The 72,089-nt window shown below is 35.2% G+C and overlaps 1 pseudogene; it reads right to left on the reverse strand.

The window, feature by feature from the left end:
- Positions 1–22,373: 22,373 nt before the first annotated feature.
- LOC116271849 lies at positions 22,374–29,491 on the reverse strand (annotated as a pseudogene).
- Positions 29,492–72,089: the final 42,598 nt, after the last annotated feature.

Raw genomic sequence — 72,089 nt, forward strand, 5'->3', positions numbered from 1 at the left:
TTTAAGAATAGCCATTCTGAATGGTGTGAGATGGTATTTCAGTGTTTGTTTACAAATTGAAGCACAGGTTTTAACTAGCATTTCTCCGATGATTAGTGATACTGAGCATTTTTTGATGTATTTGTTGGCTGCTTGCACTTCTTCTTTCAAGAAATGTTTGTTCATGTCCTTTGCCCAGCTACTAATCGAGTTGTTTGTTTTTCTTCTTCAATTGTTTGAGTTCCTTGTAAATTCTAGCAAGTTACCAGGTGATGCTAATCCTGCTAATCTTGAAAGCACACTTAGAGAAACTGTTCTAGATTCGTCAGAGAAGGAAACCATGTTGCCAGATATTGAGCTCCAAAGGAGTGATTTCTCACGAGTTAATAGTGACCCCTTGAATTCATTTCTTCTAAGAAAAAATAAGTGGGCATATTAAATATAGACTTTAGTCTAACAAATATTCTTTCATCTTTTTGCCAAATACTATTTTATTTTCTTCCCAGATGTGATATAAATTGATGCATGTCCAAATTGAAGCACAGTCTGCTGATAGATCAATATTTGTAGTTCATTTTGAAATAGTCAAGTTAGTCATTTGGGTACTTGAAAGCAAGTTCCACCTTTAGAATGAAAATCCATTTTGTTTATAAATTGCATAAAACTATTTCACTCACTAGTAATGATCTCTTCTATACCCAAAAAGAAAAAAGTTGCATCAGGGTTCAGAGAAGAGTTTTCCACAGAATTTTAATATACATTTCATTAAGAAATGCTTTATTGTTGCATTGTTATTATTAGTGATGTCCATGAATATGTTCAGTCAAATTCCTTTGGTATTAAATGACTAGAAGTTTAATGAGACAAATAAGAGTTTTCTGACTTGCTTTTCCTGGTTCTTCCTTATACTAGTCTTAGAAACCTCCCAAGGGCTAGCTGTTGGTAAGATGTTGATTGCCTCAGGTCATTCAAATTTTCTACAGGTCTATCTTTAAAAGAATTAATGATTAACTTAATCTAATCCATTGGAAGTCAGGAGTTGGGGCACGGGAGGAGGGTGGCTAAAACACTCCTGAGTTACATATGTGCTTTTTATGGGATCAGGATCACTTGGGAGCTTCGGAGATTTTCATGACTCCTAATGGGCCACTTGAGCCAGTTCAAAAATATTTACTCAGGTAACTCTATATGGTGATATTTTGATTTGATAACTTGAATATGTGTACAATAAATGAACATATAAATGTGTCATTTTATGCCACATTTATAATAGTGTATGGGGTAGGGAAATATAGTTACCCTTATAGTTTCTCATTTTAATACTGAGCATAGTCATCCAAATCAGATTTTTTTTTAATATACAAGACTTGGGAAATTATTTTGAGCAGTGGTGTGAAGAGTCTTTTTGAATTTCCTTTGGTTGTTATGGAAATGGCAATTGATAAATTTGTCTGCAATTTTTAAAATATTTTAATATAGAGACTATTCAAATAGCTAGATATAACTGCATTTTAAACTCTTCAAAGTAAATGCCTATATTCACACATAAGATATGATGGACATAATTATGAGTTAAAATGTAAATGTATTCATATAAAATATCCTTTTGAAACTAAACAAACTGAAGAAAGTGAATATGTTTCAATATAAAAATATTCAACAATTAGTTAAATTACAAATTGTTATAAAATGCTGAATTAACTTGAAATGATTTCCATATTCCTAATCATTTAAAGCTTATGACTTATATACATATATCATTTTGCACATTAATGCTCATGAAGAAATACTATTTACATGTTGAAAATCAAGTAATTGTATTGTGAATAGTTATGTCCAAGTGAGTACAAATAGATTTTAACTTAGCTTAATGTATGTATTATTTCACCACTCATTCTTCTTTTTGATGGCATTTGTTAATATTATAAGTCAATAAGATAGGTACATCATAACTGGTGTTTTGCTACACAAGTTTTAAATGTAACTAAGATTCTTAGTTCTTAATACAACTCTAGTATTAATAGCCCAGAAGTCAATTATTTTACATTCTCCCTTTGTTAGCTCCTCACTTCCCAACCCCACCTACTGATAATATCATGAGTTACAAAAGTTTATCTGCCTCTAATATCTACAACCTCATGTATCGAGGTATGCTTCATATATTTAAGTGCGTTAGTAGTGTGTATCCACTATGATATGGTGATGGAAGAGCCTTTTAGCCTAAAGAAAATAAGACCTTGACAAGTTACATCTAAAATATGAATCTGGGTGGGATCACTTGCTTCCTTGAGTGGCCACTGACGATGCCAAATTGTCATGGTCTCCATATGGTAATGTGCAAGATTGAGAACCAAAGGGGATCTAGGTATATTGGCCAGGAAACTTTGATTCAGGCTAGAGTTGACCATTACCTCTGGAAAAACAGGGCTGAATATTCCCACAGTTCAAGTCATGAGGCCATAAGGGACAGGCCTATAGTAAAATCTCTCTAGTTGAAGATTTTTGTCAAAGAGCTGTGAGATGCTGCTTGTTCTAACTTAGTTGTACCAGATTGTTGGCTCTTGAACAAATTAGCAGAGACTGAATCCCAAATTCAGTGGCAAAAAATATTTCTTGAGATGAGCCATTTTCTCTTCTTTTTTTAGTATTTCTTCAGAGACAGTGTCATACTTCATCATGAAGCTTTTCCTAAGCGTTCCAACTCAAGGCTCATTTGGTTTGGATATAAATCTATCTTCCAGCCAGTATAAGAGGCACTGGTTCAGAACTGCTTACACCATCCTTGATGTCATAAATCCAGACAGACACCTTCAACTTTTGATTACTGTTTGTACTGGGCACAGTTTATGCATTTCCCTAAATTCACTTGGCAATGATTTTCTGCTTGGTGCGCTGATGACCCTCCAGGAAGATTGACTGCCACCAATCATGCTTATAAGCCACAGAGAAGAGGTTTCAATCTACCCTGAAGGAAGACTTATTGAGCTTTGTCACCACCTTGCACTAGGGGCTGCCACTGCTGTCTTAGGATCTGGCTTCCCTAACCAAAAGAAATTTGATGGTGAAAACAAGTAGTACAAGGGAGTTGATGCTCTGTGGGTAAATATTTAATCACGGGAAACAAAAATGTGTGTGTGTGAGAGACAGAGTTTTGCTCTTTTTTCCCAGGCTGGAATGCAATGGTGCAATCTTGGCTCACTGCAACCTCCGTCTCCTGGTTTCAAGCGATTCTCCTGCCTCAGCCTCCCAAGTAGCTGGGATTACAGGCCTGCGCCACCACACCTGGCTGATTTTGTATTTTTAGTAGAGACGGGGTTTCTGCATGTTAGTCAGGCTGGTCTCGAACTCCCGATCTCGAGTGATCTTTCTTAATCACTAGATTCAAAGAGTGATACTGCATTTGATCGTGGGATGCGGGCTGGTTAACTCTCAGTCCTATTTTCTGTTGTCTCAACTTCTTATTGTTCTACTGCTAAATTCCTTATTACTTTGCTTTCCTACACAAAATCAAGAAAAACAACCTAAAGGATTTTCCCCCTAGGGAAATTGTTTCTGGTTTTTCACAGTTTTTACAAATCACTTTTTGAGGTGGATAGGCAAGCATTTTCTGCCACTTTTCCTATAGATAGTAAAATATTTAGGAACAGTACTCTGATTTACCTAGTTATAGTATTTTTAATTTTCATATCAGATATGAGTAATATTTAAATTGTGATTGGATTTAATACTATTGCTATTATTCTACTAGTATCAGTAGCAATAGTAGTAATGACAATGATAGCACCAGTAATTATTATCCCATAATATAAACTCAGTGAATAGGGTCAGAAGACTGGCATTGACTTTACATGACCTAAATCATCAAGCATAAAAGAAAATGAATATATCTAACTTCCTTTTACGTTCTTTAAGTTCTCAGGTTCATTTGAGAGATATTTCCTTGGGCAAGCTGGGAAAGATGAGAAACAATTGGAGGGCAATCCTGCTCCTAGTCAGTCTTTCCCACATTCTATTTAGCAAAATGATGCTGCTGCATGCAGTTATTGGTATTCAAAGACTTTTTAAAAAGTTTGATATTTGTTTGTTTAGTTACTAAACTATCAGGAGAGACCAACTTGGTCAATTGTGTGTGTCAATACTTGTCTTTTCCCTACAAGATTCCATCTATGAGGTATATTAGTATTTCTTATTGGAAGAAATATTTTTGGCAGCTCTCTCAAAGGAGATAAAATTTACCCAGGGTCATATAATAAAACACATTAAACTATGAGATATAGATGTTTTGTTTGTTTCTTTCTTAGAAAAGAAATTTCTTTGTATAGGCCAATTTTTTCAAATCAATTATTTTGAATTAAAGCTCTAAATCATTAAATCTATGAATTAAGAGAGTTAGGGAATAAGTTAATAACTAGCATACTTACTAATTATTATTTATTTGGTATTTTAGGTATTCTGCACTTAATATTTTATAGACTAAATAAAATATGAGTACTTGTATACTATAGCCAGGTTATAATAAATGATCATGATTTCAGCATAGAGGATTATTTTTACTTTGAGAATCTTTTGTCAGTTGGAGATGGTGGACATGTAAAATAGCAAGTCCTGAGTTGCATTCTATACAGTTCCTTCCTCTCATCTCTCTCTTGCAGTGCCTATCATATGAACCATAAGCTCCCAATTGATACTTTGTTTTGCTTTAATTTGCATAAATTTAAGAGGTACAAACTCAATTTTGTTACATCAATATATTGTGTTTTGGTGAAATGTGGGTTTTCAGTATATCTATAACCAGGACAATGTACATTGTTACCCATTAAGTAATTTCTAATCATCCACCTCCTCCACTTCCCGCAATGCTTCTGTACCTCCAATGTCTGTCACTCCATACCCCTATGTGTACACATTATTTAGCTGCCACTTATAAGTGAGAACATGTAGTATTTGACTTTCTGTTTCTGAGTTGCTTCATTTAAGATAATGGCCTCCAGTTCCATCCATGCTGCTACAAAATACATGATGTCACTCTTTTTATGCCTGAAGAGTAGCCCATGGTATACATATACCACATTGTCTTTATCCAGTCATCCATTGATAGACACTTATGTTGGTTACACAAATTTGCTGTTGTGAATAATGTTTTGATAAACATATTTGTGTGGGTATCTTTTTTATATAATGATTTCTTTTCCTTTGGGTAGATTCCCAGTAGTGGAATTGTTGGATTGAATGGTAATTTTATTTTTAGTTCTTGAGAAATTTTAATACTGTTTCCACAGTCATTGCATTAATTTACATTCCTACTAACAGTGTCTAACTATTTCCTTTTTTCCACATCCTCACTAAGATCTGTTATTTTTTTCATCATTTAATAACAGCCATTCTGAGTGGTGTAACATGGTATCTCATTGTGGTTTTGATTTGCATTTTTCTGAATGATTAGTGATGAGCATGTTTTTCATATGCTTGTAGGCCATTTGTATGTCTTCTTTTGAAAACTCTAGAAAAAAAAACCTAGGCAAAATTCTTCTGAATATTGTTCTAAGCAAATAATTCAAGACTAAGACCTCAAAAGCACAAGCAACGAAAACCAAAATAGACAAATTGGACTTAATTAAACTAAACAGCTTCTGCACAGCAAAATAAATAATTAACAGAGTGAACAGACAACTTACAGAATGGGATAAAATATTTGCAAACTGTTTATCCTACAGGGATATCTAGAATTTACAAGGAATCCAACTGATACTTTTAACATTCTGCCTCAGGATTTCATGAAACAAAATGCTCTTCCAGCTTCCCCTTGCCATTTAGTCTCGAAAACAGTGCTACATTTCACGTTCTGTTAAGGCAATACTCCATTTCTAGGTACTAATTTTTGTATCAGTGGCCTATTGCTGCAAAGCAAATTATCTCAAAATTTAGTGGCTCAAAATACCAACCATTTTTTTTCACTATTCTTAAAGTTGACAATAAGGACTGGCTTCAGTTGCACAATTCTGCTAGTCTTTCCCACTGTCATTGAAATAGCTACAGTCATTTGGTGGTTCAATTGGACCTTAATGGTCTAAACTCACATTTCTAACAATTTGGTGGTGGCTGTCAGCTGAGTCATACGTCTCTATCAGGCTAGCCTGCAGTTCATTACACAACTGAGAAAAAATTTCAAGAAATGAAATGCCAAGAAATTCTCAAGACCTTTTGAAAACTAGACTTAGAAGTCCACATCAATTCTGTAGGTAAAAGCAAATCGTAAAGCATTTGTGGCCAAATAAGAATAAATTACATTATTAGATGGCAGTATGATTTTAGTTTTAATTTCAACTGAATCAAAATATCTAAACTCGTCTCTCTCTCATGTATAATCTATTTAACTACTACCCTTTGATGGAAGATCAAGTTATTTCCTAGGAGTCATTACTCAAGATAAAGACATAATGTAATTGTTTTTTTTTTGTTTTTGTTTTTTTTTTGAGACGGAGTCTCGCTCTGTCGCCCAAACTGGAGTGCAGTGGCCGGATCTCAGCTCACTGCAAGCTCCGCCTCCTGGGTTCACGCCATTCTCCTGCCTCAGCCTCCCAAGTAGCTGGGACTACAGGCGCCCGCCACCTCGCCCGGCTAGTTTTTTGTATTTTTTAGTAGAGATGGGGTTTCACCGGGTTAGCCAGGATGGTCTCGATCTCCTGACCTCGTGATCCGCCCGTCTCGGCCTCCCAAAGTGCTGGGATTACAGGCTTGAGCCACCGCGCCCGGCCTGTAATTGTAATATTAAAAACAATAATCTGAATCTGAAACCCCCAATTTTTTGATTATTTTTTAAAATTTTTAATTGGCCCAAATTAGTTTTTTTTAAAAAACCTACTTGCAAATCCAGTCATAGTACAATTATGCTAAATATTCTACCTTGAGGATATTCTGTGTTTCTTGTAAGACTAAATACAAAACAATAAAGGCATATGTTTTAAAATAAAGACATGTTAAAAATCATAAATTTATGATAATTATAAAATGTGGTACAAAGAACTGAAAAATCAACATGGTCAAATCTAAAGTTCACAAAGAAGCTAATACACGTTTTCTCTCTTTCACGCACAAATTTAAGGCACACTTTAAATAGATAGTTGTATTTGGCTACCCCCAAATTTGGAATGTCTTTAAATAACAGAACTAAAAAAAATTTTGAAATCAATGAGCATATCTATTTGTCTGCATTTTCACAACATTAAGTTAATATAAATATAATTTCAATTAATTAGAAAAATATGACCATGCCAAAAAAATAGAAAATTAAAGACATAAACTAGCACTTTATAAAGGAAGAGATTACACATATATATGCATATTACTTTATATGGTAGATATGATATGGAGAAGAGATAGGACTAGAACAAACATGCACAAAAAGAAACTATTTACAAAGTATTAGAAAGCAGGAACAAAATGGTGACAGAACCTAGAGATATTTGAGATGTTATGAAACGTTTGTTCATATATATGTATGTGTGTGTGTGTGTGTATATATATATATATAGAGAGAGAGAGAGATTGAGATGGAGTTTCACTCTTATTGTCCAGGCTGGAGTGCAATGGCAAGATCTTGGCTCACTGCAACCTCCACCTCCTGGGTTCAAGTGATTCTCCTGCCTCAGCCTCCCAAATAGCTGGGATTACAGTCATGTGCCACCACGCCCAGCTAATTTTGTATTTTTAGTAGAGACATGGTTTATTCATGTTGGTCAAGCTGGTCTTGAACTCCGGACCTCAGTTGATCCGCCTGCCTCGGCCTCCTAAAGTGCTGGGATTACAGGCATGAGCCACTGCGCCCAGCCTTGTTCATATATTTGATCTAAGATTATTGAGTGAAAAAATATATCAAAGATGACTCCCAGATTTCTAGCTTGAGTAACTGAATGGATTATGGCTATATTTAACAACATTGTATGATTAAGTCTAGAAGATAAATACTGCTGGGAATTCCTTTTGAACATGGTGAATTAAGCTATTTTGTCCTTTCCAGCCTCACTATTTTCTCCTTCTATACCCCCCTTTAAATAGAGTTGGAAATTTCAAATCAATCTTTCTCTGTCAGATTATTTCTATTTTTTCTTTTGCTTTATGTTTCCATTTGAGGGAAAACCCATTACTTGAGTGTAATTTCTATTTCTCCACTCTGCTTTTCCACTTTACCCAATCTGCCATTTTTCTTACCCGTTATCTCCAATTGTTTTTTGTACATAATAATGCGATGATTTACAATAACTATGTTTTTCTTCTGTGCATGTAATATTGATATTAACTAAACTTGTAAGTTTCTACACTTGTAGTTGCAGTGACTATTTTTATCTGAGTAACTTATTCTCTATTTCAAGTCACTATTCTCTCATTCATAGTACTGGCTTTAATTAAATGTTTAATGATCTTTGAACATGGCAATTTTATGTAGTGAGTATACCAAAAGGAAGTTTGGGATGGATTAAAGTTTGAATGAGAGATAAGGGAATGGAGACAAAATGATTACCCAATAATTATGGAAGATTGTCTTCAACAGCTAGAAAAAAATGGGGGCACAGTGTAGTTGGAGAGCATAAGGAGTCAAGAGTGAAGTTTTCATTGAATATTTTTGTATTTTAATTTTTGTATTATATTTTATTATTTAGAAGGTAAGATACCAGATCACATTTATAAAAGTTTCACAGCTATATTCAAATAAGAAATGTTTAATAACCAATGCTAACCTACTGTTAATTTTATTATGAGGTAACATTTTATTTTCTACATTAGATAATTTGTCTTTTAAACATTGTATGTATGATCATTGTAGGCAAACTGATGACTGCTGAGAAGTCAAATGTTGAAAAAAATCACCCATTATCCAACATCTCAGAATGACAACTTTTAATATTGATATGATAGATTGTGTTTCCAATGTTAGCTGCAATAATAGCTGCCATTTCACATTCTTTTTTGTGATATGGAACTTGCCATGCCCCCATCCAGAGGTGGAGTCTATTTCCTTTCCTCTTGAATCTAGACTTTCCAATAACATGTAGCAGAAGAAACTGTGTAATTTGTGAAATTGGACGTTAAGGAATCTGTAGCTTGAAAGTGTACTGCTCCCTCCTGAAAATATTAATGTATAAGACATATGACTACCCTAAGACAACCATGCTGTAAGGAAGCTCAAATATGCCACATGAGGAGAAAAGTCACATAGAGGAGCACAAAGATGCCAGGTGCAAATAAAATGGTTGTTTAAACGTCTACGTTTTGGGGTAGTTTGAATGCAGCAATGGATAACTGAAGCATTTAAAGTGTATTTATTAACAGCCACCCTTTTCTTCCTAAGTGTAAATATTTTTAGTAGGTTAGTATTCTATGAAGAGTTTTTTTTTTTTTAACATTTATTAACTTTCAAACATACAGAATATTTATAAATATTAAAATAACAAACACCCATATATCAATCACCCAATTTAAGAAATAAAACATTACAAAATATACTGAAAGCTCCCTGTACAATCTTCTACCAAAATATTTTCCTGTCTCCTCTTATTGGGAAACCACTATCCTGTAATGCTCTTTATTAATCTTAAGATGTCTTATACGGTTACTTTATAAATATTTTTTCTTAAGCACTGTAGACTATTCTTATGCAAATTTAATTTTCATAAAAATGTCATTGACTACAATGATCCATTGATAAGTTGTCATTTTGTGCAACATTAGTTTTTAGAGATTCATCTATATTTGATACAAGTTGCTCTACCTAAATTAATTCATTGATTCTAACTGCATTGTTTTCAGTTGTTTATATTACAAACAATGTTGCTATAAATATTCTTATACATTATGCGTCTAGGAGTGAAAAATGCTGGGTTGTAGGGTGTTCACACTGTCACTTTTCTTAGGTATTGTCAAATTGATTTGCAAGTCACCAGTATGATATTTTACATAATACTCCATAGTTTACCTAGATTCATTAACTCTAAACATACTCATGAAGATATTTTGTCTTACACAGTTTCATTTTGCCAAGTTCAGTATGTGGATTGTCCCATGTTAGCATCTGACATGAAATAATAAATCTTTTATTTAATTATTTGTATAATTAAGAAAGTAATGTTTCATAGTGTGGGAACAAAATCAGGAGTGGTTATAATTCATTCTCTTATGGATTTATAATTTGGCTTTCTGAGAGCCAAGTATGATTCCTCCTGTCTCTCCTCATTCTGCTTTTTTGAAACTCATAACCAATAGGAAAAATAAAAATTTCAAACCTACTTTTTTACTTTCCATGCCAGCATATTTACCTCTGGGTTGTTGTTTTTCTGAATCAAAAGATTATTTTTCCCCTGCTTGCCTCTTTGTCCTTTGATGCAATTCTGATATTTTATATAACACTGACTTCTGCTCCTCTGTAATTTAGTTTCTTTCAACAAGACAGAACTCTAAAGAACACAAACAGAACACAAGAAGGTTTTAAAGCAGAGGTAAAAAGTTATTTCTCCACAATAATCATGGTATAGATTTATACATATTGTATTACTGGTAGTTCTCAATCCACTACCGGAAATCAAGAGCACAATATCTACAAACTAGCAGTCTGAATTGTTGCTCTAACTGTTCCATTTGTAAACATATATGGGAAAAGTAAAAACAATCAAACTCTAAATTGGGTTCCACATCCACCTTGATAACACCTTCTTCATGCAGAACGGAGCACCTGAGCTACAGTAGCCTATCAATTTAGGTTCCTTTCAATGGAAAAAAAAAATGTATATACGGAAGGAAGCAATTCTTAGCTCCAAATATTTACCCTTCTCTCATGTTGTTTCGGGAAGAATACACTCTAAAATTCTACATAAACTTTAACAGTAATATTTCATATAACTTCATTCTGGCATCTTTTGAAGAGCCCCTCTTTTGTGTTATGTAAAGTTTAAATCAAATTCTGAAATACATTCCTAGAATAAAACTAATGTTTTCCAAAGATTTATATTCATATGAGAGCACAGTATTCAGTTCTTGATGATCCTTAGCTTTAAAATAATAACTGCACTCCAAACTGGAGGCATGAGGGGAGAAATACTTTTAATTTTTAAGTAATTAGCATGTGAATCTCCCTTACCTGATTATATATAATTTTTTGTTTTAATATTACCATATTTGTCTCAATTTTCTTCAATGTATAACTGCAGCCCAAACCAAATGATAATTACTGACACTTATTTGATACTTTCATATGCCAGATATTTTGCTAATTGCTTTATGCATATTTTATTTAATTCTATCAGTTTATTAGTTAATGTCCTCATTGTACATATGAGGAAACCCGAGGCATATAAAAACTTTCAGACACTGATTTCATGTATTTATAAGAAAATCATTTTTTAATTTAATTTTACAAACTCAATAAATAAAGTAAGAACGAGGATAGAGACTCCTAATATTTAAGAAAGGTATTTAGAAATTAAGAAGTTAAATTAGGCTGAGCGCAGTGGCTTACACCTGTAATCCCAGCACTTTTTGAGGCCGAGGTGGGTGGATCATGAGATCAGGAGTTTGAGACCAGCCTGGCCAACATGGCGAAACTCCGTCTCTACTAAAAGTACAAAAATTAGCTGGGCGTGGTGGCAGGTGCCTGTAATCCCAGCTTCTTGGGAGGCTGAGGCAGGAGAATCCCTTGAACCTTGGAGGCAGAGGTTGCAATGAGCCGAGATCGTGCCATTGCACTCCAGTCTGGGTGACAAGAGCAAGACTCTGTCTCAAAAAAAAAAAAAAAGTTAAACAACAACAAAAAAGACACTTTATTACTTTTAATGGCAAAAACCACAATTACTTTTGGACCAACCTAATAATTCCATGAAAATCTTCTTTAAATAAACTTATACAACCCAAAAGTCAATATAGAATTGAAACTAAAAGCTACCTAAAATATTTTCAGTTAATTTTCTATATTGAAAAATATTTCTTACTTTATGTAACTTATAAACTCTCTATCAAAACCCTATTTCTGATTGCAGGCATTAGTAAAATCATTTGATTTGGGGTTGTAATCATGACCAATTACTTTCTGTCCTCTTTGATTTGCCATGGAATTCCTGATATTTTACTCTATTAATCTATCTTCTATTAGTTACTCATTGAACTATCAAGTTTATGATATGAATAGATAAGTTACTTGATATTGAATTCTGTTAAGTTCATCTCTTAGGTTTCTGTTTTTTTTAAATGGATGAAATTAGAAGGGATGCAAGTATATAGTTTCTTTTATGCTTGCTAATATTCATTAAACATTAGAAGAAAACGGGAACATTTTCTGCAACACTTGAATATATAATTTCACCATCAGTTTACTTTTTTAAAAAAGATTATTGTACTCATAATTTTATATTAGTGACTGAAGTAAAGCTTTAGAATACATAATGACAGAAGCATAGATTTAGAAATGTCCTTTTTATATTGAGTTATCTATATTGTCATTTGATAAATTGTTAGTACATACACTTGGAATATGAAATCAGTGATTTAAATTTGTACCTCTAAGAATATGCAGGACATACTTATATGTTCTAGATTTATATGCATGTTTCCTCCTTCCAAAAATAACTCAGTTTTAACTTTTGACTAGCTTCCTCCATATGTGGAATTTGAAAGGCATGTTTCTGAATATTCAGATAAGATGAGATAAAGGTATTAATGGGAAAAGGGAACACCACTGAATTTTATATTGTTATGTGTCCTAATTTTAAAAAATAAAGTTACATGCAACACATAAGAATTTAGAAATTTCACCAGAAATATCTTTTAAGTGTTAATACATCACTATCATTCTTAGAGGTTTGGCAAATGCTTTTTTTGTTTGACAGATTTAGATTCCACATAGAACACATTCATTTATTTATTCATCAAACATGTATTGAGTGCCTATCAGGCACCAGGAGTTCTACTAGGTACTGATGATCCAACATATGACTGAAGTATCTTAAAATATTTAGAGAGGAAGACAGATAATTTAATGAAAAAAGCAATACAGAAGTGTTATGTTCTATGTTATATACTGTTCAATCAAGTTTAGCCTAAAGTTGCCTCCTTACATATTTTAGGTTTGGCCTTAAGGTTTCTCTGTACATTGTAAACTATAACCCAAATGGAAATGTAAACAGACTGTAGCCTACTCTTGTGCCAATCACAGAGTTTTGGCCAAACAAAGGTGGCCAACTGTTCAAACCATGTTGAAATAAGGCAAACGCGAGTTGTAACCTATCTGGCTGTTTCTGTACCTCGCTTTCATTTTCCATACATCACTTTCCTTTTTCTATTCATAAATCTTATTCCACCATGTGGCTGCACTGGAGTCTCTGAGCCTACTCTGGCTTAGGAGGCTGTGTGATTTGTGAATTGTTCTTTGCTTAATTAAACTGTGTTACATTTAATTCAGCCAAGATTTTTTTAACAGATGGTGTCAGATGTGGGATGTGGGATCTAAAGTAGAGTTTGTAGCAACCTCCAAGATCACCGAGTGACCAAGCAAGGTACCCGCTGGGCCCACTGTGTCAATTTCTCTTTCACAGCAACTGGGGATCATGGTAAGTTCTCTCTTGGATTCCAGAGATCCACAGATTTGTATTTTGAGCTCTCCAAGTTTCTTTGAGTAAATTTTGGATTTAAACTGGGTTTGGAAGTTGCAATAGAAACTGGACTGGGTCCACGATCAGACTGGATCTGATAATTAAGTGTCTTGGTTCCAGTTAGAGGCCTCTTGTAAGTCTGAGTCAGAAAGAAACCTGTAGTCAATGGCAATATTACAAGGGGTGTAAACTTTGGCTTTTGGAAATTCACAGGGATTTTTGTGTTCTACCCCCTTTGTTTCTTCTTTCTTGTATGCTCATGCTTAGGTAGGGAAAAAATCACTGGCTAAAAAAGCTGCAAAGTCTTTTATTATTTAAATACTCTTTATAAAAGGCAAATAAACAGATTAAGTGACTAATTGATAAGAAAAATTAAATCTGCTGACCTTTTGGCTTAGTTACTATCCTGCCCTGAAAATGGAAAGAAAACTATCCTAGATAAAGTGCGTATGAAAAGTAAACTCTCAGGTAAAATAGGCTTGCTTCATTTTCATATCTATCTATGTTGAGTACAGGCATAGACAATGATTTCTTAGCCCTATTCCTTATTGGGTTCCACCAAGAATTCAGTAATTTTAGCTAAGAAATAGTAGCTAATTTTAAAAGACCATGAATTGAACTAAGATACACCTTTTTGGAATTTAATTGGTGCTCTAAAAATTCTTTTGTAAAAGAAATTTATGTCTATAAAGGAAATCTCCATTTTTAAGGATGTCTACCTATATACATTAGGAACTCTTACTATTTTTTTAAATGTACATAATCATAACTCTGTTTAAGACGCTTTTCTGGCCATCTTGTCTTGAGTTATCTTTTACTTAAGCATGGTTTTATTTTTCTTGGTTTGAGCAAATGATGATACAATATTTAGGCCTAAAATCTTAGCTTTGTGCTTATGAAATATACATATATATATTTTTGTGACAACTACGAGTTGTCCCTTTAGAAATGCAATTTGTTGCCTAGTTAACAATTGCTTAGAGCAATGAAATAGGTGAATGGAGGGAAAAAAACTATTTAAAAGCTGGCAAATGAAAATCCTTTACACCAGCTATAAGATCTGCTTCTCTGTGTTTTAATATCTACATGTGTTGTGTGTCTGTGATAATATTTGGTAAATACAGTTAGTTTTAATTGTAAGTAAAATAGGAAAGGTTTCAAAATTATCAGTTAAATATAATTGGATACTTGTTTTATTTGACCGTGAGCTGTTTTTGGTTACAGCCTCTGGATTCAGGAGTTTGGATAGGTGGTCATGATGAGGCCTGGAAACATGTTCTTAGTGTCTAGACCAGCAGCTATATTTGAAATGCTTGTTCCCTGGTGCCATAAAGAAATAGCATTTGAACATAAATTTAATTTCCTCAGTAAGGCCAATTTTACTTTCTGCAGGAAGGATACACTCGCCAGCAGTTTTGCCACGGGGGTACACCGAACAAAGGAGACAGGGTCATTTATAACCTGACACATCCACCCTACTGCTGTGTCTGGTTTCCATTGGCTGGAACGGGACCTCACATTCTGTATCTGTCCTGATTGGCTAGCAACTTAGAACTTTTTAAAAGAGGCAAAGGCAGAGGACCACCAAGGAAGGAGGAAGTAACTTGTGGAATGCTGAGAAAGGTAAAAACACCTTCAAATAAGGAAGAGGAACCGGCTATGACCTAATGCTTGCTTGAACCAGTATAAGCATGCCAGGGCAAATATTTAGGCTAAATTGTAGGAGCTAAGAACATAAAGTACCTTGATTTCTTTATTATGGCTAGCAGATATTTAAGAATGTTAGCACAGGTCTTTGAATAAATTTTGCTTCCAAGAGAAGTTACTATTTATTCCTAATTAGATGGGGAGGAAAGTCTCTTTGAAGAGGAACCTCTACTTTACTTCTTACAGCTAGAAGCCAGAATCAAGCCCAATATGGTCTTCTTTCCTACTTTTGCTGCTTGTCTACTGGTTATTTTGGGAGGGATTGGATCCACCGGGTATATTCTTAATAGCTCTATCTTCTATCCTGACCTTTACACCTGGTATATAAATTCAGGACCCAGATAGGCCCTGAGCTTCACAGTCCTCCTGGGTGCCATGTGGCTACTTGAGACCTAGGATGACTGGGAGAAGACATTAGGGCAGGCACCTGTGTCATATTTTCAAAATTATTTTTGGTAATTTAAAATCTTGAAGTCATATTATGTTACATTAAGTAATAGATAATTACAAAATTTCTGAGTCATTTTTAAGTTAAAATACTGAAATGTCAATTATTAAACATTAGTTTAAGTCTATATACCTTGACATATTATTTTCATACTGACACACAGGACTAGCTGGATTTCCCAGGCCAACTAAGAATCCCTAAGCCTAGCTGGGAAGGTGACCACATCCACCTTCAAACAGGGGGCTTGCAACTTAGCTCATTTCCAACCAATCAGGTAGTAAAGAGAGCTCACTAAAATGCTAATTAGGCAAAAACAGAAGGTAAAGAAATAGCCAATCATCTTTCGCCTGAGAGCACAGGGGAAGGGACAATGATCAGGATAAACCCAGGCATTCCAGCTGGCAACCCCCTTTGGGTCCCCTCCCATTTTATGGGAGCTCTGTTTTCACTCTATTAAATCTTGCAACTTCACACTCTTCTGGTCCGTGTTTGTTATGGCTCGAGCTGAGCTTTCACTCGCCATCCACCACTGCTGTTTGCCACCGTCACAGACCCACCGCTGACTTCCACCCCTCCGGATCCGGCAGGGTGTCCTCTGTACTTCTGATCCAGTGAGGTGGCACCCATTGCCGCTCCCAATCGGGCTAGGGGCTCGCCATTGTTCCTGTGTGGGCTAAGTGCCTGGGGTTCCTCCTAATGGAGCTGAATAGAGCTATAACACTCACTGCATGGCCCAAGATTCCATTCCTTGGAATCTGTGAGGCCAAGAACCTCAGGTCAGAGAACAAGAGGCTTGCCGCCATCTTGGAAGCAGTCTGCCACCATCTTGGGAGCTCTAAGAACAAGGACCCCCCCACCGCCCTAACAATATGGTACAGAAAAGCTAAATATATTTAGATATGTTAATAAACAATAATTTGAAGAACTGTCTTTCTAAAAAATTTTAAAATGGTTTTTATTTACAAATATTGATGTAAAATAGTTCAAAATTACTTAGGTGTGAACCCTGAAAAGTTGAGACAGATCTCAATGTAGAAAGATTATTTTGCCAAGGTTGAGGACATGCGCCCATGACAGACCCTCAGGAAGTCCTGACGACATGTGCCCAAGGTGGCTGGGGCACAGTGTAGCTTTATACATTGTAGGGAGACATAATACATCAATCAATATATGTAAGAAGTATGTTGGTTCAGCCTGGAAAGGTGGGACAACTTGAAACAAAGGCAGGAAAACTCAAAGCAGGGAGCAGGCTTCCAGGTCACAGATAGGTGAAAGACACAGGAACAGTTGCATTCTTTTGAGTTTCTGATTAGCCTTTCCAAAGGAGGCAATCAGATACGTATCTATCTCAGTGAGGCCAGGGATGACTTTGAATAGAATGGGAGGCAGATTTGCCCTGAGCAGTTTTTGAAGGGGCCCAAGATATATTTCTTTCACAAAGGTTTTCACTACAAATTAGGGCTACTAAGAGTTCAAATTCTAGTTAATATATGTAATTAAAGCTCCTAGATATGAGAGAAACAATTCTGTATTCAGTGTATAAACAAAAGCAAGATATGCTTTTGATAAGAAAAGTTATAAAGTCATAAAAATGTGTGTTTGTTAAAAAATTTTTGTCTGGTAAAAGTTACTTAAAGGTTTCAAATTGAAGGAATAAAAAGCAGATAAAGCATGATAAATATAAAAAATTGGGAGAGGCCGGGTGCGGTGGCTCACGCCTGTAATCCCAGCACTTTGGAAGGCTGAGGCGGGTGGACCATCTGAGGTCGGGAGTTCGAGACCAGCCTGATCAACATGGAGAAACCCCATCTCTGTCAAAAATACAAAATTAACCAGGAGTGGTGGCGCATGTCTGTAATCCCAGTTACTTTGGAGGCTGAGGCAGGAGAATCACTTGAACCCAGGAGGCGGAGGATGTGGTGAGCCAAGATTGTGCCATTGCACTCCAGCCTGGGCAACAAGAGCAAAACTCCATTTCAAAGAAAAAAAAAAGTTGGGGGAAAATAATATAAAACAAAAGGTTTATGGAAATCTTGTGTGGTTAAAAGATGACAGATTTTATAAATTTACTTATGAGGTTTTGTTAAAATCAGCTTTAGTATTGATAATACACTAATACAAAAGTAAAATTTTGTTTTCTTTTTTAGAACAAAAATGTTATGTAGTATTAATGAGTAAAATATTTGTGTTCAAATGAGAAATTGATGTTAAACCTTCAAGTTGTGTTTTAATAAATGTTATTAATATACATTTAAAAATTATATGGGATTTCTAAAATTCTACTATGTCTGAATATGTGCTATCAGTCATAATCATGGTGGTTATGTTATTGTAGACCACAGAAATAACAAAATTTCCTTGTCAATTGTATTTTTAACTATGACCATTTTAAGTCATTTCCACAGTTAATTGCTTAATTTTGATGCAGTTTCCGAAATCTTCACAAGCACACAAAATCCTAGAGTATGTTGTCTTTAAGGAGGTTCATGAAAGGATAGGAGGTCTTCACTCTTCTAGATGGGCATCACTTGTTAGGTTCTTTATTCCATGGTTTGGAGTAAATGAGGCAATAATTAGAAACTTATTCCTCATGATAGGCTTTATAGCAGATTCTACTATAAAACCTATGGTTACAAAGCAGACTTTAAATTCTCTTGTGAAAGTTATGTTAAATAACAGAATTGCTCTAGATTACATACTGGCTAAACAGAGAAGTTGCTGGCACTTCTTGTTGCCCATGGAGAAATAAATTGAGTATTATAGAGATTCAGTTGAGGGGATTAATGAATATGCTGTTTAGTTAAAGTGAGTATACTCTTTATCTAGCTCATTCCGTGATCTATTTGATTTTAGTTAGTTTGCTTTACGGGGGCCCTGGCTAAGGAGCATACTCCAAACTCTTGGTATTATCCTCCTGATAGTCATAATAGTAGTCTCCTTGGTATGCTGTATTATCTCTAAATGTTTGCATGCAGCCACCTCTAGAATGTCAAATGGTGTCTCTTCAACTGGAATGACAACAGCTGAAAGAAATGTGTTACTATGAGGGCACTGTAACCTATGAATAATATACTAAGACTGAAAACCCAAAATGATGGTAATTGAGAGTGGTGTTAAGGCCCTACGTTTTGCTCACACACTCACCAAAGTAAGAACCTGAGCAGAAGGGGGAAATTTTAAACAAAATTATGGGAGGTCATAACTTTCAACTGAGCTCTTGCAGTAGGCCCCAACAGACCAGACCAAACCAAAATGGGGTCACTCATGCTAAATGTGACATAATCAAACTAAGACGTTAAGGAAACTGATAGATTCTAGAACATATCAGGTTTTGTTTTTCTCTTGTAAACAGGACACTGCAGCATAAGGAGGTACCCACTACTCTTACCATTACAAAAAAATAACATGAAGTCTTTATTCCCACCTTATAAAACCCACTGTTCTGCTATTTCCCAGTGGGTTTTGGACCAAATAAGTACATTTACAATGGTAATGGTGACACCAGTGACTAAAGTTTTGGTCAATCTCTCAAAATTGAGAGGATGACCAAAAGGGGGCAATTGTTAAATCATATTTAGCCTAAAGCTGTCTTCTTATATATTTTAAGTTTGATCTAAAGGTTTCTCTGTACATAGTGAACTATAACCTAAATGGAAGTGTAAATAGACTGTAGCCTACTCTTGTGCCAATCACTGAGTTTTGGTCAGTCAGAAGGGGCCAACTGTTCAAACCATGTTCAAATAAGGCAAACACCAAGCTATAACTAACCTGCTTGCTTCTGTACCTTAGTTCTGTTTTCTGTTCATCACTTTCCTTTTTCTGCCCATAAATCTTTTTCCACCACATGGCTGCACTGGAGTCTCAGAGTCTACTCTGGCTCAGGAGGCTGCCCAATTCATGCATGGTTCTTGACTCAATTAAACCCTGTTAAATTTAATTTGGCTAAGGTTTTTCTTTTAACAATTTTATATTTCCAGAAGTAAGAATTGCTTTTATAGAGGAGAAAGACAATAATAGATATAAAATGTATGTATATGAGCTCTCTACTTTAAGACAATAAGGACCTCAAGTAAAAGGGTCATGTTTTATTTTTGTCTATTATTCAAGATAGAATACATGCTGTAACAAACAACCCCTAGATCACAATGGTTTAACAAAAGGGAGGTGTATTTCTTCTTATGTCACAGATAAATAGGCTATTTTGTGGTCAGCTTTTCAAAGACGAATTCAGAATGAGAGGTCCCTTTTTTCAGTGGGTCAGCAACTTCTAGGGTCTTGGAGATGAGTCTTCTACAGCAAGTTTGAAGACAAAAATAGAATAACAGACATTGGATTATTTCTATCTATTCTAAAAATGTTTTCTTCTTCCCAAAAAGAAGAAACTGTTCCTTTCTCTCTTTCTTCTTTTTCTGGTATTTTCATTACATGTAAGTTACATCTTTTGTAATTGTCCCATAGTTCTTAGATTTCATATTTTACAGCTCAATTTTTCATTATTTTTTCTCCTTGCATTTCTATAATGAAAGTTTCCATTGACATACCCTCAAATTCACTTTCTTTTCTTTGTGTTCTACCAATAAGCCCATCAAAGACATTCTTCATTTTTGCATCAGTGGTTTTGATTACTAGCATTTCCTTTGGTTGTTTCTTACAGTTTCCATCTCTCTTCTTACATTATGCATCTGTTCTTGCATGTTGTCCACTTTTTGTGAGTTACCTCGAGTTACTGATGGCAAGTCTGCATGCATCTGCAGCAACTTCAATTCTTGCCTCCTCAGAAGAAACAATTTGACCAAGGGAAATAAAGCAGAAAAAGAAACCAAGGTAAGTTTCAGAGCAAGAGTGTAAGTTTATTTAAAAAGCTTTAGAATAGGAAAGAAAGGAAAGAATCCTTGGAAGAGACCCAAGTGGGCACCCGAAGGTCAAAGAGGGAAAAAACAGGGGGCCTTTAACCTTGATTCAGGGAGTTTATAGGCTTGCCTCTTTCCTATGATTCTTTCCTTAGGGTGGGCTTTCAATATACATAGCGCCCTCCTTACCCTTTGGAATTGAGCATGTGCAGTGTGTTTAGGAAGTTATACAAATGCCCATCTGAGGTTTTCTTCCTTTTTCCAGTGGCGTGTACCTGGAAGATCATACTTCGCCATTTTTGTCCCTTAATGTACATACCCAGGAAGTTGCTTCTACCTGGGGCCTGCCTTTAATTAATACTTTAATGTTAACAGGTGTGGACCATCAGGAAATGGCCTCTCCTTGGCGCTGGCTGCCAATTTATCACTTTTAGAGAGGCAATCCGATAATTGCCAAACCATCACCAGACATTTCCAGTGGTTGGTGAGGGGAGAGCCCTCTCCTGCCCCACTCATGCCTAACTACCTGTAACGAAAGGAACTGAGGTAAATAGGTCTTTTGTGTGAAGTGTTAGATTTATCTATTTGTTAGGTTGTGTTAACTATTTCCTACAACTGTAGATGTCAGAGGCTAAAATTTTCTCTTATGTCTTTGTTTTCATCTCCTCTGTGGTATTTGGGTTTTCCTAGAGATTTCTTAAATAGACTATAACCCTTAGAATTCTTTTCAGCTGTAATGCCCTTTTATTATACAGGACCCCTGTTGATGTGGTAGTATAGGGGCACAAGAGAAGCATTCTATTAATATATTCTTACTATTTAGGTCTCAATGTTTTAGTGGGTCTGTGGGTCCCTGGGCTGTGACCTTCTTAAGTGTTTCTGAACTTCTTTATATAATACAGGAACATTAGAGTGCACTGGATTTGTATATTTTCCTTCCCTTAAATAGCAGGCTAGAGGGAGTTAGAGTTGAGTATCTCTCTTCCCCCACATCAGTTAGACTCTGTTAATACCCACATTGGATAGGCTCTGGTAAAAATAGTTTCCCTTTAGGGCAGTCCTTTGTTAATGAGAACAGACACTCTGGGTGTATTTCAAAATGGTTACTTTCCCCTTCCCCCTGAGGGATGCATAAGAAGATTTTTCTCTGATCTTCACCCATGAAACCTTGTCATAAAATTTAGTATGGAGGACCCCAAAGGCTGACTTCCTAGGAGTTTTTTATCTCTCAAATGTCCCCACTGAGTCTACAGCAATTATTCAATTACTCTACCAGTCTTCAGCTGTGGCTTTTGCTCCTGGTAAACTAGAATTAATCTGTATTTATCTTTCTCTCTAATTTTAAGAACTACAGCTTGCTGTGTGACCTCAATTTGCTAATGGATCTAAGGTGAGTTTATTTTCAGTCTGTTTAGCTTTAAAAATGTGTTTCCTTTAAACATTTCCTGCTGAATAGCAAGCAATTTAAATATTAAATTAAAAACATTTTGGGGATAAATTTTAAAAAGTTTATTCATAATTAGTAAATTCTGTAAAAAGTAAAGAAAACAAATTAACTATACGGTAGTTTCTTGAGACAAAATAGTTCAAAATTCTTGTTTCAATTCGTGTATCCTAGTATCCCTCAAAGGTAAGGTTAGTGCAGTTTTTGTCTGCACAATTCTTTGCGAACGAGAGACTAAATGTTCCATAATTATTCATCTATTATTTATTAGTGCACTGTTTTTTTTTTTTTCTCCCAGAAAAGGATATAGTTTTTTTAAATTCAAGTAACTGCAAATAGGAAACCAGAGGGAAAGCCCCAGGCTGGGACAAATCATGGCTACCCCTCCTCGACAGAACAGGGGGAGGAGGTGGCCTCTACACCCTTTATGGTCGATTCGGGCCCCCTTGCCCACTCTGCTGCAGCATCCTAGGGGCAGGGCCCCACCTTCCCTGGGACTGGGGTTGTCGGTCACGCAGCCTGCCATGCCCCAGCCCCTCTTCCCCACAAAGAGTATCTTGGGGGAGGAGATCGTGGGCAGAACAGGAGGCAATGAGGATGAACGCTTGGCGCTGGTAGCAGCAGCAGTGACAGGTGTCGAAGAATGGAACATTGAACAAAAAACAACACGACTGTCCAGAGGTGGTTTGTGAACAGAGAAAAAGTGGAACCAGAACCTTGGGGGGCAGGGAGGAGCAGGAGGATTTGGAGCTGGCAGGGTGAGCTCCTTGTTATTGGTGCCCCATCTGAGGAGGGGCAAATGGCTGAGTGGCGGAAGCAAAGTAGGGGTGGGGGAGCAGCCCCAGCCCACCTCAGGTAGCGGCCACAGGGCTCGTGGGCCTCACCTGGACAGTAAGTGACTGCATCTCCATCACTGCAATATGTTCTCAGATCCCAGGCAGAGGGCAAGGGGGCTGGGGCCACCCTGAAGAGGGAGTAGGGGGCTCATACCCCTCCTGCCTTCCTGTAGCCAAAGGGGGCTGTCCAACCTAGTGCAGGGACTAGGGAAGGTGGGGAAGGATAAAAGGTGTGAGCCCCACGTGGTGACAAAGACAGTTTGGCTGGGGGAATCCTGGGACCAGCAGCCCTCTCCATTGGCCACACCTGCTGCCAGGGCAGTGGAGTAGGGCGGGCCAGGATGAGATGGGGCTTGGGCCCCTTTTAAGGCCAGGGGAACCCTCCTAGGCCCCACTATGGGAAGCCAGAGGGAACAATGAAGAAGCAGAGAGGGCGCCCCCAAACCAAAACCCAGAGAGCCATGTCCCCACCACCAAGGGAGTGGGGACGCAGTAGGTGCAGGGTGCGGCTAAGTGGAACGTTAGCCTTGTCCAGGAGGGCACATGTGTGTGCCCGTGGGTGGGCGGGGGGAGCTGGGAACTGAGGCCAGGGGAAGACTGCTCCCCACTCAGCCCATGGGGGCCCTGTAGCGGCTGGTGTGCTGTGTAGTGTGGTGGTGAAGTCACAGATGGAAGATAGGGGTGGTCGCCGGAGGCGGTGGTGATGGTCGGCCTGGGGAAGGGCTGGGGGCGGTGGGAGCAGAGCAAAGTTGTCCAGTCCCAGAAGGAAGCTGCTCCTCCAGCAACGAGCAGGCGACACGTACGCACGGTCACTGCTCCTCCTCTGAGAACTCCTGTGAGATGCCCTCCTCTTCCTCCTTCTCCAGTTTTTTGGATCTGCCCCTTGGTTTCCTTCTTGGAGTTGTGGTGGTTTTCCGGGTCTTGGCAGCGTACTTGTTTCTGCTTCCATTTGGGTGGCCCTGAGGTCTTTTAGGTTTTGGCATTTCGCTGGGCTCCTTCTGACTCCCTACCAGCGCTGTCGTGGGACTCACGTGAGGCTGCTTGGGCGACCTGCCCCAGCCCCGCTTCTCAGTGCCATCCTTTTTCTGCTTGGAGGCCAAGGGCTGGCTGGACTTTGAGATCGACTCGCTCACCTTCCCTTCTCTAAAAAGTAGGTGGAAAAGTGATGGCTAGGATAGCCTTCTTGGAGCCGTGCCAGCGCCAGAAAGAGCCCCGGCTCGGAGTCCCAATTAGAGGAGATTAGTGCACTATTTTTTTTAACGCCACTTGACTACGTTATTATAGTACTCTAATCAAATTAATCTGACAATTTTTCACATAAGGCAACATCAACTGAAGTTTTTGCTCAAGTCATTTCTAGAAAAGATCTGCCTTGTTGGGTGCAGACAACTACTATGAAATTTAAAAATACCTATACAATTATTGACAGGTATTCAGCTGCAATGTGACGACTTCAAAAAAAACCTATTTTACTTGTACAACAATTTAGGATTCAGATAAATGAAATAATGTATTTTTTTCTACACATTTTGAACTACCAGTCCCCAACAAAAATTGATTGAGGTATTTTGATTAATTATAAACATAAAAATTTTAGAAAATATCTTTTAAAATTAGCATGCAATAATTTAAAAGACTTTCTTAAGGAGTCAGAACTTGCATTTTTAAATATGACATGTCATGTTTATTTCCTATTCTTGGTTATATAAAGTGGCACAGTAATATCATTAAATAAAGTAAGCTTAATAGATATTTTTGCTGATTGAATTAGCTTGGATACATACATAATGCATGTTTTCACTGGAAACTCAATTTAATTGTCTTTTATTGAAATGTTTATAAGAGATAGAATATACGTAGAATATTACTTGGTGCATTAATATGCTGGATTTTTTAGTTTAGTTCTCAAAATATTTATTGCAAAATTGATACAACTAAATCCCCTGACCATTGAGTTGAATTATGTTAATATAAAGTAGAACCCTTGCAATAAATTAAGAATCTTATAATTTTGGTGAAAATCAAACTAGTTTCTTGTTTAAAAAAAAGGAAACGTTAGTCAAAGATGTAGAGTTCAATTGAATTAAATAAACAGTGACTGTGATTTCACTTAGATATAATCTCCCTGAGGAATTGTAGAAAATTTTACAATTGCTTTAGGATTCAGATATCCTAACCTGTGAAACATGAAGATAGTATATACCTTTCCTGTATATGCTTTTCAACCATTTTGAAAACATGGAAGTTAAAGTATTGCTTTTAGCTGTAAACCTGCCTGCTTTGAAACCTTAATTCATATTTTGAATTTCAGTTATTCCCAATATACTGGCATGGTGGCTTTATTTTACTTGTTAATCCTGAAGAGAACAGAGAAGAAATTAAATGTGTATTTGGAACCATAGACATTATTTTAAAATTATTAAAGTTAAGAATTACTATGCCCATTCTCCTAAACTGCATACATCTTGTTTTTCTGCCTCTCTCTAAGCTTGATTACATCTCTGCACAATTAAAGAAATGAGCTTTTAATTGGACTTCCTTAATTGGAAATTTGTTGGTTGCAGAACACAACTGCTCATTTGTTCCTTGAGACAGTTAGGTCTGATCTATATTAATACAGTATGAAAGAATGAAGAGGATTTGAGTGGTCTCTACAAAAAAGAATGTGATCCCTAGTGCAAGTTTCTAAATTGCAAATGATTCGTTGATTAGTCATGTCTAAACCTGTCATTTTATAGCTGCCTTCTTTGTGTCTGGTAGTATTTGGAAAACATCTATAAATATAATTAATTTGAACTACCTTTATAAAAATAATGGTACTATGATTTATTAACATTGGAAATATGCTCATTTATAAAAATTTAAATATTCAAAAATTAAAGAAAAAGTCTAATAATTTTTCAAATTAAATTTATAGTACCTGTGCTCTTTTTAAACTACCAAGTAATAAAATTACATTTATGTTTATGTAACCAATAAAATAAACTGAAAGGAAACATGGAATAGCAGAACTTAAGGTAAATGTTTATTTTTTAAGTATTAATGAAAAAACTTAAAGATAGATTTTCAAAATTATTAAGAATTTGGAGCCATTTTGTTTTAATACATGTTTATGTTTCAAATCTAGATCATACATTTTGGCAGCTTTCTGTAACATTTGAGAAAATTAGCATTCAACCCCTTACTTATTCCAACTTTCCCATTACTATCTCTAGTTTTTATTCACTTATAATATTTTTTGCTATGGTCAACTTCTATATCATTTATTTACTCTTCTCTAATATTAAAATAGCATAAATTGTCTAAATTAAAATTAATTGATTTCTCATCACCATTTTTGTTCTGTTTACCTAATTCCTAATTTCTTTATTTTAAATTATATAGCCAATTAGTTGGATCTTGTGATCAAGTATTTTTTTATTTGTGAGTTTGATATATAAAAAGAAAGCTGTATTATCTGGCAATTATATGCCTTAAAATATTTTCTATTTTTTTATCACTTGAAGAAAAACTGCTGGATGTAACATTTTTGAAACATAATCTTTTTCTCAAACTGGGGTAACTTGCTGCATAATTTTGAGTTGAATGTTGGTCTGTAGAAGGCTGAGGTCAACATGCTTCTCACCACTACCGCGTGACTTACATTTCCACTACTGATGTCTATTTGAATAGTGTTAACATGCTAGATGTTCAGTAGTTTACCACTATATGCCTTGGAATTTAACATTTCATTTCATTTCTTCTAGAGAAGATGTTTCCTTTTGGTACACATATTAAAATATTTACTGAAGATTTAGTACCTTTTACATTTAAATAATTTTTATGTTTAATTTGTCTCTCGTATTTATCATTCCTACATTCCCTGATTGTTCTTCAGGTTTGATCTTTTCCAGTTATTTTGGTAATAACCTTCATATGGTTTGGCTGTGTCCCCTCCCAAATCTCATCTTAAATTGTAGTTCCCATAATCCCCATGTGTTGTGGGAGGAAGCCAGTGGGAGGTAAATGAATCATGGGGGTGGTTTTTCACATGCTATTCTCATGATAGTGAGTAAGTTCTCATGAGATCTGATGGTTTTATAATGGCTTCTCCCTTTGCTGGCTTCTCATTCTTCTCTTTCCTGCTGCCATGTGAAGAAGGATGTGCTTACTTCCCTTTCCATCATGATTATTAAGTTTCCTGAGGCCTCCCCAGCCCTGCTGAACTGTGAGTCAATTAAACCTCTATCCTTTTTGAATTACCCAGTCTCAGGTATGTCTGTATTAGCAGCATGAGGATGGATTAATATAAACCTCAATTCTGCTAATTATTTTCTTGTTTATGTTTTCAGTCATGCCTATTCCATTTTTATTGCTTCTAACATGTCTTATCTCTGAAGAATTTTTTTTATTCATTGGTTTCCTAGAGCTCTAACAGCTCAAAATTTATTTTCTTCTCCCTACTGATGTTTTTATTTTGTACTTTAAAGCGTTTAAACGGAACATTAAATGGTTTTGTGTTGTTTTCTAGGACAGAAAAATCTTGTCACTAATTTATTTAAGATAATTAAAAGTTATTTGTTGGACTGCCTTATTTGTTATGTTATAGTTCCTCTTTTGGTGTACATTCTTTGTGTGTATGTGTGTGTGTGTGTGTGTGTGTGTGTGTGTGTATGTTTTACGTATAATTCCTGCTGCTTTCATTATTCCAACTTGAAGAGCCACGGCTACTAAATTTTTTTGTGCATGTTGTCCTGGAATAATAATTTCTTATAGAGTCTGGCCTTTGGAAAATATTATAGGCCTTACACAAATGTTGCAGGGAGTGTTACTAACAGAAAAACATCTGTGTATGGAGAAGAGTATAGAGTACTACATTTCCAGTACACTATAAAGTTGTAAATCCATGAATTGATTTTTAAAACTATTTAAATATCCTTACACAAATACCATTAAAACAAAATACAGTAAGTATTGCTAGTCATTTAAATGTAGATTATAAACTTAGTCAATTTTTTTATCTGTGCAATCACAAGTTTAATATGTCAAAGACTCTCAATTATTTCCAATACCTTAATCATACACAAATTGTTCCCATGAAAATAAAATTATTACAACAAATATAATTAAAATAATCTTAAAATAGGAATGTTTAAAATGGTATTTTAGGAATATTTTTAAAGCTATGATTCATCTAAAGTTATGGGCCTCATACCCTTTTGAGATATAAAAACACATCTCTGCAGTTAAAGTAGGATCCTATCTCAAGATGTAACCATTTGTCTTTCAGGGAGACTCAAGGTGTAGCCATTTGGTTTTTGAGGAGATACAGGGTTTTATTATTCTTTAAGAAGAGGTCAATTAACTAAACAAATAGCTTTCTCAGTCTTCCAGTGAACTTTGTACTGCTTTGCTGTATAAATTATGTAGGATTTTATACATAACACACACATATAAAATTTAAAGACTTTTTCTATTTCTTTAATAGCTCTATATATGTCTATATCTACCTACAGTTGCAGAAATATTGGCATATCATAAAGAAAAAGAGCACTGTGTGAAACCAGCCATAGAGGCTAATTCTGGTCAAGACACAGGATCTAATTTTATCTTTGAAAAACACTGAAACCTGAACCAACATTCACTGCCTGAGCCTCTTCTTGAGTCAAAGCTCATTACTACATCAAATGGACTTTACAAATCCATGCGTGATTTTAGATTTTGGTGTTCCCCTCATTCAGATGGCCATCAACTTTTGATCTGGGAATATCTTTCTCCTTTTAAAAGTTATCTCCTTGTACCTAATTAGCAATTTATTTTAAAATGTTAGGTTATCTAGAGATTTCTGCTTTAAGAAAATTATGTATCTATGTATTCAGTTCCTGTCTCTGGAGTTTTAGCAACTCATTGCTGTATTTTTATTTAAGTCATTGTGTGTGGTGAACATGAACACCAGTGCTGATTATTACTCCTGATTTTTTATGGTGTCATAATATTCCAGAATTAGGTGGTTTTCCTACAGTTCCTTATAGCCACTATCCCTTACTTAAAGGAGACAAAAATATATGTAGCAATGCTTAATTAAAAAAAGAAGAAATTCTAATTAGGTTGCCATTGTATTTTACTGTATTGTACTGTTGTGATGTCCTTTTATACTTACAATTCACTTTTGTACATTTTGAATCAACGTTTCATTTGCAAGTATCATTATGTACCCAAGGCTTTTCATAGATGAAACATGTTCCAAATAATTGTAATTATTGTCCTCTTTTTGATGTTTTAGTTTTTCACATTTTGGCCAATGGGAGCTCTTTTATAGGGCACACCTTTGATCTTTTAAAAGTACTGTAGATCTATTTTAAAGGCATCTTTATTTTCTGGCAATAGGGTCTTCCAATCCATTATTCACATCTTCCTGCCTCAAGACCTTAAATCAGTGACTCCTCTCAATGTACAAATTTTGAATTGAAAAAGTCTTTCAGAAATGTGGCAATTGAGATTATATTCAGGTGCTGGTGACAAGGCTTGGGAATGACATTTATTTAAACAAGTTATGGGTTTATTACCTTACGCTCAGGAAGCATTTCAGAAGTCAGCAGTCCAATATTATGTGTCATGTTAAATGGTATTGTCTTCTTGTAACTTGTAACTCAGGAAACTATCCATGAGCAAAATATGCCTAAGTATCATTAAAATACATTAGGAATTATAACAATCATTTAATAGTCTTTAAAATTCTATATGGTTCTTTTCATTCTAAAATATTCCTTAGACAGTATGAATACAAGTATGCTAGCCGAGTAGCTTTTAATTCTGATTAAATGATAATTTAGCATTTACATTATTGTAAGAAATTTTTCTGGTACTATAAGAGTGGGCATACCCTTATGTACATTTCTTCATTACTCATCCCATTTCTATTAAATTATTTATCTCCTCTATTCCTTCCTATAGTTTTTATATTGCATTCATTTTAATTGTTGCTGCCATTTTCACTTTATTTCTGTAGTTAACAAGTAAAATTCTGTGAAAATCAGTTAATGTAATTCATCACATCAACAACAGGCCAAAAAAGAAAAAAAAAAAAGTTTGATCATATAAATAGATACATGATATGGTTAGGCTTTTGTCTCCACCCAAATCTCCTCTTGAATTCCCATGTGCTCTGGGAGGGACCTGGTGGAAGGTAATTGAATCATGGGGGCAGGTCTTTCCCATGCTGTTCTTGTGATAGTGAATAAATCTCATGAGATCTGATGGTTTTATAAAGAGTAGTTCCCCTGCACAAGCTCTCTCTTTGCTGCCATCTATGTAAGATGTGACTTGCTCCTCCTTGCCTTCCACCATGATTTGGAGGCCTCCCCAGCCATGTGGAACTGTAAGTCCATTAAACCTCTTTCTTTTGTAAATTGCCCAGTCTTGGGTATGTCTTTATCAGCAGTGTGAAAATGAACTAATACAGTAAATTGGTACCAGTAGAGTGGGGTGCTGCTGAAAAGGTACCCAAAAATGTGGAAGCAACTTTGGAACTGGGTAACATGCAGAGGTCAGAACACTTTGGAGGGCTCAGAAGAAGATAGGAAAATGTGGGAAAGTTTGGAACTCCCCAGAGACTTGTTGAATGGCTTTGACCAAAATGCTGATAATAATATGGACAATGAAATCCAGGCTGAGGTGGTTTCAGATGAAGATGAGGAACTTGTTGGAAACTGGAGCAAAGGTGACTCTTGTTATGTTTTAGCAAAGAGACTGGTGGCATTTTGCTCCTGCCCTAGAGATTTGTGGGACTTTGAACTTGAGAGAGATGATTTAGAGTATCTGGTGGAATAAATGTCTAAGCAGCAAAGCATTCAAAAGGTGACTTGGGTGCTGTTAAAGGCACTCAGTTTTAAAAGGGAAATAGAGCATAACAGTTCAGAAAATGTGTGGTCAGACAATGCAATAGAAAAGAAAATCCTGGCCGGGCGCGGTGGCTCAAGCCTGTAATCCCAGCACTTTGGGAAGCCGAGACGGGCGGATCACGAGGTCACAAGATCGAGACCATCCTGGCTAACACGGTGAAACCCCGTCTCTACTAAAATACAAAACTAGCCGAGTGGTGGTGAAACCTGTAGTCCCAGCTTCTGGGAGGAGGCTGAGACAGGAGAATGGCGTGAGCCGGGGCGGAGCTTGCAGTGAGGCGAGATCCCGGCCACTGCACTCCAGCCTGGGCAGCAGAGACTCGTCTCAAAAAAATACAAAAAGCTAGCTGGGCGAGGTGGCAGGCCTGTAGTCCCAGCAGCTGAGAGCTGGGGGCTGCCCAGGAGAATAGAGCCAGGGAGGCGGAGCTTGCAGTGAGCTGAGATCCGGCCCTGCACTCCAGCCTGGGTGAGCAAGCCCAGAGACTCAGGTCTCAAAAAAAAAAAAAAAAGAAAAAGAAAATCTCATTTTCAGGCAGAAATTCAAGACTGGTGCTGATATTTGCATCAGTTATGAGAAGCTGAATGTTAATCACCAAGACAATGGGGAAAATGTCACCAGGGCATGTCAGAGATCTTTGTAGCAGCCCCTCCCATCACAGGCCTGGAGACCTAGGATGAAAAAATGGTGTTGTGGGCCAGGCCCAGGGTCCCTGTGCTGTGTGCAGTCTAGGGACTTGGTGCCCTGCGTCCCAGGTGCTCCAGCCATGACTACAAGGGGCCAAGGTACAGCTTGGGCTGCAGCTTCAGAGGGTGCCATAAAGAAGGGAATCAAACAAGATAAAAGCAAAAAAACCTACCCAAAGGACAGCTGCTACAAAGATTGAAGGAACATCAGCCCACACAGATGAAAAAGAACCAGTGTAAGAATTCTGGCAATGCAAAAAGCTAGAGTGTCTTTTTGTCTCAAAATGCTTGCAGTGGTTCTTAACCAGGCTGAAATGGCTGAAATGACAGAAATAGAATTCAGAATATGGATGGAAAGAAAGATCTTTGAGATTCAGGAGAAATGGAAACCCAATCTGAAGATTCTAAGGAATACAATAAAAATGATATAAGATACAAAAGGTGAGTGGCCATTTGAACCAAACTGTACTGATACAGCGGAAAACCTCACTTAAAAATTTCAGAATATAATTGCTAGTATGAAAAGCAGAATTGACCAAGCTGAGGAAAGAATCTCTGTTTGAAGACCAGTTGTTCAAAATAACTCAGTAAGACAAAAACAAACAAAACAAAACAGCTAAAAGAAGAATGAACAAAACCTCTGAGAAATACAGGATTATGTAAAGGGAACAAATCTATGATTCATTGGCATCCCTGAAAGAGAGGAAGAGAAAGCAAGCAACTTAGAAGAATATTTCTGGGTATCATCCATGAAAATTCCTCCAACCCCATTAGAGAAGTAAACATTCAAATTCTGGAAATATAGAGAATCCCTGTGAGATACTACACAAGATGATCATCAGTTTCTCCAAGGTCAAAATGAAAGAAAACATGCTAAAGGTAGCTAGAAAGAAGGGGCAGGTCGATTACAAAGGGAACCACATTGGGCTAACAGCAGACCTTTCAGCAGAAACACTACAAGTCAGCAGAGACTGGGAGCCTATATTTAGCATCCTTAAGGGAAAGAAATTCCAACTAAGAAATTCATACCCAGCCAAACTAAGCTTTATAAGCAAAGGATAAATGACATTCTTTGCAGACAAGCAAATGCTAAGGGAATTCATTACCACCAGACCTCCTTGAAGGCAGGTCCTTACTCCTGAAGGGAGTGCTAAATATGGAAAAGAATGACCATTACTGGCCATTACAAAAACACACTTAAGTACATAGATCATTGACACTACAAAGCAGTCACACAAACAAGGTTACATGATAACCGACTAACAACATGATGACATGTTCAAATATGCACATATCAATATTCACCTTGAATGTAAATGGACTAAATGCCCCAATTAAAAGGCTCAGAGTGACAAGCTGGATAAAGAACCAAGAGAGGAAGTCACACTATCTCCACTTGCAGATATGATTCTATACCTAGAAAACTCATAATCTCTGGCCAAAGGCTTCTAGATCTGATAAACAACTTCAGCAAAGTTTAGGATACAAAATCTATATACAAAAATTAGTAGCATTTCTATACACCAAGGATATCTAAGCTTTGAGCGAAGTTCAGAACACTATCCCATTCACAATAGCCACAAAAAGAATAAAATACCTAGGAATATAGCTAACAAGGAGGTTAAAGCTCTCTAGAATGAGAATTACAAAACATCAAAGAAATCTGAGATAACACAAACAAATGGAAAAATATTCCATGCTCCTGGATAGGGAGAATCAATATTGTTAAAATTAACATACTGCCCAAAGCAATTTACAGATTCAGTGCCATTTCTATGAAACTACAAATAACATTCTTCACAGAATTCAAAAAAAAAGTATTTTAAAATTGTCTATGGAACCAAAAATAGCCAAAGCCATCCTAAGCAAAAAGAACAGAGCTGGAGGCATCACATTACCTGACTTCAAATTATACTAAAAAGCTACAGTAACCAAAACAGCATGTCACTAGTATAAAAAGAGCTACACAGACCAATGGAACAGAACAGGGAGCCCAGAAATAAGGCTTCACACCTACAACTATCTGATCTTGGCAAAATAAACACAAGCCAATGGGGAAAGGATTCCCTATCAAAAACTGGTACTGGGATAACTGGCTAGCCATATGTAGAAGATTGAAACTGGACTGTTTCCTTTCTTGCTTCAACTCAAGATAGACTAAAGACTTAAATGTAAAACCCAAGTCTTTTAAAACCCTGAAGAATAACCTAGGAAATACCATTCTGGACATAGGACCTAGCAAAATTTTCATGATGAAGATGCCAAAAGCAATTGCAACAAAAATACGAATTGACAGATGAGACTTAATTTAACTAAAGACCTTCTTCACATCAAAATAATCTATCAAAAGCATAAACAGACAACCTACAGAACGGAAAGCAGTATTTGCAAAGTATGCATCTGACAAAGACTAATATTGAGAATCTATAAGGAACTAAAACAAATTTTCAAGTGATAAACAAACAACCCTATTAAAAAGTGGACAAAGGACATTAACAGACACTTTTCAAAAGACACATATGCAGCTAACAAGCACATGAAAAAAATGTTCAACATTACTAATCATGAAAGAAATGCAAATCAAACCATGATGAGATATCATCTCAAACCAGTCAGAATGGTTATAAATAAAATAGCATATGCTAGTGAGGTTGTGGAGAAAAGGGAATTCTTATACGTTGCTGGTTAAAATGCAGATTAGTTCAATCTTGTGGAAACTGTGGAAAACAGTTTGGTAATTTCTCAAGGAATTTAAAACAGAATTACTATTTGACCCAGCAATCCCATTATTGTGTATATACCCAAAGGAATATAAATCATTCTACCATAAAGGCACATGGATGTGAAGGTTCATCACAGCATTATTCACAATAGAAAAGACATAGAATCAGCCTAAATGCCCATAAATTGTAGACTGGATAAAGAAAACTGGTACATACACACCATGGAATACTATGCAGCCATTAAAAGAATGAGGTTATGTCCTTTGCAGCAACATGGATGGAGCTTGAGGCCATTATCCTAAGCAAACTAATGCAGGAACAGAAAAACCAAATACCACATATTCTCATTTATAAGCTTCAGCTAAACACTGAATACACAAGGACACAAAGTAGGGAACAACAGACATCGGAGCCTACTTAAGGGTGGAGGGTGGGAGGGGAGTTGGGATCAAAAAACTACCTATCAGGTACTATGCTTATTACTGAGTAATGAAATTATCTGTACACCAAGCCCCCATGACACACATTTTACCTATATAACAAACATGCATATGTACCTCTGAACCTGAAATAAAAGTTAAATAAATAATATAAAGATAACTAAATAAATAAAAAGAAAAACAACAAAGAAAACTAAATAAATGGAGAGTTTTTCCATGCTCATGGAGAGTAAGACAGTATTTTTAAGAAGTGAGTTCTTTCTAAATTGATCAATAGATTCAATGTAATATCAATAAAAATTCCAACAGGTTATTTTGTGTATCTTGACAAATTTATTTAAAGTTTATATAGAGAGCAAAAGACCCAGAATAGTTAACCCAATATTGAAGGACAAAGTCAGAGGAGTGGTAATACCTGACTTCAAAACTTACTATAAATCTGTAATAATCAGGACAGTGTGGAATTGGTGAAATAATAGACAAATAGATCAATGGAACTGAAAGAGAGAGCCCAGAAATAGACCCACATAAATATAGTCAGCTTATTTTTGACCGGGGAACAAAGTCAGCACAATAGAGAAAAGATATTCTTTTCAACAAATGGTTCTGGAACAACTGGACATCCACACGTAAAATAATAAATCTTTCTGAAACTATTCTAAACAATAGAAAAAGAGGGAATCCTCCCTAGCTCATTTTATGAGGCCAGCATCATCCTGATACCAAAACCTGGCAGAGACACAACAAAAAAAGAAAATTTCAGGCCAATGTCCCTGATGAACATCGATGTGAAAATCCTCAGTAAAATACTGGCAAAATGAATCCAGTAGCACATCAAAAAGCTTATCCACCAAGATCAAGTCAGCTTCATCCTGGGATGCAAGGCTTGTTCAACATACACAAATCAATAAATGTAATCCCTCACCTAAACAGAACCAATAACAAAAACCACACGATTATGTCAATAAATGCAGAAAAGGCCTTCGACAAAATTCAACACCACTTCATGCTAAAAACTCCCAATAAACTAGGTATTGATGGAATGTATCTCAAAATAATAAGAGCTATTTATGACAAACCCATAGCCAATATCATACTGAATGGGCAAAAACTGCAAGCATTCCCTTTGAAAACAAACACAAGACAAGGATGCCCTCTCTCACCACTCCAATTCAACATAGTATTAGAAGTTCTGGCCAGGTCAGTCAGGCAAGAGAAATAAAGCATATTCGAATAGGAAGAGAGGAAGTCAAATTGTCTCTGTTTGCAGATGACATGATTGTATATTTAGAAAACCCCATTGTCTCAGCCCAAAATCTCCTTAAGCTGAAAAGCAACTTCAGAAAAGTCTCAGGATACAAAATCAATGTGCAAAAATCACAAGCATTCCTATATACCAATAACAGACAAACAGAGACCCAAATCATGAATAAACTCCCATTCACAATTGCTACTAAGGGAATAAAATATCTAGGAATACAACTTACAAAGGATGTGAAGGACCTCTTCAAAGAGAACTACAAACCATTGCTTAAGGAAATAAGAGAGGACACAAACAAGTAGGAAAACATCCCACGCTCATGGATAGGGATGAATCAATATCGTGAAAATGGCCATACTGCCCAAAGTAATTTATAGATTCAATGCTATCTCTATCAAGCTACCACTGATTTTCTTCACAGAATTGGAAAAAACTACTTTAAACTTCATATGGAACAAAAAAAGAGCCCACATAGCCAAGACAATCCTAAGCAAAAGGAACAAAGCTGGAGGTATCACGCTACCAACTTCAAACTATCCTCCAAGGCTACAGTAACCAAAACAGATTGGTACTGGTACTAAAACAGATATATAGACCAATGGAACAGAACATAGGCCTCAGATATAACACCACACAGCTACAACCATCTGATCTTTGACAAACCTGACACAAACAAGCAATGGGGAAAAGATTCTCTATTTAATAAATGGTGTTGGAAAAACTGGCTAGCCATATGCAGAAAACTGAAACTGGACCCTTTCCTTACACCTTATACAAAAATCAACTCAAGATGGATTAAAGACTGAAACATAAGACCTAAAACCATAAAAATCCTAGAAGAAAATCTGGGCAATACCATTCAGGACACAGGCATGGGCAAAGACTTCATGTCTAAATCACCAAAAGCAATGGCAACAAAAGCCAAAATTGACAAATGGGATCTAATTAAACTAAAGAGCTTCTGCACAGCAAAAGAAACTATCATCAGAGTGGACAGGCAACCTACACAATGGGAGAAAATTTTTGCAATCTATCCATTGACAAAGGGCTAATATTGAGAATCAACAAAGAACTTAAACAAATTTACAAGAAAAAAACAAACAACCCCATCAAAAAGTGGGCAAAGAATATGAACAGACACTTCCCCAAAGAAGACATTTATGCAGCCAACAAACATATGAAAAAATGCTTATAATCACTGGTCATTAGAGAAATGCAAATCAAAACCACAATGAGATACCATCTTACGCCAGTTAGAATGGTGATCATTAAACAGTCAGGAAACAACAGATGCTGGAGAGGATGTGGAGAAATAGGAACACTTTTACTCTGTTGGTGGGAGTGCAAATTAGTTCAACAATTATGGAAGACAGTGTGGCGATTCCTCAAGGATCTAGAACTAGAAATACCATTTGACTCAGCAATCCCATTACTGGGTATATATCCAAAGGATTATAAATCATTCTACTATAAAGACACATGCACACGTATGTTTATTGTGGCATCATTCACAATAGCAAAGACTTGGAACCAACCCAAATGTCCACAATGATAGACTGGATAAAGAAAATGTGGTACATATACACCATGGAATACTATGCAGCCATAAAAAAGGATGAGCTCATGTCCTTTGCAAGGACATGAATGAAGCTGGAAACCATAATTCTCAGCAAACTATCACAAGAACAGAAAACCAAACACTGCATGTTCTCACTCATAAGTGGGATTTGGACAATGAGAACACACTGACACAGGGAGGAGAACATCACACACAGGGGCCTGTCGGTGGGTGGAGGGATAGGGGAGAGATAGCATTAGGAGAAATACCTAATGTAGGTGACAGGTTGATGGGTGCAGCAAACCAGCATGGCACTTGTATACCTATGTAACAAAACTACACTTTCTGCACATGTACCCCAGAACTTAAAGTATAATAAAAAATATATATAAACAGACATCTTACACCCTTCATAAAAATTAACTCAAAGTGGATCATATACCTAAATGTAAAATTACAAGCTATAAAACTAGAGGGTAACATAGAAGAAAACCTAGATGACCTTGGGAATGGCAAAAAAACAATCTAGATGACCTTGGGTATTGCAATGGCATTATAGGTAAAACACCAAAGACATGATCCATGAAATAAATAATTGATAATCTAGACTTTATTAAAACTAAAAACTTCTGGTCTGTGAATGACACTGTCAAGAGAATGAGAAGACAAGCCATAAACTGGGAGAAGATATTTTCAAAAATCGTATCTGATAGAGGACTGTTCCCATAATTTACAAAGAACTCTTAAAAACTCAACAATAAGAAAACAAACTACCTGGTTAAAAATGGGCAAAAGACTAGAGGAGACACCTCACCTGAGATTTATAGATGGCAAATAAACATATGAAAAGATGCTCCATATCATGGTAGAGAAATGGAAATTAAAACAGCAATGTTATACCACAACAACATATTAGAATGACCAACATTCAGAACACTGACACCACTAAATGCTAGTGAGCATGTGGAGCAAAAGGAATTCTCTTTCATTACTGGTGGGAATGAAAAATAAACAGTCACTTTGGAAGATTTTTGGCAGTTTCTTACCAAACTAAACACATTATTACCATATTATTGTGAAATATTCCACCTAGGTGTTTATCCAAATGAGCTGAAAACCTGCACATTCACAGTAGCTTTACTCATAGAGCTTTTTGTGAAACCAAAAGATAAAGCCAAAATTTTGCCCAAACTTGGAAGCAACTAAGATATCTTTCATTAAGTAAATTTATAAATAAACTGTAGTACATCCAGACAATTGACTGTTAACAGGGTGAAAAAGAAATGAGCCATCAAGTCGTGGAAAAACATGAGGAAATTTAAATGTACATTACTAAGTGAAAGTGGCCAAACTGAAAAGCTACATACTGTATTATTCCAGCTGTAAGACTTTGTAGAAAAGCAAAACTATGGAAACAGTAAAAAGACCAGTGGCTGCCGGGAGTTAACAGGGAGGGAGAGATGAATAGGTGGAGCACAGGAAACTTTTAGAGCAGTGAAATTACTCTGGATGATACTATAATGGTGAATATATGTCATTGCACATTTGCCAAAACCCAAACAATGTACAGCATTATACTGGGAGAAAATATTAATGTAAACTATGGTCTTTGGGTGACAATAATGTGCCAATGTAGGTTCATCGATTGTAGCAAATGTACCACTTTTGTGGGGATGCTGATTGTGATGAAAGACGCGCATGAGAAGGGGCAAAGGACATATGGGAAATCTCTATCCTTTCTGCTCAGTTCTGTTGTGAACCTAAAACTGTTCTAAAGATGAAGTATATTTAAAAGAAAAAAATGCCCTGTTAAATAGGCTATATTTTCTCAAATGTAATTGTTTTAAATTTTCACAACCTAATGATGTAAGTATTCTACACTTAATGGATGAAAACAAATACTCAATTTATATATGCCTTAACTAAATATTTATACATTTATTATTCCTTCGTTTATTGAATAAATGTTCCAAGAACCCTTTCTATGTTATTAGGCTCCAAACAAGCTATGGATTATTTAATTTTTAACTTATTATCTTTATAACTATATTGAGTACCTACTAGGCACTGAAAACAAAATAGACAAGGTCACTCCTCTCCTAGAGATTGCTACATTATAATCTGTATTAAACATGATAGACATGAGTTTTGCCATCAAGGAGGTCATATTCATGATACAAATCCCATTGATTTAATAGAAAGCCCTATGTATGCTATTCTGTGTTCCTAAGAATATTTTAAAAGTTTTCTGTTTCAGGTTTTTCTTGTTCCTCATTCAACTTTTCTATAATGTGTGGATTTTATGAGTTGAAGTGACACAGAAGGCCAGATACGGTCAAGATTGAGATCTTCGATGCCTGGTAAAAGTGCAGTTTATGTAAAATAAATTTTACCAGGTATTGTTAGTTAGAACATTCATAAAACGTTTATTAAGTGGCTAACATATATTAGGTTCTGTTCTAGTAATTGATATAGATCCATGTACACAACAGAGCAAGATGTTTGCTTCTGAGAAACTTACATTTTAGCAGGAACTTATTGAGGACTTGTAATTGCCTGGTATTATATTGTATCATATATTAATTATATTATTTGGTTTATTGTTAATTGTCTGTCTCACGACCAGCATATAAGCTCCATTAAGTCAAGCCCATTTATCACTTTTTTCTGAGTGGCTTGACAAGTTCCTGGTCTAGAATATATATAGTATACTTGTTTGTGATCACAAAAGCAATAATTACAGTAAAAGAAAATATTTATTCATAAAGGAATTTTGTTTCTCTGATAATACTGAAAAAGCGACACCAACATAACATGTGTAAAATGTAGTTTTGATGATGAACTGATTATGAAAAGCAATAATTACAACCCAGTAGAAGAAAACCTGCTTATTTAGAAAGGGATGCCTTGTCTCTGACACTGAAAGGAAGAAATGGACATTAAGTATTGAATTTTCAGTTATTTTTACTGAGAAAGTACTTTCCAGGAAGTCTATTTTAAACTGTTAGCCTAAACTCAGGTTTGCAAACCAAAATTTTGTTTCCCTACTAGTCTACAGAAGTATCCAAACTGTTGGTTAGAGGTTTTTAGAGTTTATGCAGCATTTTGTGTGTTTGTATATAGTATCTGATATCTTTGAAATGTGAGATTTTATTGGACCTATCTGAAATGCTTAGAAAAAAGTGCACATGACATATGCCCCACTCTACCCTTGCCATCCACACACAGGTACATATGTCACTGGTATACACATACAGACACATATATAGACATATCCTAGAGCTTGGTATTTGTACTTATATTTTCTAATCAGTATAAATTCTGTGATATAATCAATGGATTCTGAAGAAGCAAAATCGATCAGTGTTTGTGCAGTGTCTCAGAAAATTGATGACTATCGAGAAGAGTGAATTCCACGGTGTCATCAACCAGGAATTGACCTACATGAAGGTCACATATACTTTAATCCACTCATTTTGCACTCTTTCATAAGGTATACGCTGACAAACTCAATTGGGCTTCTCCTAAGCTTCTTAGCTTTCCCTTATGGATAGTTTTTAATAAAGTAACTAACAAATGTCCACTGTGATGGGGTGTGTAGATAACGTGGGAGGTTATGTAAGTGTGGGGGAAGGGATATATAGGAAATCTCTGTAACTTCTTAATTTTTCTGTGAACCTAAAACTGCTCTAAAAAATAAAGACATTTTAAAAAAGAGAGAATTATGGGCAAAAATACCTACCGTGCCAACATTGTAAATGATTCTGATAAAGTATGACTATATTCTATTAGGCTGATATATTACCTCTGCATGAATCTTAAATTAGTTTTATTTTAAAGATAGTAAGTTTCAATAAAAATCACAATTCTCCACATATCATAAACTTACGTGTCAGTTGGGGAAATTTCCTGTTGAAAAGAATGAGTACTAATTTATTGAATATTAGTATTGTAACACTGGAGTTAATCCGTTTTATCTGACATTATACAGAGAAGTGAAACAAAAGAAATATTGATAGTCATCCTTAGTAATCCAAAATAGACCATAGCTATTCACTTGAGTTTTACAAAAATATATCTGAAATATGTTTTGTGATTGTAAAGATTTTACAGTGAATCACTTGTACTTAACTATGGCAATTCTACCTTCTAAATGATACTTTCTCCTTATTTTGAGGTAATAAAATTTTTTACAGTTTTTACTCTCCCACCCAACCTAACTTGGTTCCTATGAATTTCTAGAACTACCTTAAGCTTTTCCCTTCTGTTATAGATTTCTCCTGTTGCATAACAAATTACCACAAACGCAATGGTTTAAAACAACACACATTTATTATCTCACAGTTTCCGCAGGCTGAGTCTGGGCACGACTTTACAGGGTCCACTGCTCAGTCTGCAATTAAGATATTGGCAAGTTGCGTTCTTATCAGACTCTTAACTAGGGAAGAGTATGGTTTCAAGCTTATTCAGACTGTTGACAAAAGTAATTTGCTTGTGGCTGAATAACTGAGGTTCCCAGCTGATTACTGGCTGTTGGCTGGAGGACAGCCACAGTTCCCTGCCACGTGGCCCCTTCATAGGCAGTTAACAACATGGCTCTTTGCTTCTTCAAGGATGCCAGGAAAATCAAATATCTCTCTCTCTCTCTCTCTGTCTCTCTCTCTCTCTCTCTCTCACACACACACACACACACACACACAAAGACACACACATCATCATTATTATCAGTGGAGTGGCATCCTATCATCTGTTTCATAGTCTGTTGATTAGAATCAAGTCACAGATTCTGCCTGTACTTGAGGAGAGAGCATTATACAAGGGTGTGACTCATTGGAGTTCATCTTACTGTGTGCCTGCCACACATCTAATCCTCAAAATCAACTGGCAACACTATAGAGATTAAAAGGTAGCACTGATTTGAACAAAAATAGTAACAAAAAGTTGGGAAACCACTGAGAGTCTTTGACTCCCTTCAACAGTGTTTGTTTATCAGGCGTGCTGCAGCATGGAGAAGGGAGTAGCCCAAGAGAGCGATAAAAGAAAGTGACAGAGGGAAGATGTTAAGCTCTGTTTTTTTTCCCTTGTTACCTTGAAACATCAGTCATCAGTCCCTCAACAAAGGTATCTGTAGCAACAGGACAGACCACCAGTGTAGAAAATAATAGTAAAGAACAAAACTTCTCTAAGGAAGAAAAATGTAAAATAATAGATGCAGGATGATCAGGCAATTTTTGGTGTTCTCTATGCCCTCACACTGCAAGTCTGAAGACCAGTGTATTATAACTGAGGGTGACCATCTTCAACAATTGCTGCTTTTAATCAAGTGTTTAAAATAAAATCCTGGCTAGAAGAGTTACTTTCTTGAGTAGCATCAATTGAGAGTAACCTACAGTGTTTCTGAGTTCCAAATATTTGGCTTATCTCTTTAAATTCACCCTGAGAGAATGCTTATACACTGCTGGTGGGAATGTAAATTAGTACAACCTATATGGAAAATAATATGGAGATTTCTCAAAGAACTAAAAGTAGATCTACCATTTTATCCAGCAATCCCACTACTGGGTATCTACCCAAAGGAAAATAAGTCATTATATAAAAAAAGACACCTGCACATGTGCTTATCACAGCAAAATTCACAATTGCAGAGATAGGGAATCAACATAAGTGCCCATCAACCAATGAGTGGATAAATATAATGTGGTATATATAGAACATGCAATACTACTCAGCCATAAAAAAGAATGAAATAATGTCTTTCACAGCAACTTGGATGGAACTGGAGGCCATTATCGTAAGTGAAGTAGCTCAGGAATGGAAAACCAAATACCTCATGTTCTCACTTATTAAGTGGGAGCTAAGCCATGGGTACATAAAGGCATACAGAGTGGTATAATGGACATTAGAGACTCAGACGTGGGGAGGGTGGGAAAGGGGTAAGGGATAAAAACCACCTACGGGTTACAATGTACACTATTCCAGTGACAGGTACACTAAAATCTTATATTTCACCACTATAAAATTCATCCAGGTAACCAAAAACCACTTGTACCCATAAAGCTATTTAAATTTTTTTAAAAGTAAAAATAAATAAATTCACCCTTTAATTTATGAGTGAGATTGTCCAAGACATTGACTTTTGACTGTACCAATACCAAGCAGCACAGCTGTCAATACCAGGAAACATGAGCTCTTCAATCCGATATACTAGACATTTAAAGTACAATTACTTCAAAAGAAAGGCAACCAAACCACAGAGAGCATATGAAACCGAAGAGAAGCACCACAAATTTAAATATAATTAAATAATTATCATAAGATGTGATATAAACAATAAACACTATAAGTGATAACATATAAAAAAGAAGTAGAAACATTTGGTATAAAATTTATAATTATTGAAATAAGAATACACAGTTGGAATAAATAATAGGATAGAAACATCCTACTATTACTTATTGATTTGAAGGGCCAGGTTAATAAAATATCCTAGTTGGTAGCAGAAAATATAAAATAAGTCAGAAAAAATAAAAAATAAGTCAGAAAATATAAAGCTAAAACTGATAGCAAAGGAGGACAGAATTATGAGTTGCAGAAAGAAAGAAGAAAAAGAGAAGTGATAATGTTTTAAAAAATGTTAAAACTTTCCCAGGATTGAAAAATAAAAACTTTAGATTTACAGTTCTTCAAGATAGTAAATGGGAAAAAATCTACACTAGACAAATTATAGTGAAATTTAATGATACCAGTGACAAACTCAAATTTTAAATGATCCCAGAGTAAAAAGAAAATAACCTATGGAGAAACAAGGATGAACAATTACATCAGAATTATCAACAGCAAAACTGAGTATAAAAAATAAAACAATGTCCTATTTAAAGACTACCTATTGACATTCTTTATCTATATATTCTATATATATTCTATATATATATCTTTATATATACCATATATAAAAAATAAAAATTTTAAAAATATATGTATATAATGCAGTACTGGGCTTCATGGGCATTCAAATGTGAGGACATAATAAAAATAACTTTCAAAAATGATGTCAAAATGTTTGCCAAAAAGGAAGATATTGTATAGATACCTGCAAAAACTTATAAGAAGTGAAACAAACACAGAAACACACTTTAATATATGGGGTTTCCCCATGTTGGGCAGGATGGTCTCGATCTCTTGACCTTGTGATCCGCCCGCCTTGGCCTCCCAACATGCTGGGATTACAGGCGTGAGCCACCGCACCCAGCCATTACTAGAGAATTATTATGTTCATCTGGAGATGTCATCTTTTCTTGCTTTTTCATATTTCTTGTGTTTTACCTTGATTGCTGAGCATCTGTTGTAATAGTCGCTTCTTTTAATTTTATGGATTGGCTTTTGTAGGGACTTTTTACCTTAGGTGCATCTATAATCTTCATTGAGTATAGTACTTTGGTTTTGATTCTGAGTGATTTTAATCATGCAGTCTTTGTATAATGTCTTCGGTTGTTATCAGTTCCACTGGAGTCTGTGGGTCCTCAAATGCTTAGGCTGTGATTATTAGTGGAGGCTGGGACAAGGCTTTACTGAGGATGAGAACCCCAGATGGGTCAGTTCTTGGGCGCCAGTGGTGGCAGCGACAGGATGGGAATACTGGTATTCAGGATCCCAAGCAGAGTATGTGGGTACTGGCAGTGGCAGTGGCAGTGACAGTGGTGGGTAGAGAGATCAGTTGTCTGGCCTCAGGACAGCAGTGGTGGAAAGTGGTGACAGGCAAGGTGAGCCTCTCCTCAGACCTGTAGACGGTATGCATGGTACCAGCAACATCAGAGTCAGATGGGGCTTGCCAATCTTCATGCACCTGGATGAAATACATGGGAATTAGTAGCAAGGGAAGTGGGCACGCCAAATTCATTCCCAGCCTCCCAAACAGCTTGGTAAGCACTGGCACCATGGGTGGGGTGGGCCCATCCTCATGTCCCCTGATAGCGCATTGGGCAGGGCTGGCCTGTCCTCTGGCCCCTGGCACGTGCACAAGTGGGCCACTCCTCAGGCTTCCTGAAGGTGAATGCAGCTATGCAGCAGCCCTGGCGCTGGAAGAGATCGGTGGTAGTGGCTCCAGGCCGGCAGCTCCCAGGCTCTGGAGAGTGCATGTTTCAGCTCCCTTTGTCCTGCAGGCAGCCTTCGTGTGCTATACCACCTATTCTCCAAGGTGTGGTACACTGCATGGGCTAGATTGTTGTGGACCACACAGCAGCACTGGGTCCACCTAGCATTGCAATGCTGAGCCTTCTGGGTGGACATGGGTGGATATCAGCAGTGCTCCAGGACATGGAGATGCAGAGACTCTTGGATCCCAGGGTAGCAGTCTGGTGGGGGCTGTGCTCTCATATGGCATCTTGCTGCAGCTGCTTGCTTCTTGGAGGGTGAGTGGGACCCATTGTGAATTCTTCCCTGGAAGAATTCAGTTGCATACACTCTAGGCATTTCCCTGTACTAGGTTCAGGGCCTATGATGGCTGAGGGGCTCTCCCTTGCTAGGATGGCAGGCATCAGTAGTGAGAATGCAAGCCTCTGGAGATACCTTGCATATTTGTCCCCACAGTGAGAAGTTCCTCTTATCTTTGAACCAATCCCACCATTATTTCTTTTTTATGTCATATACAAAACACAATTTGAAATAGATTATATGTCTAAAATTTACAAGTTCGATTTACTCATCTTCTGGAAGAAAATTTAGGATAAAATCTTTGTAATCTTGGCTTAGGCAAATTTTTTTTCAACAGGACACCTAAACACAAACCATGAAAGAAAAAATGATTTAGACTTAAAACTTTATGCTCTTATAAAATTTGATTTCATTTAAGGAAATGAAATCAAGATACAGACTGAAAGAAAATATTTGTTGTTTAACCAAAAGGAACTTGTATCCATAATATATAAATGTCCTTGCAATTCATTAACATTATTAAGTAACAATTCATTATTAGCTACAATTAAAAACTGGTCTGTAATCCCAGCCCTTCGGGAGGTCGAGGCGGGCAGATCACAAGGTCAGGAGTTTGAGACCAGCCTGGCCAACACAGTGAAACCCCGTCTCTACTAAAAATACAAAAAGTAGCCGGGCATGGTGGCGCATGCCTGTAGTCCCAGCTACTCGGGAGGCTGAGGCAGGAGAATAGCTGGAACCCAGGAGGCGGAGGTTATGGTGAGCCAAGATCGTGACACTGCACTCCAGCCTGGGCAACAGAAGGAGACTCTGTCTCAAAAAAAAAAAAAAAAAAAAAAAATTGGTAAAATATGTGAACAGATACAAAAAAAATGTGAACAGATACAAAAAATATGTGATATCTAGTCAAAAGAGAAAAGTACATTAAAATACATTTTGATACCATTACACACATATTAAAATGGTTTATATTGAAAAAATTGGTAATAGCAAGTTTTAGCTAAGATGCACAGCAATTGGGCATTTCATATTTTTTCTGATGGGAGTGCAAAGTGATAAAACAACTTTGGAAAACAGTTCCAAAGTACTATTCTCATGAATAAGTACTTAGAAATGGGATTGCTGAGTCATATGTTAAATTACATTTAACTTTATATGAAACTGTCCTAAGAAACTGTCATATAAAGTTAAATATAATTTAACATATGACTCAGCAATCCCATTTCTAAGTACTTATTCTTGAGAACTGAAAATGTAGGTCTACCCAAAGACTTGTACTTAAATGCTTATGGCAGCTATATTCATAACAGTCAAAAAATTTATTAAAAAATTTGGTACTTCAATTCAATATCCTTTCAGAAATAAAAAGTGATGAACTAGTATATACAACAATATGGATGAAATGTAAGTGCTTACTGTTTGATTCTTTCTATATGAAATTCTAGAAAAAATGAAATTATAGTTACAGAAATTATATCAATAGGTACCAGAAATCAGTAGTTACAAAAAGAGATTGACTTCAGATAGTCACAACATAATATATTGAACTGATGGAAATATTATGTATCATGATTTTGATGGTCATTACATGATAATACATGTCAAAACTTACTGAATTGAGCACATAAAATTGGTGAATTTTATTGTATGTAACCTATATTTCCAAAACCTTGGTTATAAATTTAAATATATGACAAATGACAAATAAAATTTGAATAAAAACTCAAGAAGTTTTACTAAAATTTTAAAAAGGAAGAAAGAAACATTTGTATGTATGAATATCTGGCATACCCCAGATCAACTGAAAATATTCATAGCTCTTGTTGGGAATGATTAATGGAAAATAGCTTAATTGTATCTCATATACTTTAGAAACTTTGAAAGTTAATGAAGAGTTAATTTATTTCTAAAATAATTGGTTGGACAGCTTAGATTGAACTTATATGTTTTTAGTACATATTACATTAGTAAAAATTAGAAACATCAATTCAGTACAAAGAATGCAATTGATACTATGGGCAGTTATACTATGAAATTATCTCATAATCAATTTAAAGTTAATGTGTGTCAATTGAAACTTTTTAACATCTTCTTATGCAACCCTACCAATATGTATCTTCCTAGTTACTCAGAAGTAATCTTTAATTTAGAAGTTATCTCTAATTTCTCTCTTTTCCTTACCCACTATATAAAATCTATCAATATGTTTGGCTAGGACTACTTCAAAATATGCTCTGAATCTGATCATTTCTCATGAGCTTTATTACAATAATCATAGTTTCAACTCTTCATCAGCTCTTTCCTGAACAATCACAATAACTTCCTAACTAGTCTCCCTGTATTCATTCTTGCCCCTCTACTGTACATTCTCTGCAAAATTGCCTGATTGACATTTTAAAAGCCTACATTAGATCACCTCTATCCTCTGCTTATAACCCATTAATAGTTTTCCACAGCATTTAGGCTAATATCAAGGAATTTTCTCAAGATTATAAGGCCCCTTACATTATACTGTAAAATGGATACATTTTTGTGGTTAAAAATAGCAAAATTTAATAATCTTGCTTTATTAAAGGATTTATATTTTTGAAATATGAACTTGGTCTTAAATTTATATGGCAAAAGACTGATGTGTGTATATGTACATTATTTTTAAAATTTACTTAGCATATGTATGGGACCTGTAGCATTACTTGCCTATATTATGTGTCCAATAAAAATGAATTAAATAAAGATATGAATTAATGAGCAGGAATGTGATTATGTATAAATCTGAATTTTGGTAAGTCAAACTCTTATTTCCTGAACATTAATTTACTTAACACATCTTAAGTTAACTTGTAATAGTATTTATGCTTTAGAATGATACACAATCATTTTATATATATTAAACATTAGCCTGTGAACAAAACATCATAATAATTATGCCAGAATGTACCTTTCAATAAAAAGAACTTTGTAAACACAATGATGTAAGACCAATGGCACAAGCCAAGATACAGAAACTTGAATTGTATACACATGTTATACATAAAATCACAAATGTAATCCTAATCCTCATTAACAAACTTTTAATATCACTCCCAATTCCAGATTGTAATCAATCTTCATAGAATTATAGAGCTACCTAGAGTAGGAAAAATTCATAAATTAAATCACAAACCAAGCCATAAATCTGAGAATGATTCATTATCTAATCTATTAAGGCAACAGTTCTCTGTGTGTAGTATGGAAACATCTTGGGGGCACTGAGATCCTTTCAGGAAGTCTGTGAGGTCAAGACCATTTCATATTAATACTAAGATGTTTGCCATTTTACCCTCATTTTCTCATGAGTGTACTGTGGAGTTTTCCAAAGGCTACGTGAAATAAGATATTGTAACAAATTGTAAACAGACACAGATATGAGAGCCCAGCTATTCTCTAGTTAGCCAATAATTCAAAAGATTTGCAAAAGTATAAAAAATGTCTTTTTCACTACATTTTTAGAGAAAGTATATTTTTATAAAGTATATCTTTGGTTAATATGTAAAGGGCTTATTAGTATCATTTTAAATGAAATAATAAATACATTTTTAAAATTTTATTTTAATTTCTAATACGGTGAATAATAATAGATATAACCCATACAAACAAAAGCTTATTGGTGCCCTCAATGATTTTTTTTTTTTTTTTTTTGAGACGGAGTCTGGCTCTATCACTGTGGCGCCATCTCAGCTCACTGCAACCTCCAACTCCCTGGTTCAAGGGATTCTCATGCCTCCGCCTCCTGAGTAGCTGGGATTACAGGCATGCGCCACAATGTCCAACTAATTTTTGTATTTTTAGTAGAGATAGAGTTTCACTATGTTGGCCAGGATGGTCTCGATCTCCTGACCTCGTGATCCACCTGCCTCGGCCTCCCAAAGTGCTGGGATTACAGGCGTGAGCCACCATGCCCTGCTAGTGTCCTCAATGATTTTTAAGTGTATAAAGAACTCCTGAGACAATATAGATTGAAAAGTACCATATTAAAGAACTTCTGAAAAATTTTGTTGTTGTTGTTGTTGTTGTTTTTGAGATGGAGTCTTGCTCTGTCACCCAGGCTGGAGTGCAGTGGCGCAATCTTGGCTCACTGCACCTTGAACCTGCGCCTCCCGGGTTCAAGCGATTCTCCTGCCTCAGCCTTCCAAGCAGCTGGGACTACAGGCACGCACCACTACACCTAGCTAATTTTTGTATTTTTAGTAGAGACAGGGTTTCACCATATTGGTCAGGTTGGTCTCGAACTCCTGACCTTGTGATCCACCCACCTTGGCCTCCCAAAGTGCTGGGATTACAGGCGTGAGCCACAGTGCCCAGCCTGAAAATCTTTTAAACAGATTTTGTCACTTATCCTCATCCCAGCCCTACTTTCATCAACATAGAGAAAAAATACTACATTATTTTATTAGGTATAAATAAGAGAGAGACTGCAAAAACTCTTTGCGTAATGCTCAAGAAAAGTTAGCTATTATTATGACTGTTGTTGTTTACAGAATCATGATTTAGAACAAGAAAGAAATATTTTAACATAATACATAAGATATGTACCTGAATCATGTAATAAAAACAGGCTAAAAGTGATATTTAATTAAATCTACTCTGTCTACATATTTTTGACTGTTTTTACACTTCAGACAATTTTGGGTAAATAGATGTAGCATTAAAAAGGAAAGGCAAGAAAAAATAGCTCATACGAATCTAAAATGCTGGTTTATTTATGAGAAAAACAGAAACACAAATTTGAGGGAAAAGAGTCTTAAAATGCCTTCTTAGTATTTTGAGGTATACTTTAAGATAAGTATGCATTTTCATTTTATGGTAAATGGTGGAGGAAGAGAATACTATTTCATGTACAGATATAAATTTGTATGAGAAAAATTCATAAGAATTCTGATGAAACGTGTTGACTAAAATCTCATAGTTTGGTAGGCTGTTTAACAAATTACTTCCAAAAACCAAGTTGCCTGGCAGGAGTTATTTGAAGTCATCTGTAAATATTTGACTTGATTTTATAATATTTGTATACCTACAGGGAAACTGGAGGAAAATGATACTAAGACATTGCCCCATGGAACACTGTAAAAAGAGTAAAGGAATAGGAGTGAAGATTGCTTTCTTCTCTAGGCCTTACAACCCATTCACCCTAGAGCCAAAATTAGACTTTCTTAAAGGATATAAATTCTTAAAATACTATATCATGCTTCTGAATGACTTTGGGGTAAACATCTCAATTAGTTCAGCTTACACTATTCTGACTGAAAAAATTAAACTTCAGGTCTTCAAAAAGTCCATGGAAAAAAACATGTTATTAAAAATGATGCATGGATTTCAAATGTTTTGCATAAAATTAAACTCATACTCACTTGTTATAGCATGTCTAAACAGGATCTAGTCTAAGGTATGAAGAAAGATAAGACACCAGTTTGAAAGGAGCCCCAATTATAGCAACATGAATTCTATTATAATTGAAGCAAGAACAAGTATCAAATTATGGTGAAGAATGGAAATTATGGTAGAAGAATGGTAAAATTAATGATGCTTTATGAAAAGTTTATGGGGAAAATGCCCTCCCTCCAAATCAGCAGTTTACAAATTGGTAACTATTTTTAAGAAGGGATGAGATAATGTTAAAGATGAAGCCTTCAGCAGCAGAACATCCACATCTATTGTGAGAAAAAAATGCATCTTTTTCATGCTCTAATTGAAGAGGACCAATGATTAACAGCAGAAACAACAGCCAACACCATTAACAAACTGGATCTAATAGACATCTACAGAGGGCTCCATGAAACAATCACAGAATATACATTCTTCTCATCCACACATAGAACATACTCTAAGATCAACCATGTGCTCTGCCATAAAGCAAATCTCAATAAATTTTTAAAAAAGGAAATCATACTAAGCACACTCTCAAACCATAGTGCAATGAAAATAGAAATCAAAACCAAGAAGGTCTCTCAAAACCACAAAACTACATGGAAATTAAAAGTTGCTTCTGAATGACTTTGGGGTAAACATCTTAATTGGTTCAGCTTATGCAATTCTGACCGAAAAAATTAAAGTTCAGCAAACTTGCCACTCGATGAACGCCGAAATTGTTGTGCCCAGATCAGCTGCAAAGAAGATCAGAGCTTTCATTAGAAATTTGAAACAAGTGGGATCAAGAACTTGAAGGATTGATTCAAAGAATTGTAGCAGGAGATGAAACATGGCTTTACCATGACAATCCTGAAGACAAAGCACAATCAAAGCACTGGCACCAAAGAGGTGGAAATGGTCCAGTCAGAGCAAAAGCAGACTGGTCAAGAGCAGAGGTCATGGCACCAGTTTTCCAGGATGCTTAAGGCATTTTGCTTGTTGACTTTCTGGAGAGCCAAAGAACGATAACATCTGCCTATTAGGAGAGGGGTTTGACAAAGTTAGCAAAAGCTTCAGCAGAAAAATACCCAGGAAAGCTTCACCACAGAGTCCTTCTCCACCAAAACAATCTCCTGGTCGTTCCGCACATGAAACACAAGCAATTTTGCAAGAGTTTCAATGGAAAATCATTAGGCATTCACCTTAACAGTCCTGATGTGGCTCCTTCTGGCTTCTATTTGTTTCCTAGGCTTAAAAAATCTGTAAAGATGACCCAGTTTTCTTCAGTTAGTAGCATAAAAAACACTGCATTAACATCATTAACATGGTTAAATTGCCAGGACCCTCAGTTCCTTAGGATGGACTTAATGGCTGGTAACATGCTTCAAAAAGTGTCTTGAATTTGATGAAGCTTATATTGATAACTAAGGTTTATATTTATTTGTATCTTTTAATTCAATTTTTCATGAAAAATTTAATGTTTATATAGGTGTATATGTATGTGTGTGTGTGTGTGTGTATATATATATATATGATTTATTTGTTATAGAGAATTAATGGACTACCAGCTAGCATACACCACTGAGCTCAAGTTTACCCTAGATTATTTGACAAACTCTGACTTCATATGAAATTATAAACGTTAGTAAAATCACACTGTACTATATGGAAAAGTGAACTTAAATTAGTAGAGGAACTAGGGTAACAAATACTAATTAGCTTGAAAACACTTGGAAAGCAAAGTGGCTTTAATGTCATTTAAGAGAGGATTGGTATTCAAGATAAGTCTAAAATCCCCTTGATAAGAAAGTGAAGAAAAGTACATTAATGTATATTAATAATTATAGTAATAGAATATCACTGTAATAACGATAGAAAATATGTAGAACTTAAAATTGAATAAATATCCCAAATTGAACAGAAATTTATTGCAGTGTTGCAGGTAAATGGCCTCTGATTATTAAAATTTATTACGGATACAAACAAAGAATGTGTTGATGAAAAGGAATTTTACAATAAATGCACAAGAAAGCTGAAATAACACCAGAATTATTGATAGAACTCATGAAAGCACTATGCAAGGAAGAAGTCTTTACCAGCACATATTGAGTGGTAGAATCTCAAGGTAAAGCTTTTCCTCCTAATTTTATTTTATCATTGTTTAATATAATGAAATTAAGCATGGGAAATTTATTTTGAAATCATTTTTTTCTTTCATCTCTGCAGACTGAGCAACCTTTTGAAAACAGATGGTATTAAGCATAACTTTGTCTATATAGAAACACATTGCTGGTCATGGGAATACAGTTATACCACGGCAGTTCTACTTTATCCCTGATCATCTTGCTAGTGGTAATCACTGTTAATTTTTGTGTATATTTCCAGACATTTTCTATATCCTCATATGTCAGAGATTATTAAAAAATTAATGACTAGTATAATATGACTCTAACATAATTTATCAGATCTGCTCCCAACTGTTGGGTATCAAGTTATTTTAGGTTTTGTTATGGAGAGTGTTTTTAATTTTAAAATAATCAACTGTCTTTCATGTTTCAACATCTTATCTGAAAAAATTGTTAATGTGAGACATCCCCTATAAGATGGATCTATTTTAGTATGATTACTAAATGCTTATGGTTTTTCAAAATTGAAGGAAAATAAATTCTGAATTAGGATAAATTTAGGAAGTCAATGCCACTCTGGAAGTTCAGAATGAATTCTAGACACTAGAGTGAAACTGAGCCTGCAGTTCAGGAAAATATATGACATCTCTATATCTTACTAGGATTAACTGAATTGATGTTAAAAATGATATTTAGTCATCTGGACTAGATTACAAATGTTAATTTCATTTATGATATAGCTGAGGTATTGAAGCTAATGTCTGTATGACATGAAACCAAAGGAAAATGGCAGGTTTCCCATTTAAGACTCATAAATATATTGCCTCATTGATTGACACCTCTAACTAGGCTCACAGGGACTGTTCCTGTCCTAAGGTGTCAGGATACAGGATCCCAGTGGAGTGAGGACTAAGTTAATAGAGAAACTCCAAAATGTTGTTTAAATAAATCTAAATTAATAATTGGTTGCTAAATCTATGACACTGCTGAGTTTCTTTTATATTATTTTTACTCTACATGTAGTAAAATGATGCACTATATAATATAGTCCTGTTGTTGGATAATGTTCCAAACCAGGTAAATCTCTGTGTATGTGGTCTTGAAAGTATAACAAGCATTTCCAACAAATGCTCATATCTACTGGTAAAACGGATTGTCGGGTTTTGGTGGATTTCAAAATCTCTGCAATTGCCTAGTGAAATTTCCAGCTTGTGCTAAACTCCATGCTTGGAAGGATAATACTGACCCTGCACCTGTCAGTGAGGCTGCAGATGGTGCACGTAACACACACGATTGCCTTCAAAACAGGAAGGAGGAGGAGATGAAGGAACAGATTGCTGTGTGAAATGAACACACACGTCCAAAAGGCTAATTATTTGTTCCCTAAAACTATTTCCAGTGTGTTGCATCCTTAAACAGTGAGGCTCATTTCTGTGCATAATTAAAAAGCCAAAGAAAATTTACTACAGCAAATGCAATACATAAATACATTGCAGTGTCATTCACCAAAATTCATACTTTATAATCTTTTGAAATTATTTTTGTTTGTGGTAGGGAAATGCAGATTATGGATTAAACTTTCTCATATAAATTATGAATAGATGAAACATTTTTCTGCTCTTAGGAAACAGAAAAATTGGTATTAGTTTCAGTATAATTCTTTCAGATGACCAAATTATTCCAGAGTATTGACTTAATCAAATAACATTTAAAAAGGAAATAGCTACCAAAAATAGTTTGGCATTGACCTTAAAATATAAAGTTAAACAGGATTATCACACATAATCAAAGTAGAATTTATTTTATCTTGAGAAATAGAAAATGAATAATACAGATATTAAAAATACATTTGAGCAATTATTAGGTAGTAGTGACAAAGATATTTTTCATCGCAAATGAAATATGTAGGCTGATAATTCAAAATTCAAATTTTTGGGTGTGAAAAATAACTTAAAATATATAAAATGCATGATTCAGTAGTGGTAAGACATCTACATTTAAAATCAATATATCTAATTAAGCTTAAACTATTTTATACTAACGTATATTCATAATACTTAGTAAAAACAATTTCCTTATACTATGATGTGTGTTTGTACATTTGTATTTGTGTGTGTGTCTGTGTGTCTGCAGGTACACTTATTTACTCATTTTAAATGTTTCAGCATGATAAAATAATTTATTCCCTAATTGTATTTTCCTATGCCATCGTTCATTTATCCCAATCTTCTGAGAACAGTGGAAGTGTGGATTTCCAAACAGTTTTTGAAACATTTTGTGAACTCTTGTATACAAATTCAAATCCTCTATAGGCTGATTTTCTCATTGCTTCATTATTTACTTGCCAGATGACCTGAGATCTGTCTGGTAGATTCTCTCTCCAAAATTAACTTTCTGGCAAGATGTAAGTTAAGTGCCTGTGGAGACAATACATCTAATATCTTAGTTTTAGGACTGGGGACTTGCCACCATTGTCATAATCTACTGAGGGCCACAACGGTACTCACCCAGAACTCCCACCTGAATAGATATACAATAACTCATTATTGTCCCTGAGTCCTTTCATACTCTGGACCAAACACAATTGCCTTTTCCTTCACTTCATGCGAGTGGCTAAACGGCTTTAATAAAAATCACATATATATGTTGATTAGGACCATGACAAATTCAGAGCTTTCAACTTCATCTTTGCCCTCATAACTTCCCCAGGAATCTGTGTGTTTGTCTGCACTCAGCTCCTGATCCCATCATCTGTCTTCTCAATGATTATCACCCATCTCTTGGTCTCTTGTAGCCACCTGTTGAGCATCTAATTCTCAGGAGATAACCCAGTTTACACTTTTCCCCGTTGAGAAAACTGCTTACACTTAACATTTTGATCCCAAACATGAAAATTTACCGGCATCCACCTTCTCTTTACTATATCACATCAAGTCTCCGAGGATGAGGTACCTCTAAATCTGATCAAGGTCACTTATTTCATCTGTAGCTTTGACACCCTCCTTTGAAATCTTATTTTGTCAATGGTCACCATTCTCTGGTCTTTTCACTGTCTTTACTCATTCTTCATTGCACTCACCAAACATGCTGAGATTTCTACCAACCTAGACAAATACATTTCTTGAACTTTGATCCCATCTTGCTGCCGTATAATGTCTTCCTTTCTCTTCTCATACAGACTTCCTGAAAGACTTGTCTACCTTTTCCAGTTCAACTTATTCTCAATTTAATTCTGTAGCTCATCAGCATAGGACTTCTGTCCCTTATTGTTACTCTTAAACTGTCACTCACAACATCCTCATTTCTGAATCCTGTGACATTTAAAAAATATTTATGATTGTGAAACTGTTTGTTGCATTTGATGCTATTGTGCACACCCTACTTCATATTTTTTGCAATTCATATTTTACATATTCATTATAAAACAGCAAAGAAGCCAACAGACAACAAACATTACAGTATATATATTTCAGTCTTTATGAATTCTCATTAATATCTACATATATTTAAATATAATGAGTTCATTATATAGTAATTTGCAGTATAAACGTTTTTTGCTAAGATTTTATTGTGAATGTGGGTCAATGATACCAAATATTATTTTAGAACATAGAAATAATGTAGCCATCATATTTTCCTAATTTACTAATCAATTCTTAGGTTGATTGGTGGTATCCACTTCCATTACTTTTAGAAATATGCAACAAAACAATATTCTACTTGGATCTTTTCACATTTTAGCTAATAATGCCTTAGGATAAACAACTGAATTTGGAATTTCCGAGTTAAAATAAAAGCACATTTTTAAGGTTTTGTTATATATTTTAAGGAATGTTTCAAATAGTTACATTACAGGAATAGTAGATTTTATAAGCCTTTGTTCCCAGAAATAATGAATGTATATATTATATTCAATTTGATTGGCAGAATGTGACATTTAAATTGGTTTATATTTGAATAATAGTGAGATACATATTTCTTCAAATACATGATATTTCTACTTATTTTTAGTGATTTTGTAATTCATATCATTTGCCTTTGTTCAAATAGACTTTTTGTATATGAGATTTAACAAATGTAAACATTGGTATAAACCACCATAGAAAGATATTTCATGATCATTTGCAGTCAGTACAAGCCCACCCCCACTCCCAGAGGCAACTGTAATCTTTATCACCATTATTTTGCATCACAGTTTTTTTTTTTTTTTTTACAACAGCTTTATTGATAATCCACATAGCACACAATTCACCCATTTAAAATGTGTAAGTCAATGTTTCCTAGTATATTCACAGGTCTGTACAGCAGTCACCACAGTCAATTTTACAAATATTTTCATCACCTCAAAAGGTGAACCCCTCCACTCTAGTGATCACAACCCTCTATAGATTTTCCTATTCTGGATATTTTTTAAAAATTGAATTATAGAACATGTGGTCTTTTGCGAGTGGTTTGTGTCACTTAGCATAATGTTTTCAAGGCTCATTCGTGTTGCCGCATATGTCAGTACTTCATTTCATTTTATGGCTGAAGGCAATTCCTGCCTTTATGCAGGAATATTTGTAATTTATCTATTCCAACAGGAAGGGAAGTTGAGAGTATAGATACAGAGTAAGTAGATGGGCAATCTAGTGTGATTCCCACTTTTTAATATACCCACTTTTTAATAAAACTTTCACTATTTCACTATTCTTCTCTTATCTGTATGTATTGACTTCTCTAATACTTGATTTAGATGCTATATCTTTATAGAATATTTTAGCGTATGTACAGTGCTGGTCCCTTCTTATTATATTAACAATTTTATTCTTAATTCATTAATTGATAATTTTGCATAAAATTTATAAAGTTTAAAAAATCCTTTGGGAACTATTTTTTGAATTACATGACTAGTAGAGATTATTATAAAAATTGGCATTAAAATGTTGATTTTTTCCTACCTTTCCTATCTTGATACAATTTATTTTAAAAAATTATGTTCAACAGAGTGTCGTTATTTTCTTCATAGTTATATTATACAACTGTGGCAATGTTTGTGTATTCATATTTTATAATTCAATAACTTAGTGAAATCATGACAGTGTTTATATCACCCATATTGCTGATATATAGAAAAAACATTAATTTTGTATATTTATTTCATCAAGATACACATTATTGAATGACCTGATCATTCACCATTAGGTGATTCTCCCGTGACATTATCCCATCATATGAAAATATTCTGTTAGACACCCACATTCCCAATGAACAAAACTGTTCTCTGTGTTAAAAATAATTGGATTTACTTTAACTTCTGAGAAACAAAGCGTTCATTAATAAGAGTGAAAATCACTTTTTTCTTTCTATATAATGAGAATTACTATACCATATTCATACTAATTAAAATTTGTGTATTAGCATAGCAACGGCTAATTTTTAACCTAATAAGAAAAAAGTAAGTTTGAGGTATGTGTGTTGGATTTTAACAAATACTTTTTCAGCATCTTTTGAGAGAAGAACATTTTCTTTTCTAATGTAATGGTATAACAAATTTCTTTAGTAGAGTTATAAGATTTGAATTACATAAATTATATAATCAAATATTTTCATTAACTAAAATATTTAATCATAGCTATACAATTTATTACATTTTTATGTGGGAAGAGAAATATGATTCTCACAAAAGATGCTGAAAATTACCTGTAATTTATGAAATGATCCATACTTGATGATAATGACTTTTAAAATATACTATTGCTCATCATGTATTAGTACTTCGAGAGTTTTTGCATCAATATTTCTTATTGATATTGTTTCCCACTTTTCTATTCTGAATCATCTTTTATAGGATTTGTTGTAAAGATTCTACATGGTTTGTATAACAAAGCGGGAGGGGTTCAACTACTTTTTAATTTCTGGAAAGAGTTTATATAAATAGATTATTAAAGCTTTGCTTATGAAACATGCATCTTCAAATCCTCTCTAAAAGGATTATATTTATCCCTGGTTCTTAGGGTTTTCAAATTTTTCACATCTTCTTAAGCATATATATATATAAATATATATATATATAATTATCCATGTTTTTAAAAGCAATATCACAGTTTTTGCATTTTACAAATGAATGCATGCCCATTATAAGTGGAAGCAAAAAAGAAAAAGATACAAAATGATATTTAAAAAGAAAGAAGCTCAAATTTTAACACCAAAGCAACCACTATTACTATTATCCTTACATTATTCTAGACATACACTCATGCAAACACACACCACACACACACACACGCACGCAGAATATGTCAGGTAAATGCATAAATGGTGGATGAATAGGTGAATAGTCTGGTGAACTGGAGTGAGAGAAAGGGAAAGAGAAAAGAAATAAGACAAATAGTACTACGCAATATTTTAATAACAGGGTTAGTTATAGTAATATCTCTATAGAATTAATAAACTAAAACAAAAGAAATCCAAATTTAGGAGATAAAATTCCCAAAATAATTTCATAACCTTTTAATTTCTGATAGTATTAATTATACTCTGTGGAACGTGAAGATATTAATACTCTTCAACTTTCTTTCCTGCTCATTTTTTTAAAAATTGTACCATTGGCCGGGCGTGGTGGCTCACGCCTGTAATCCCAGCACTTTGGGAGGCCAAGGCGGGCGGATCATGAGGTCAGGAGATGGAGACCATCCTGGCTAATGTGGTAAAACCCCGTCTCTACTAAAAATACAAAAAAATAGCCGGGCGTGGTGGCTGATGCCTGTAGTCCCAGCTACTTGGGAGGCTGAGGCAGGAGAATCGCTTGAACCCAGGAGGCGGAGGTTGCAGTGAGCCGAGATTGTGCGACTGCCCTCCAGCCTGAGAATTGGTCTCAAAAAAAAAAAAAAAAAAAATTGTACCATTATTCTATACTCTCATGCTTTTAGACATTATTATGACTCTGTAGGTATAACTTCTATAGCTGCTTAATGTTTGTTTTATGTTTAAATTGATACCCTACCATTTACTATTGTTTCTCTATCAGATAATTCTTTGTTTAATCTCTTATTTGGCTGAATTGCATTTTTCACATATATGTATATATATCTATTATGTATGTTCATGAGTTTTATGGTGGTCTGTTCTTTCCTTTATTCCCAGTATTCCTTCAGACCACGGAACTTGCCTGTTGGCTCTTTCTGGGTAGAAATCTATTGGGCTTTTTTTCTTTTCTCACACCAGACAATGAAAAAAAAGGTAATAAGGCAAATTTGACTTTTGTTTCCTACCAGTTAGGTAGCATTAATAAAAATCTTTAAGTTTCCTGACTCACAGTCATTGCTTTTAACTGCTATACATGTAACTAAGTAGCTCAGCTATGCCTTGATGCTCCATGGTAGAATTTGCTGTTTCTTTCTTCACTTGACATTTTTTTGAGGTTTGTGACTTCCTTACTTTCTGGCTGTCGCAAGTGACTCTTCCTTGCTTTTCTTTCTCCAATTATTTTAGACATGAGGGAAGGAGATTTTGTGAGTCTGCTTAAATTTTCTGTCCTTGCTATGCAGCTCCACAATCCTACATGTATCTTTTATTTAAAATGTCATGTATTTGTATTTTCTCTACTTTTTTTTTCCATTTGATTTGTCAAATGTTTACCTATTTATTGTATTTTTATTTATTCATTTTGGATAGTCATTTTATTCCAAGAAATAACATTTGCACAAGTATGTCATTGCCACTATTTTTCTCATTCTAATTAATGACTTCCATATTAATAGGTACCTTCTTCATACTTTTTATATTGATTTATCAGTCTCTTGAGTTTAATATTTATTTCTCTTACTTTGACTTTTCCCCTGATTTAGCAATAAAACAATTCAAAGGTGTGTGTCTTTATGTTCTCATTTCTAATTTTATATATATGGAATACTTTATTTTCTAAATATATTATATATTCCACATATTATAAATGTAATTTTGTATCCATGTTTGAGGCTAGTGAATTTATACATTTTTAAACTCTACAGAATTTTCTTTCTTTATGTATTTGTTATGCACTGCTAGTTTATTATGGCATGGCAGTCGGAAAACATGGCCAGTATAATTTCTAATTCAGAGACTTGTCTTATATTTCTTCAGTTTTATCTTGTGGCATAAAATATAGGTGATTTTAATAAATGTTTTACTATCAAATGTTTTAAAAGAAGGCATATTAAATCATGTCACCATGTAATAGATGGTATTGAAACTATGAAAGTAAAACATATTTCTCAAATGCATTACAAATTATACATTATTTTAGAATGTTTTAGCTTTGTTTTATTAAGTTAATACCTGCCAATATTATTGCGGTTGTTTTTTTTCTTATCTTTTTCCTTTTCCAAGAGTTTTTCCTTTCTATATAATAATACTATGTTATTTAGAAATAAAACTTTCATTGGACCTCATTTTAGTTTTCTAATGCAACTCTTAAGGTGTTTTCTTTTAGTCTTGAAAAAATTATTGAGCTTACATTTTTCATTATTAAGTGTATTATCCTAACTTTAAGATTATTGAAGACAATATTTTGTTTATTCTCACATCTTTTTATTCTACCTCTCATATTTTAATGGTAGAATCTAAAATTTATGTTCTATTGGTTTCATCACAATTTAAAAATATTATATATATCTTTTCCAAGAATTTTGTTATTTTATTTCAGGTATTTAAGTATTTTTATAACTCCAACTTTAATATAAAGTTATGCTTAAGTCACTTTGATGTTAGAAAATAAATTAACATTGATTTATTTTGATCTTTAAAAATGTATTTCCCATTATGTACCTCCTAAGTTACTGTATATCTGAAAATGCCAAGCTATTGCATTCATTATGACACTAATTTGATGGAGTATTGAATTCTTGTGTAGAATTCCATTACCTGCTCCATTGACTTTTATGTAACTTGTAGAGAAGTTAGTAGCCAACAGATAGGTAAGTTATTCATTGGATCAAATTTTAATCTCCTTTTGTATAATTTTCCCTGACTGGACAATTGAAGATTTTATCTTTAAGTCTTCATAAGTTATCCAGAGTATGCTTATTACTTATTACCTTTACTAAAGTGCTTATTACACATTTCAACCTGGGTTTCATACCCTTTCCTGAATTCTGCCAGTTTTCTATTTAAAATAAGAAAGTTTTCTTATCGTCTTAATCTTACATTTCTTTTCCCTTTCCTTTGAGACAAGGTCTCACTCCATTGCCCAGGCTGGAGTGCAATGGCATGATCACAGCTCATTGCAGCCTCAAACTCCTGGGCTCAAGTGATCCTCCCATTTCAGTCTCCCAAGTAGCTGGGACTACAAACATGCATTACCAAGCCTGGTTAATTTCAAAAACGATTTTTTTTTTTTTTTTTTTTTTGTAGAGATGAGGTTTTGCCGTGCTGCCCAGGCTGGTCTCAAACTCCTAGGCTCAAGCGATCCTTCCTCCTCAAGCTCCTAAAGTGTTGGAATTACAGGTGTGAGCCACCATTCCCGGCCCTCATTATTTTTCTAATGCTTTATTTACTTTGATCAAGAATGAAAGCAAACTCTGCTTAAAATTAACTTCTGTTTCTTGAAAGGAATAAATATTGCTATGTAAATATGCACGTGTATATGTACTTTTACGATCCTTTTCTCTAATCTTAAACTGAAAAACATAAATTTATAGTAACATCCCAGAAATCCAAGAACTAGTATTGACTTACGTTTTTATTATGAATTCCAATTAACTAACAAAACCATAAAAACATGGTAGGTATAGTTATATGAAAAAAGGCCTATTACAGAATCTCAATAGCTGTAGGCCGAGGATATGTTACTTTATTCTCTCTGAATCTCATCTTTCTCAGTTGTAAGATGAGAATGATAGTGAAATTAGCATCATATCATTATTGAAATTTCAAAATGACATAATGAATACAAGTATTCTGCAGGATGTTTAGTATTCAGGAAGTACCAAAAATGAGAGTGTTTATTCTTGACTATTGGTTGATGAAATTATGAATGGATAAATTATGAATGAATGAAATAAAAATATGAGATAAAATTGTACTCTGCCACAGTATTTTGCTATTCTGAAAGATCTAGTATGTTGTGTTTGCAAACCTCATCAAGAAAATAATCACATTTTTGCAAAAAATACAATTTGGTGATTGTGAGATTTAACTATTTTATTTCTAAAAAACAAAAAAAGTGTAAACCAATGCAAACTTAGTATGCTAGATATGTTCCCTGTTCTATCCGATAGATGTGCAGAGATCTGCATGAATTTTGAAGTTGCATACTGAATGATATGTACTACTCATCACGTTTAAGTGATATTGTTGACATTTCTAGTGGATAATTTGTGAGCAATATTATATTTAAATGCAGCCCAGAATGTGGGTATAAAGAAGTGATTTATTGGTTATTTTCTATGTTCTTACTGTAATAATAATCATAGGCTCAATGATATGAAGATTTTTTTGTAGGGAACAAGTGGCAAGTATCTTCATGTACCAATTTGCCTAATTAGGCACTTACAGTAAAATTCCAATCATAGTTGTTTTTAAAACCTTTGACTAGACTCATGTCGGCCTGTTAAATAATATGAAACTAGCCTTCTTGAAGGCAGGACATGTGCCTGCTCTTATGTTATTTTTATCTTTTTGAACATCTAATTAGGTTCCTTGTGCGTGATAGATGCTCAAATATTAAAGTAAAGAATTGGGTATCATTAAAGGACTTTTTATGTATCTTTTAAGACCTACAATTGGAAAGTCATAACTGAGAATTGATCAGAAACATGGCAGTTGGTGCTAGATGTATCAGTCTTGCAGGGGTCATTTTGGTACAACTGTAGCCCACATGAACTTGCCACTACCTCCCAGGGTTGTAAAAAATAAGAGCTGATAGCCAAAGAGGCCTGAAATGAGGTGGCAGAGCACTGCCAAAGCAATGACAGGATGGGGTGGCAGCCTCTGCTTAGATAGTTCTCTACAAGAGGCACTTGTATTCAATTCCCACAGCTCCCTTGGGTGTCACTGAAGGTCTGTGGCAGAAATCGGCCACAGAAACAAGATTACCTATTACAGTGATACATAAAAGTTTCTTCTTTCTTTTCTCCCTCCCTCCCTCCTTTCCTTATTTCCTCCTTTCCTTACTTCCCTACTTCCTCCATCACTTCCTTTCTTCCTTCCATCTTTCCTTCCTTGCTTTGTGCCTACCTCCCTCCACTCACATACTCAGAGAAAAAAGAAAACACCCTACCTCTCCCATCCTCTACCTCCATCATCAATATTTTCTCATATATTCAATTATTTTTGAATATCAGGGCATATATCAATTTTCATATTTATATTGCTCTGTAACTAAGTATTCTTAATGAAAGGTAGAAGTGGGGATGGGAGAGGTAGAGATTCTGTAAGGATAGTTATCACCTCTTCTTATGTAATGGAGTATCAATAGTTATTTTCTAAAATCCATGTAACAAGCAAATGAGATTTTAGTATATTATTGCAAATTGTAATAAATTGAAATTGTGATTTGAAGGTGGTGGAGTAATAGCAGTATTCTTTCTTTTTATCTTTCATAACCATCTAAGAGCAGCAAGGGGAATTAGAAATGAAGATGCAAATTGAATTTTCATTTTTCATTATTTGATCTATGAGACAGTTAAACCCTAATTTATAAAATAAATGGAAGGTATAACAAATGCAGTGGAATTCAGGCATAAGTAAAAGTGAGAAACACTTTAGCTGCAAATCTCAGAAAGAACTGAAAAACATCATGAGAAGTCTACTCTGAGGTATGAAATCTCAGCAACAGCATGAACTGTGAATGAAGGCTGTGATATAAGTGTTTCAGTATCTAGTCTGGACTCAAGAAGTAGAAGAGTGAGAGAGAAATATTTATGCTACATTTCTTATAATAGCCAAAAATTGGAAACAACCTAAATGTGCATCAGTAAGGCTAATAAACAGTGGGATGTCTGTCCATCTGTATAACTAAATAGCATAAAAAAGTAGAGAAGGCTCTTTATGCATATGTAATGATCTCCACAATTCATTGTTAAATTAAAAAATAACAGGATTCAGAAGATTTATTACTATATTTTTGTAAAAAGTTAAAGATGTATTTGTCTATATATGTAAACTTTCTCTGGAGGAATATGCAAGGAAAAGAAAATAATAATAATAACTGATTATAGAACTAACAATAATACGGGTATCTAAATGTGGAAAAGAAAATAGAAGAAGCATGGTGAGTAAACATCTTTTCCTTCATTTGGGTGTACATTGAGACTTTTATAAACTAAGCTACAGAGAATTCTTGCCTAGAAGTTGCATGGTAGAGACACTCAGACACAGAGACACAGACATACAGGCAGGCAGACAGAAACACACGCATGCGCACACATACACACACACACACGCACGCAACTCAGAGCAGTAACTCCTATAATTGAGACAGTTATTTTCTATCAATTATTTTGTCCTTTATTACTGAATAAGGGTATAAAACTTGATAATTTGTAGTTCATACAGACACACAGTTCCAAAGTCCATGTGAAGATTTTATATATGTATTGCATTTAGTGATACTTCCAGCCTATTTATTCCAAGGTAAGTAATGAAAGCATTTGGAAAGCAAACTTTATGAGCTGTGAAGAGTTTAATCTAACTGTATCTCTTCATAAAATGGCTAAACTGAATCTGGAAGCCCTGACTCTGCTTTTGAAAGCTATGAAGCTTTTTGACCAGGTTGAATACTCAAAGGCAGGGATCACTGAGAGTTAACAATCGTTATTGGGTAGATTTGAATAGGTTACTGAAAGATGAGTTTTTGAGAATCGGAGCCCTGCTGTGGCATAAAACCACTCACTCTGTGGAACTGGGGATGCTGTGAGCAGGACGAAGAAAAGGCTATATTTTGTTTTGAGAGATGTAAATCATCCACAAACTGAGTGCAGTGCTTTTTAATCCTTGGTACACATTAGAATTATCAAGGGAGCTTTTTAAAAATATGGATGCCTAGACACCAATCTCACAGTCTCTGATATAATTGATCAGGGGCAGGATCTGGGTATGGTTAGGTTTTAAATCTTGCTGGGTGCTTCTAATGTGCAGCTAGTTATATACCATTATGCTAGAGCAATGGTTTCCAAACTTAGCTCATATTAGAATCATCTGAGGAGCTTTTAAAAATTCTGATACCCTGACAATCCTGGACAACACAGTGAGACTCTGTCTCCACAAAAAATTGTCAAAGAAAAATAGCTGGGCATGGTGGCATATGCCTGTAGTCCCAGCTACTCGGGAGGCTTAGGTGGGAGGATCACTTGAGCCCAGGAGACTGAAGCTGCAGTGAGCTATGATTGCATCACTGCACTCCAGCCTGGGCTACAGAGCAAAACTCTGTCTCTAAAAATAAAATAAGAATTCTGATACCCAGGTCATAACCAATATTAATTCAATTGAAAAGTCTTGGGGTAGGAGCCAATAATTAGTATTTTTATATGATCCACAGGTGATTCCAATATGCACCAATGTTTGGGAACCACTGGATACATAAGTAAAGAAATAATAATGGCAACATCTGAGCTACACAGCCAGTAACTCTGATAATGGCCTACTATGTGATGTTAGGCATTTAGTTTCTTCTACAAAACAAGCCAAATGGATTATTTTTCAAGTTTCTTGGGGATGAAAGTAGAAAATAGGGTAAAGTGCTACATCAATGTAAGTTATTAACATTTTAATTCTAACCTGATGATTTCTATAATACTTGTTATCTATGTAATATTGATCAGCCTTTCCACATGCTTTGTTATAAAATTAATTGTTTAATGGTCAAATTATATTGCAAATTAGGGTGATCAAACATCCTGGTTTTCCCAGGACTGAGGGGTTCCCTGGGACATGGGACTTTCAGTTTTAAAACCAACACAGTTCTGGGCCAACGGAGACAGTGGGCCACTCCATGTCAAACCACTGTTGAATTCAGTGCAATTTGTTTTTGTTCCTTTTTTTTTTTTTTTCCATTTTACTTGTTACACCAAACTTCAAGTTATTTAATTTTTCCCATTTGAGGATAGAATTATCTGCAGAATTTTAAATATTAAATATTCATAAAGAGATTTTTGGACAGTGAAGTGAGTTCTGAAGCAGCTCAGAAGGGAAACCAGAAATAAAGGACAAGAAAGACATTGTAAGAAGGATAAGATCTTAAAGGATTGCCACTAACTGGAACAGGCCGCACAAAGCCCAGTCCTAAGTCTGTTAAGTTTTGCTCAACATTGGTATGGAAATTACTTTTCCTCTACTTTTCGTCTGCCTATATTTCCTACTTATTTCTCCACAGCATTCTCTAAGCAGAGATTATGATGTCCTGTTGCACTCTCTGCTCACCTCTAATCTAAGGAAAACTGCAGTTTCTGAAATGTCTTCCTTCCTTTTACTGCCTTATCAACTCTTTCAAAACATTGTTTGAATATTTATGGTGTTCTTTATGACAGGATCATACTATCACTTTTTATCTTTTATGAATGTTATTTAATTTGGTATCATACTTTGGGATATGGATATTATTGAAAACTTTATTTAAGATTCAGAATACCGAATCCTTGGTGACTTAACATAACAGGGTTGGGGGTGATAGAATATTGGATTTGATTTTTAAAAGCCATCTGGTTTCAGTTACTTTATAATAACTTCAAAAGAATGTGGCAGCCATAGCTCAACGTATCTGTACCTGAATCCAAAAGTGACCATGAACTCCATTGATTTAATAGTAATAGTCAAAAAAAAAAAAATAAAAAAAAACAAAAAAAACCAGAATATAATAGAGTCTTTCTGAGAATTCCAAATAATTTCTTAAGGATCAAATAATAAGAGATGATGTTGTAATTTGTTCCATGATAATTTCATAAGCATGCTCTGCATAATCAGAAATATATACAGAAAGTAATTGTAATAATGACAAAAAATTTTAAAATAATTAATTCAATTTTAAAAATAAGTTCAAAAGGAATTTAAAATATTCAGGGTTTTTCATGGTTCCATATAAATTTTAGTTTCGTTTAAAAAAAAATTCTGTAAAAAATGCCACTGGGATTTTGGTAGGGATTACACTGAATCTTTAGATTGCTATGGGTACTATGGACATTTTAACAATATTGAATCTTCCAATCAATGAATATCAGATGTCTATTTATTTATGTCTTCTTTAATTTCTTTCATCAATAAGTATAGTTTTCAATGTATGAGACTTTCATCTTCTTGGTTAAGTGTATATCTAAGCATTTTATTCTTTTTGATACAATAATATATAAAATTGTTTCTTAATTTCCTTTTGGGACAGTTCCTTGTTAGTATATAGAAATGCAACACTTCCTGATTTCAAAATATTTTTTAAAAATACAGTAATTAAAAACAGTATAGTACTGTTATAAAACAGACATATAGATCAATGGAACAGAATTGAGAGCCTGCAGCACTTCCTGATTTCAAAATATATTTTAAAAATACAGTGATTAAAAACAGTATAGTACTCACATAGAACAGACATATAGACCAATGGAACAAAATAGAGAGCCCAGAAATAAACACACACAAATAAGGTGAACTGATCTTTGACAAGGGTGCATATAATACACACAGGAGAAAGAATAGTTTCTTCAACAAATGGTGTTGAGAAAATTGGATAGCCACATTCAAAAGTATAAAATTGCACTCATCTCACTTCAAACACAAAAAATAAACTCAAAAGACTTAACCATAAAACCTGAAACTGTAAAACTCCTGTAGGAAAACACAGGAGAAAGCCTTCTTGATATTGGTCTTGGCAATGTTTTCTTGGATACGACATCAAAAGCATGGGCAACAAAAACAAAATAGTCAGTGAGACTACATCAAAATAAAAAACTTCTACGCAGCAAAGGAAACAATCAACAAAGTGCAAAGGTAACCTACAGAATGGGAGAAAATATTTGCAAGCCATATATTGCACAGAAGGCTAATATCCAAAATGTATAAGGAAATCCTACAACTCAATAGCAATTAATAAATAACTCAATATTTAAAAACAGGAAAAGGACTTGAATAGATATTTTTTCCAAAACAGACATACAAATGGCCAACAGGTATATGAAAAAGTGCTCAACATTGTTATCAGGAAAATGCAAATCAAAACCACAACGAGATAACACTTTACACCTGTTAGAATGACTATCATCCAAAAATGGGGTAAGTTGGTGAGTTTGTGGAGAAATTGGAACCTTTGTCCAATGTTGTTAGAAATGTAAAAGCATGAAGCCACTATGGGAAATGGTATGGAGGTGCCACAAAAAAATTAAAACTAAAACTACCATATGATCCAGCAATCCCTCTTCTAGGTGTATATCAAAAGGAATTGAAATTACAATCCAGGAGAGAGATCTGCACTCCTATGTTCATTCCAGCATTATTCACAATAGTCAAGATGTGGAAACAATGTAAATGTCTATTGATAAATGAATGAATATAGAAAATGTGGTATATACATACAGCAGAATACTATGCAGCCTTAAAAAAAAAAAATTATGTTGAATGTGAAAACATGAATGCCTTGAGGAGATTACACTAAATGAAATTAAGTCAGTCATAGAAGGACAAATACTGTATCATTCTACTTGTATAAGGTTTCGAAAATTTTCAAACTTAAGGAAGCAAATAATGGAATTGTGGTTGCCAGGAACTTGTGGGAGGCAGAAATAGGGAGTTGCTAATCAGTTGGTATGAAGTTTCAGCTACGCAAGACAAATAAGTTCTAAAGATCTGCTGTAAAACATTGTGCCTGGCCGGGCGCGGTGGCTCACGCCTGTAATCCCAGCACTTTGGGAGGCCGAGGCGGGCGGATCACAAGGTCAGGAGATCGAGACCATGGTGAAACCCCGTCTCTACTAAAAATAGAAAAAATTAGCCGGGCGCAGTGGCGGGCGCCTGTAGTCCCAGCTACTCGGGAGGCTGAGGCAGGAGAATGGCGTGAACCCGGGAGGCGGAGCTTGCAGTGAGCCGAGATTGCGCCACTGCACTCCAGCCTGGGCGACAGAGCAAGACTCCGTCTCAAAAAAAAAAAAAAAAAATTGTGCCTATAGTAAACAATACTATATACTCTCCTTAAAATTCTTTAAGATGGTAAATCTCATGTTAAGTGTTAACTGCCACAAATAAAAAAATTAATTTAGGCTGGTCGCCGTGGCTCCCGCCTGTAATCCCAGCACTTTGGGAGGCCAAGGTGGGTGGATCACTTGAGGTCAGGAGTTCGAGACCAGCCTGGCCAACACGATGAAACCCCGTCTCTACTAAAAATACAAATATTAGCCGGGCGTGGTGGCACACGCCTGTAATCCCAGCCACTCGGGAGGTTGAGGCAGGAGAATCACTTGCACCTGGGAGTTAGAGGTTGCAGTGAGCCGAGATCGCGCCATTGTACTCCAGCCTGGGCGACAAGAAAAAAACTCTTGTCTGGCAGGGCGCGGTGGCTCACGCCTGTAATCCCAGCACTTTGGGAGGCCTAGATGGGCGGATCACGAGGTCAGGAGATCTAGACCATCCTGGCTAACACGGTGAAACCCCGCCTCTACTAAAAAATACAAAAAAACTAGCCGGGCGAGGTGGCGGGCGCCTGTAGTCCCAGCTACTCGGGAGGCTGAGGCAGGAGAATGGCGTGAACCCAGGAGGCGGAGCTTGCAGTGAGCTGAGATCCGGCCACTGCACTCCAGCCTGGGCGGCAGAGTGAGACTCCATCTCAAAAAACAAACAAACAAACAAAACAAAAACAAAAACAAAACAAAACAAAACAAAAAAAAAAAAAAACACACTCTGTGTCAATAAAATAAAATAAAATAAATTTAAAGTATCATGTCCCGCAAAGCTAAAGGTTTACAATGGAAATCTCCTGTCATTTAAAACAAGTTATATAATTTAAATTTTTCTCCTGACTGAACTAACTTGCATTAATTCTTTCCTTCTGACCCTCTGTGTATGGATGCCATTCTCCTACTTAGAGAACCCAAAGGTTATTTTCTGGAACAATTGATGGGAAGGGTCTCTCGATCAGAGACAGAAGCATTCAATGTCTGGCAGAATGGAATGGAGAGAGATATGAGGCTGAACATGGAGGCAGTCAGTGACGATTCACATGGTGAATGCTAGGATCTTCACCACTGTCTCCCTGTCCAGCTAGATTGTAAAACATTTTTAACTATAAGGAATGCAGTTAAAATGTAGTTTAAGAATGTAGTTAAATTTTTTGCCTGAAACTCCAGGCAAAATTCTGAAAAATTATATTTTGGGACACTCAATAACCCTAAAGATAAGAATTCCCACTTCTGAACATTTGAAGACTCTCCCAATTAAAAAGTCATCACCCAACTACACTGTAGTGAGTGCTATCGGTAAATAAGTCTCCTCATACACATACAGTCATACACTCAGCCAATGATGATTAGACATTTGAGAAAAGCCTCTAAAGTGAAACACAGGCACCAAAATGAAAAAATTAACAAGTAAAATTTGTAAAAACAGAAATATACAGAGAGCAGAAAATAAGTTCAATTTTTAAATAATTAGTAGTTTCAGTGTAGTGTAAATGAAACAAAAATAAAATATTTTAATCAAGTCATCATAGAATAAGAAGCAGCTCACTCTTGGGCATTGAATGTAGGTTAACTGGCATTAAAAATAAATAGCAGAAG

The sequence above is a fragment of the Papio anubis genome, chromosome X (genome assembly GCF_008728515.1).
Source record: "Papio anubis isolate 15944 chromosome X, Panubis1.0, whole genome shotgun sequence".
Lineage (NCBI taxonomy): Eukaryota > Metazoa > Chordata > Mammalia > Primates > Cercopithecidae > Papio > Papio anubis.